The 72,089-nt window shown below is 35.8% G+C and overlaps 1 pseudogene; it reads right to left on the reverse strand.

Annotated features, from left to right (window-relative positions):
• Positions 1 to 23,923: 23,923 nt before the first annotated feature.
• On the reverse strand, positions 23,924 to 27,805 carry LOC149171642 (uncharacterized; annotated as a pseudogene).
• Between the last annotated feature and the right edge of the window lie 44,284 nt (positions 27,806 to 72,089).

Here is a 72,089-nt window from a genome sequence, read left to right on the forward strand (position 1 = left end):
TGATTTGCATAGAACACTGAGGGAGATGGGCCTTAAGCTCTAACTTCTCCAGGATTCTGGCCTCTCTTTGTCCAATGAGTTTTCCACTATTAGCACCTCCCAGTATATGCACAAACTCTTTGAGTTGTTTAAGGATTAGCTTTAGAATGCTGCTCACCGGGCTCGCCTTATCCTTGAAAATCCTATTATTGCGCTCCTTTCAAACTTTCCAGATTAAGAACCCTGGGGTCAGCGCCCAGGCGGAGGTTATTATCTCATTCTCTGAAAACAATTTCAGCCAATTTATCAATGTAGTAATGATTTCATTTACATTTCTATCTGTCTGCCTAAAGACATCACCAACCCAGTGCAAAAGTATTGTGGTGAATGAGCATCTGTTCAGGAGATGATTAGTGGTTTCTTCTTGTTGTCCACATAGGTGACATCTTGAGGGGCCAACAAAGCCTCTTTTCCTAAGGTTATCCCATGTCAGAATCTTGCCCTGTAGAACCAGCCACTTGAAAAGTTTGACTTTCATCCAATGAGGATTTTCCCAGAGTTCTTTCCACTTTTTATCAATGTTTGGATAGTTAAGTCCAGTGTCTATCCTTTTGGCCTCCTTAAGGGTGAAGAGACTTGTTTTATTCTTTCCCCATCTTAATTGATCTTCCAAGGTTGAAGTTAATATTTGCCTCTTTTCCAAAAGACTGTTAAGGGCTATAGCTTGAGTATGCATCTTGCCCATTTCTCTGTAATCTGGAAGTTTCCATATTCTCCATTTCTCATTATTCCTTGAGTGATCCCAATAGTCCATTACCTTCCTTAAAACTTTGTTGATGGTATCTGTGTGAGTGTCTCCTAAATCTTCACTGGGGAGATTCTCCTCTTGCTGCCAATTATCCTCCTAGAACCAGGCCAGATTTCCATTTCTGATCTCCCAAAAGCTATGATTTTGGACTAGGGCCCTGTTCTCCCAAGCTCTATTCCAAATTGAAGAACCTTTTACTTGTCCCGTCATTCTTATGAGGTTCTTCTCCTGCCAATATCTTGAATACTTTTGCTTCCATAGTTTTGCCCAGGGGGCTTGAATTTCCTTTAGCCATCTCCACCAAATTTTGGCTCCTAGAACTCTGTTAAGAATTCCTGGGTCATGAATACCCAAGCCACCATGGGATTTTGGTTTGCATATCCTATCCCATGCCACTAGGGCCCATTTCTTCTTTTCTTCCCCTTTCCCCAGAGAAAGTCTCTTTGAATGTTTCTTATATTAGTAATTACACCAGTTGGTGCCGAAATGGTTGATAGCATATAGATAGGGATACTTTGGAGGATTGTCTTAGTTAGAATCAACCTCCCAGATAAATTTAGGGTTCTATTGGTCCATTTGCTAATCTTATCTTTTAGCTTATTTAGAACAGTCTCCCATATTTCCTTGTGTAATGGTTTGTCAGTGAGGGGAACTCCTAGGTACTTCGCGGGCAATGACTTTCTTTGAAAGCCCAAAATCCTTGAAAGATTTCTATGAATTGAAATATCTTTATTGTAAAAGAAAATATTTGATTTAGTGAGACTTACCTCTGTGCTCGTTGTCATGGCAAACTCACTCAGAATCTGCTTCAATGCTTTGGCTTCCTTGACTGTGGGTGTGCCTTGCAGCATTGTGTCATTTACAAATTGCTGATGTGTCACCGTGTCCCCACCTTGAGTGTGTCTCAGACCCTGAATTCTTCCTTCCACCTTAGCAGCTCTGATTGCTCTTCCTAACCCTTCCATCATTATAATGAAAAGGAAAGGATAGGGAGGATCCCTTTGCCTGAGTCTTCTCGTAGGCTTGAAGGTTTTGGAGGGAGAGCCATTGAGAAGAATTGAATAGCTAGTAGTGGTAACTAGCGCCATGACCCACTTAATCCAATTGTGATCAAAACCATAGGCTTTTAGTACTGATCTTATGTACGACCAACTAAGTTTATCATAAGCCTTTGCTATGTCCAGCTGAATTATCATCCCTGCCTGTTTATTGGTATTGAGTGAATGAACCACTTCATGTGCTTGAATTATGTTATTAAGAATTTGTCTTCCTTCCACATAGCCCATTTGCTCCTTTGACACAAGGGTAGGGAGGAGTGGTTTGAGACGGTTGGCAATTACTTTGGATATTATTTTGTACACCACATTGCATAAAGCTATAGGTCTAAATCTGTCTGGAGAGGTGGCCTTTTCCTGTTTGGGGATTAAGGCTATGAAAGATTCATTAAGCACCTTCAAGACCATCTTAAATCTCGAGACCCCAACCTCTAGAATATCTTGTTTTACTATCCTCCAACAAGTTTTGAAAAAGTCCACACTGAAGCCATCTGGGCCTAGTGCTTTCCCATTGTGCATATCTAAAATGACTTCCTCAATCTCTTCCTCTGTTACTGGTATGTTAAGATTGTAATTGTCATCTCTAGAAACCAATTTAGGAATGTATTGAGTAAATCTTTTCGTAAACTGATATCTATCTTCTGGGGTTTCCTCTGCAATTCTCTAAAAATGATGGACTAGAACCTCTTCCATCTCTTCATCTGTGTTTCTTTCTATTCCATGATGATCTATAAGTTTCACAATTCTGTTGTTGTTTTCGTATGCTATGGTGGATCTGTGGAAGAATTTGGTGTTTCTCTCCCCTTCCTTAATCCATTGTACTCTGGATTTCTGTCTCCAGAATATTTCCTCTTGTAGACATCTATTTTCCCAATCATGCTAGAGTGACTCTGCCATCTCTTTCCTTTCATCTGTATAGCCTTCTATGATAAGAATTTGGTTTATTTCCTTTAGTTTCTTTTCCAAATCTCCTTTAGCTTTGAGGGTATTGCCAAATTCCTTTTTATTTCACTATTTGAGCTTGCCTTTAATGTGCTTGAGCCTGTTGTGTAGAAGGAACATATTTGTACCTTGAAGGGGTAGCTTCTTCCACCACTTTTCAATGTTTGTGAGGAAATTTGAGTGTGTGAGCCAAGCATTATTAAACCTAAAGGGGGAGTTCCTTGGTTTACTAAATAGGGAAGCTTCCAATTGAATAGGCCAGTGGTCTGAACCTCCAAAAGGTAGGATGAGCGCATTTAAGCCACTTCCCAAGAGAAGAAGTTCCTCTGAGATAATGAATCTGTCTAATTTTGATGCTACTTGGGTAGGGCCACCCCTTTTGTTATTCCAACTGAAGATTCCATTGCTGGTTTCCATGTCAACCAATTTCATATTGGTGATGAAGTTTTGGATGGAAACTGAATCCCTCCCAAGAGTTCTAGTACCTCCTTTCTTCTCCGTGAGTGATTTTGTCATGTTAAAATCACCTCCTAGAATCTAGGGTAGAGTTGAGTATCTTTTCTTCATATCCTCCAGAGTGGTGAGGAATCGAAGTTCATCCTCCATTGGCTGAGGACCGTAGACATTGGTGATCATGTAACATTTCCTATCACCCACTGGTTGGAAAATCAAAGAGAGGTGATGTATGGATGCCTCTGCATCAATCACACCAAATTTTTGTGGATTCCATAGAGTGAGAATACCACCAGCCGATTTATTCTCTTTAACTTCAAGGTATTCATTTGTATTTAGCCATTTTCTATGTTTTTCTCTGATCTTCTCCACTGAGCATTTTGTTTCCTGCATGAATACTATGTCACGTTTTTCCTCTTTGATTCTGTTACCTAGATTCCTTTATTTTCTTCTACTCCCTAGTCCTCTAATGTTCCAGGTTGTGATTTTCATTGAGGTGGGGATTTAAAGGAGTAACTGGAAAGGTATTTCATCCTTCCTGAGTCAATCATGAGTTTGCCACACTCCAGGAGTAGTTTTTTCTGTCTTTTTCTCCCCCTCCTTTTCCCTGGGTTTTTTGTTAATTTTCCTGTTATTAATCCCATTGTGGAAGTCCCTTTATTTTCCTGGTTATCATGTCCTCTTTTGACTCCTACAGTTGTTTGATGTGACTTGTTAAGGAATAACTGCTTTACCTTGTCAACTTCCTCCTGAGGTATGGAGTTTATTCCCAGATTTCCTCCTTGTTCAAGAAACTTTTCTAGCTCTAGGTTCTCCCTTTCCAGGATCTCCTATAAGTCTTGGTCCTCTGTGCCACTTTCACTTTGAGTCGTAACATGGTCATTTTCTATTTCCATGTTACTCAAAGGGTCCGTTGTGTGTTCATTCTGTTCTTGAGTGAACTCCGTGCTGGTCTCTTTTCCTTTCCCCCTTTCTGTCTGATTCTCTGTCCTCTTTTGATCACCTCCATCTACATCGTCTTCTCCTAAGATCTCAAAATTGTTGTGCCCTCTTGTTTTGTTATCCTTCTCAATAGGGTTTTTTTTTGTGTCTTCCTTCCCCCTCCTTTTCATTTTCCTTCGAATTTGGTGAACCCTATCTGATCTTTCCTTTTACTGGCTTTTAGATCTTCCTCCCTTCTATTAAGAGGTCAGTCTCTAGATAGGTGCCCATGTTCATGACATTTGTCACATCTAAATGGGATATGTTCATAGTTAGCTGTTTGAACCCATTCCTCATCATAGACTTCTAAAATGACCTCATCTGGAAGGGCTCCTAATAGGCCCATCTCCACATAGATACGAGCATAGGAGGTATATTTTCCTCGTAGAGTTGCCTTTGAAATCTTTAAGAAATGACCTAATTTATTTCCTATAGATTTTAAAGATTTTGGAATCCAGTAATTTAAAGGAAAGGAGTAGAGTCTAATCCATACCGGTACCGAAGTGAAGGTTTCCCGTTCTGGCACAAAGTTCATCGTCTATGGCCGCATATAGAGGCCAACAACTACAAAAAAGTATGGTCCTCCTTCAAAAATCCTGTCTCTGTCCTCCATGTTCGTGAATACCACTGTAAAAAACCCTTCGATCCAAGATGTATATTTAACTCCCCCTTTGGTTTCCAGTTTTATTTTATCCAAGTGTACAACGCTTTCTCTAATGACCAGATACCCATAAATTTGCATATAATGACATAGTTTTCCATGTGATCCCCGTCCTCTTATAGAGCTGGATCATTTAAAATAACCCACAATTTAGTTATGGTCTTGGGTTTACAGGGCCCCATCTTGGTTCTGTTCCCTGTATCCTGACCTCTGTCTTCCGCTTTCTCCTCCTATCGGTTATCTTCGTGGGTCCCTTGTTCTGCATGGGTTTTGCTGCCTTCTGCCTTCTTAGTTTCTGTGTTTTTTGTCTTGACCTCCAAAGGTTGTGGAGGCTTGTTCTTATTCCCTGCTCTTCCCCTGCTTGCAACTACGTTATTGTAGGAGGGAGTGGAGCTCCCTCCTCCCTGTGCTTCCATGGGGACCTGTTACCCTCTGTCACACTCTTTGTTGAACCCTAGAGCCTTGATCGCCACCCGCACGGTCTACCCGAAATCAATCGATCTAAAATATTATAATATTATTCAAAATAAGATAATGATAAAAAAAATATAAGATTGGATAAATAAGGTTATATAATATAAAGGAATTAAAATAATTGGTTTAAACAAAAAATTTGATTTATCATTTTAAATATAATAAGATGGATTAGGAAATGAGGAAATTAAATTAAGTTTTAATTGAATTAATTTTTAATTTAACTAATAAAGAAAAAAATTAGATTAAATTAAATTAAATTAATATTAAGAATTAGATTTAAATTAAATTAATTAAAATTAATATTAAATTAGAATTAGAATTAATATTGATATGGAAATAAAAAGGCAAGTTATAGGAAGAAAGAAGGGAACAATAAAGAGGAAGAACATATGGAATGGTAGGAGAAAAAGATGAAGAGGAAGATAGGGAGGGTAGGGAGTTAAGAGCAGGAAGGACCTGAATTAAGGGGTGGCGTTTAGAGGAAATGAAATGAATCCCATCATCCAACTTAAAATCTAGATATGCTTAAAAATCTTGTTTCCCAAGCTCTTTGGATCTTCTCTTCTCAATCCTTTTCCGATGAAAAATCCCATCTTACCAAAACCCTTAAATCAATGGTTACTCCACATCCTAGATAAATACAACGTTTCATTATGCTCTCCACCCTAGCGTAAAAGTCATTCCAATAGCCCTCCCTTAGCCAATGTAACCTTACTCTACATTGAAGGGGTTAGCAATAATATTTCCAAAATTCTTTCAAAAGAGAACATCAAGAAATTTTTCAAATCCTCGAAAACCCTTACTCAGCTCTTTAGATCAGCGAACAAAAAAATGACCCTATGTTAGGACCTAGAGTCTATGAAATTCCTTGCTCCTATGGAATGTCTTACATCGGACAAACTGATAGGCCGTTCACCTACTAACCCTGTATTGTTAAATATGCCATCATCAAACACTCCCATAATACTAGGCATCTTATTAGTTTTGATAAAAACAAAATCTTAACCTCTACACACTTCCAATCCAACTAAGTCATTGAAGAAGACCTCGAAATTGAAAATCATCGGAACAACTTTAAATGGGATGATGGATATCATTTAAGCAAATCCTAGAAACTCACTATTCATTTCCATTCCTCTAAGTGCCATCCCCTTACTTCAGATCCTTCCCCTCTTAACTGCCTACCCCTCCCTATCTTCTTCTTCATCTTTTTCTCATACCCCTCTCTTTGTTCTTCCTCTTCGATTGTTCCATTCTTTTCTTCTATAACTTGTCTTTTCATTTCCGTATTAATATTAATTCTAATTTTAATTCAATTTAATTTAATTTAAATCTAATTCTTAATATTAATTTAATCTAGTTTCTTTTTCTTGGTTAATTAAATTAAAATTTAATTCAATTTAAATAAAATTTAATTAGTTCCTTTCCTAATTAATCTTATTAATTAAATTTAAAATAATAAATTAAAATTCATATTTAAATCAATTTTTTAATTCCTTTATCTTATATAAGCTTATCTATCCAATCTCATATTTTTTAATCATTGTCTTATTTTAAATAATATTATAATATTTTAAAGATTCCGAATTTTAAATAATATCTTTTCAACTTTTTTTTAATTTTATTTGACTCTATTTATCTTTAATTATCGAAAAAAATTTAATTAATAATTTGTTTTCCTCTCATTAAGTTTGGTAATTATAATTAATCTTGATCATTTTTTTAAATGTTTTTTTTTATCTCCAGTGTTATATACTTTCTCTTTAAATTGACCATTTCAAATTTGTTAACTATTCATTTTGTTATTATTCAAGTCAAATTCAATTAATTCTATAGTAATTATGCCATAAAGTGTTTCTTCTGAAAACAACTCGCCTCCCATTCCACATTCCACATGTACTATTGTGTGCCATTGATTTTAGTGTTAGATGATTAAAATAACCTCAATCCTAAACAATTATTATAATTAACTGCGAATCAAAACAAATATAAGCTTGCCCCTATCATTTTATCTCACTGATCAGGCAGAGGAGAAGGAAGTTTCCCCTACCATTTTACTCACTGAGCAAGCAGAGGACAAGGAAGTTTTTTCTTGGCTGAAAGTCCGCAAGACCAAGACACCCACCGGTACTATGTACATTTTGTAAGATGTGTTGGTGTAACCCCGTGCTGCCATACCTCCAAGAGGTTGTGAAAGCGTCGCTCCAAATGCATCCAAACGATGGTGAAAAAGGCACTGCGAATGCATCCATCCATCTCTCGAGTGAAGATGTTGCTCTTATCATGGGCCCATCTCTCCTCTGAAGATGTCAACGTGGCCGACGACTGCGATGGCAAAAATTTGGTCAATTACTCAGGACCCCAGCATTTGGGAATCGCCAGATGAGCATTATGTTTAAACTGTAAGTGCCTTCAGGCTTCCATGGATATTTAAAACATCACAGTAGATAAGTTTATAATTATTTACATTGCACATTTTATCAAATGAAAGAGTACATGGTATTTTATGATAAAGGAATGATGTAATGAATTTCTGCGTTTATATTATTAGAATGAGCTCCGGTTTCAAAGGAATACGTTGTTGTTAGCAGATCTGGTTGAGTAGATCTTACTTTATTTTTTATCAAACTATTCTCAGCAGTAGCAAAAGTGGAAGAATTTAAGGATAAAATTATGAAGAAAATGACGTTCCTGCACTTTTGCTTCGATCCCCATCACCAAAGGAATACTAAACAATACGCGAAGGAAATGGCCATAGCCCGTGATTATCAGAAGGAAGCCTAGTGATTGCTGAAGTCCCCAGCCCTGGCACTAGTTAACCATAGAATATACAATTTTATTATTAACCTGGGTATATGGCCTCTTCGTTGTTGTGGCTTTGCAACCAAACTAATCTTACTATTACCCCTTTTTTTGTTCTGCTATTTAATGTTTTTTTGGGCCAGAACTTGTATTTTGGTGGTTTGAAATATGTTTTTGAATGTATATACTCTCAAAAATGTTTATGTAATTATTTTTTTTTTCTCATAAATTTACATAGTTAAAATTGAAAATAAAAATGGCCACCCAACTCTCACACAAAATTAATAGAAAAGGAGTGAAAACCTCAACCAAACAAAAACAAAAATAAAGTAAAATAAAAAAAATCTAAAAGAAAATATTACTGCATTTGAGAATTTTTGTTAATAAATTCTTCTATGGTAATATATAGATCTCACACATAATGATTCAAATTTCAAATTAGATAGTAAATTTGGTTAGTTTTATGTGGAAAATTTATTTGAATTTTAATATTTTAAATAAATTACAATAAAGGAAAAATACCATAGGAAAAACCAAGGTTTTCACTTCATATAAAAATGTTTACTTAATACAAAACAATGAATTGACTAATTTATCACCAAGTACGAATTTTTATGTGTGGAAAATTTATTTGAATTTTAATATTTTTAGGCCGATAGGCCTTTCCTATGCATCAACAATTGTCAACACTTTCATCCTCCTCCGTTGGATCAAGTGAGACACTTTCAACCATTGATTTGAAGTGTGACTGCTTTTTCCAAATATCAGTTGAGTTGCCTTCTTGACATGGCAAGATATTTTTACTGCTTTTTCCAAATATCAATTAAATTGCCTTCTTGACATGGCAAGATATTTTCACTGCTTTTTCTATCTTCGGTGGCTTTTGCCAAGCACTAGCTTATCGTTAATTAGGCTGGCTGTTTAACATTTTTTTATTTTCTATTAGCCATATTGCTTAACTGTCTTGCTTTCCCTAATAGGAATGAAATTGCTTCCATAATAGAAATGAAAAGGTTGTTGCAGTTTGTGCACTTGTACTGAGGCATTTTTAGCCTGTCGTCATGAAGAATAGCATCTTCATCAATTTCCTTCAATTCAGGTTTCTTCTTGAAGCATTTTGGAAGCTCGGAACCAAAATTGAGAATCTTGAAGTCAAGCTGGCAACCATTATTAGAAAGCTTGAGGTCATCAGATCTAGGATCCTCGATGTTTACGGTTAACCTCGAATCCTGGGTTATGAGCAGTGTTTACTCCACCTCCAAGCATTACAGTGTGCATTGACATGCCCTTTCTCATTAACATGGATTGCATATCATTTTCCCTGGTCTTGGTCTCTCGGATATTCATTTTTATGCCTTTTTGGTCTCTAGCATTTTCGTTTTTTAATCAAATATGCTTGAATTTCCAATTGGATTGATCGATATCAATCAATCCCATTCTTATCGTCATTCTCACGTATTCCTAATCTTCTTCTTATTCATTTTTGTGAGATTCTCGTTTCTCGTGACCACTATCTTGATAGGTTTAGAGTGGCCTGGCAGGTGACCAAAAAACCATTCCCAGAACCGAACCAAAGAGTTTGAAGTGGAGTAGTCCCGCTCTACTCACTGCATATTCTGTGAGATGACTCAGATAAACAGCAATAGAGCTCATTATCGTGGAAAGTGTTCAACACGCGGGCTTTACACTTTGTCTCGCCTTTGAACCTCAAATCAATGGCCGTTTTTCAAGCAGCATCAGATCTGTCCTTTTTGGCTGGATACTTTTCATTCTGGTTTGATCTGTTAAAATTTTTAACATGTAATCAGAATTTTCCACAGTAATATTGAAGGTTTTCGTGATTGATTTGTAATGCAGAGTAGAGGTAGCTGAGAAAACCTCTTTAAGTATTTGGTGGCTCCCGCTCATGCTCCAATTCTCGCTGAGAATTTCCACAATAATAATGGAAGCTTTTTATGATTGATTCCGATGCAGAGAATAATTGAGGTAGCCTAGAAACCCTTTATAAATGTTTGTTAACTCCCGTTTATGCTTCAATTCCTTTTCTCAGGAAAATTCACTTCACATTCTCATTTCCCGACAGTTTTCGGGGTTGTCTATTGAACGCTCCTATGAAAATCATAATAAAAGCGATTGTGACATGCAATTAGTGTTTTATTTTTACAGCGGAGAGAGCATTGAATAGGCAATAAGTATTCCGAGATGTCTTATTCGTACGTGTTTACTTGTATGTGCAGTTGTCAGAGGCATTCATCGAATTTTTTTCCAGGTAAGTACAAAACCTATAACCCTCTTTGCTGGTAAGTCATAATTAGCGTTAAAATTAGGGTATCATCAATTTAGATTAAAATTTATATAATTTTTGATTTAAAATGAAATTATAACATGATTGATTTTAGTTATATTTTTATTTTTTATTTTTTATTATATTAAAAAAATTGAGTCCATGTACATGTTTATATAGTATTAGTTTTATCTCCTTCTGACATGTCATATTTATGAATTCGGGAGTAGTGTATTTAAATGTAAAGAAATAATCATTCCAGTTGAATTTAATTCGATTTTCCATTTTTAGAAATGTTTTGGAACATTTGGGAATGAGATGGACCCATAGGAATGAAGTTAGATTAGTTTGGTGATTAGTAAGGTCATTTTATTTGTTACTAATCACTTTAACTCTTTTAGAAAAATTAATAAGGTTATTTTATTTGTTATTAATCACCTTAATTCTTCTAGAAAAATTCAACAATTGCAATTTAATAATCCTATCGACCTCTCTTTATCCCAAATTTTGGGATAATTGCTAGTTTAAAAGCTACGATAGAGAAAAATACCATAAAAAAACCATAGTTTTCACTTGTGTCAAAATATGTTCTTGAATGTATATACTTTCAAAAAGGTTTAGGTAGTGAACTAATTTTTCTCACAAATTTACACAGTTAAAATTGAAAAAAAATTAAAAAAAAAAATTGCCTTCGACTTTCACTCAAAATTAACGGGAAAAAATTGGGACTGGAGTATGCCCTAAAACTGCTTCTGCTTGGCTAAGAGCTCGTCTTCCTCGGACGTAAGGAAACAGGTTAACGGCCCAAGACCCAGAGGCATCTGGCAGGAGTGATAGCCTGCTCCCTTACGGACCACCAGCGGGTTATTTCAGGTGGCGTGGTTTTCCTTGATAACAGTGATGTGTTAAACAAACATTCACAGATAGCAGCCAGAGATGGCTGTCCTCACTGTTGGTTTGACAAACTGAGTTTGATAGATTTTTCCACCTTTTGAAAAAAAAAAAAAAAAAAAATTAATGGGAAAAAAGCGAAAACCTATGGCAATTAAACTGTTGCAACAAAATATCGTGTGTCATTATGTTGGGCTGGACCGACTTACCATTGGCGGTTACACCTAACAATATACCTAGTGTGTTGGGCTTGACCGACTTACCATTGGCAGTTACACAACCGCGTAACGATATACCTGAAAATATTGTACTAGGAGCATCGTGTAGTTGGATGCACATGCATGGCCAACCCACAATGGGTTGACAGTGCGTGATAGGTTTTGTGGAAAAGTTAGGTAAAAGACAATGTCATTAACTTGGATTCTAATAATGTTTCATTGTTTATATATTTGTAATAGTATTTGGAAAAGGAAAGAAACTGTAGCTTATTAAAAAAGTAATCTTTTATTTTTAATTAGTGAATCATTCGAGAAAAGGTTTGAGCTAGTTAAAATGTGAGGGAAAATTCATTGATAATATGGAAAACTAATCATAATTTAGTTGTTAAGAGTCAGATTTGTTTGAAAAAAATGTAGATAAGTGAACAATAAATGTTAAGCATTATTATAGATATAATATTGCAAAAAAGACAAGAAGCCAAGAATTCGAATATCAAGCAACCAAACCAAAATAAAATTAAAGTAAAATTAAAAAATCCAAAAGAAAAGATCATTGCATTTGAAAATTTTTGTTAATAAATTCTTCTATGTCGATATACAAATTTCACACATAATGATTCAAATTTCAAATTAGACACAATAAATTGGGTTAGTTTTATGTATGGAAATTTTATTTGAATTTTAATATTTTAAATAAGAGAAAAAATACCATGGGAAAAACCATGGTTTACAAAACAATGAATGGAATAATTTATCACCAATTATTAATTGACTAATATATAGTTACATTAATTTTATTTTAATATATATATATATATATATATATATATATATATTATTTTCAATAGCATAGGTTCTCATAAATCCAGACATCAAAAACCACTAGTAGCTTATTTATTTATATAACGATTAATCTCAATGAAGTACTGGAGCCCCTCTCCAAATTACCATTTTCTTCATGGTCACAACTCACATGTAATCCATGTAATTAATATTGCAATTCATGAATAACCTAGTTATAATTTTTCTCACCCCAATCTTGGTAGCACAACTCCATATCATAATTTTGTTGGGAGCCTAATGTATGCCAGGGTTTATGTGAGACCTAATATTTCACAAGTTGTAAGCATTGTGAGTCCATTTTCTAGCTATCCTAAACCATAACATTTGGTAGCAATCAGAAAGATTTTCAGATATCTTTAAAACACATATAAGAACCAAATTACATTAAGTGGGAATTAAAAAAAATCTCCAAAGCTTAGGGGACATTGATAAGAATATATCAACTTTAGGTTATTTTTTTATCCTTAGTGGAGGCACAATTTCATGGGGAAGTAAGAAACCAGTGTTACTTGGGAGCGGGAGCGGGAGCGGGGAGCGGGAGCGGAAGCGGGAGCGGGAGCGACCATTTTCAGAAGCTCCCGGTTTGGGAGCGAATCCCGGAGCGATTTTTTAAAAATATATATATATTTTATATTTTTTAATTTTTGATACATATATGTCAACAAAAACATGTAGAATGATGAAATAGACATAAAAAACATAAAAAAACATAAATTGATCATTGAACCATATCACATCAATCATCTAGAAATTATAATCGTCATCAACCTTAGTAAAATAATAAATTAAAATAACATTCAATTCAATAACATTTATCATCATTGATCACCAAAGTAACAAGTTGTACTTGTAAGCCAAGTTTAACCATTACAAGAAGTAATATCGAAGATATTTCTAAGTCCTAACTTCTAACTGTTAACATGATATGAAATGTTAAAAATTTATAAAATGAAACATGAATAATGAGATGAAATGAAACAACTTTAGTCTTTCACAAAGCATCATATTCATAATTCACAATCATTACCAATGAGTTATAATTGCCAAGGCCCAACTTCAAACTTCAAATTTTCATTGTCACAGTGATATAATGTTTACAAAAAATATCATAATGTCATAATGATATGAAAGAGTCAAGAGTCAAGAGTCAAGGACTCAAAACTCAACACTGAACAGTTATGAAAACTAAAGTGACAAGTCTAATAGAAACTAAAAAAGACAAGTAAACTATAAATCTACAAGTGGCCCTTGCCACGAGAGTCTCCAGGAGTATAAGTAGGTCTTGGCGGTCTTCTAGGAGTCTCCCGCCCAGACCGACGACCAGAACTAGAGCCTCCACGCGAGGGTGTCGATGGAGGTGGCGACAGCAATGGAACAAGACTCGGGCCCCGAGAACTGCTACTGGATGGTGGAGGTGGAGGTGGCATGGCTGCTGCAGCTGCTTCAGCTTCATCCCGTACAAGCTCATCTTCTAGTTCTTCCATATGTACAATGCCATCCTCTAAATTGTCGTCCTCAGGGTGATTGTCCCAAATTTTATATGTGGGATCTTCATTAGCCCGATCACAGTAATGGCTCAACAACCTCAAATTGTAGTGCACATAAACCAAGCTTTCTGCTCGGTTTTCGTTGAGCCTGTTTCTTTTCACATTATGTATATAACTGTAGGTGCTCCAACACCTCTCTGCAGAAGAAGAATTTACAACCTGTGCAAGAACTTTCAATGCCAATTTTCGCAAAAGTCCGTCGCCGCCATATGTTTCCCACCATGTGAGAGAATCAAATTTATCTTTGTCGTCCATTGCATGGAAGTTACCATACAAACCACTGCCAGTGAAGTATCTGCCTATTTCAAGGCGCACAGCTGCACATTCCTCCCTGTCAGGCACCAACTTTTCTAATGCATCCAGATATCCTTTAGTTACCTCTCGATCTAAATGGGGTTTGGTCCTAACACCACCCCCTGCTGCAGGTTTGCCCAACCAAGAATCTGAGTAGTATTTTGGCGTAAGGATATACGCCAAGCAATGTAGTGGAAGGTTAAGTCTTTTCCACCGTTCACACACACAATCGTGAATCAGATTGTACAAGTCGGGATCTCTGTTATTAACAATGTCTTTTATTTCCCCCAACATGGTATCCATTTGCTCATACACCTCGCCAATCACTGGTTTGTCTGTATCTGCAAACCGAATCATGTTATAAATTGGCTTGGTGAAATCCAATACCTGTCTCACAGCTGTCCAAAACTGCCCATCAAGAGCGGCCTCCTCCACCGTTTCAAAACCTGCAATGTCAGCTACATTTGTAGCCCTTTCCTTTAACACCTGCCAATTTGGACTTGATACCATGCTAGCTAAACCCTCTCTTACCTTCAAAAGGCGCCTGAAGGTGAGGTAATAGCTACCAAATCTAGTCCTCGCAATCTTCAGCAACTCCAATCTCGAGTGACTGCGGAAAAGGCCATGGGTATTACTATGATTTGTAATAAATTTTATCATTTTTTTTCCTCTCTTGTACAAATCCCCAATCCATTGGTATTGTTCATTTTTGTTTTTGACAATATCATGCAACAGAAGGTTCAATGTGTGAACCAAACATCCAGACCAAAATATGTTCGGGTATCTATCCTCAATAATTGCTCCCGCTGCCTTACAATTAGGAGCATTATCAGTGATGACTTGGATGACATTGTATGGGCCAATACGCTCAATTGTTTCAAGCAATGCTTCTGCAATGTTGATAGCGGTCTTGAACTTGTCTGAGTAATCATGTGCAGCTAGAAAAATGGGACCACTTCGGGACACAGCAAGAACACTTATCAATGGCTTGCCTTTTACATTTGTCCATCCATCAGATACAATGGACACCCCATTGTCAATCCAAGAACTTGTCATTTTATTCAAAGAATGTGATATTTTTGCTTTTTCATGATCAAGGCCAACTGTTCTTGCCTTGTCATACCCAGGGCTCTTGTATCCTTTAGGGGCATCATTTATGGCAGAAACCATTTCATGCCAATAAGGTGAGCGTAGAACATTGAATGGTATCCCATTTGCATAGAGGAACCTGTAAATTTTTGAATCCACATCATTCCTACACCCCTCATCAAGGAAATCTGATATGGTTCTACGGCGTAAAGATGATGACCCTGAGCCTCCATGTCCATATCCACTGCCTTGGGAGGATGCTGAAGGAGTTCTTTGTGAGCTTTCAAAGAAACCCCTTGATCTTTTTGCTTTGTATTGGGCGTCCTCCTCTTCCTTTATGTATTTGGCTCTATCTGCTGTTGACACCGCGTCGCAAGTTCTGATTCCTATTTGTTTCTCTCCATCCCATGCCCTTTTCCCGCAAAGGTGTCTTCTCAAACGGGTGTATGAGCCTGTGAAATCAGTGTTGCAATGGGGGCAATGAAATTTAGTGGTTCCACCCCCTCTCCCTGTTTCAGGCCTCTGAACATATTTCCACAATGGAGTTTGGTCTTGTTTAGTTTTTTGACCCTCATGTTCACCCTCCACATCCTCCTCACTGGGGTTTTCACCTATTTGACTTCCTCCGGCTTCTTCATCCACCTCTTCAGTTTCAGGCCCCCTCCGTTTCCTACTCTCCACCACCATAATAACCAGAAAGGGGACCAGGAAGAGGAAAATGCCAATAAAAATGCTCAGGTCCATCATGTTTGATGTTTGTAGGGTTTGAGTCTTGAATCTGCAAATTAATTTAGTTTATTGGGATTAATTCATTTAATTTATTAATTTAATTTAAATTAATGATCTTTAAACTCAAACAGGTAAATGAAACTAACCAAATTAACTACCTAACCAGCTAAACTAACTAAATGATTAAGTTACTTACCTCTGCAAGCTTGCTCCTCGCTCCTTGGCACTTGCTCCTCGCTCCTCAGCTCTGGCTCCTTGCTCCTCAGCTCTTGCTCCTTGCTCCTTTGCTCTCAAACTCAAGCTCAATCTCATTGAAATGATTTTGTTTTGGCCCATTGGGCTTATAAACCCAAAAAAATTAGTTTAATTTTTTGTTTTTTTCGGGTCCGCGGAATTTTTTTCCGCCGAATCGCTCTCGGAATTTTAAAATTCGCTCCCGGAGCGTTTTTTAATGCCCGGAGCGATCAGGGAGCGATCGCTCCCCGATCGCTCCCGGGCATTAAAAAGCGCTCCGGGAGCGCGGGAGCGATCGCTCCCTGAAGCGCTCCCTCACAGACCAGGGAGCGCAAATTTTTTTACGGGAGCGCGCTCCCGAAAATCGCTCCCGTCCGGGAGCGATTTGGGGAGCGCGCTCCCGACCCGCTCCCGAGCCTCTCCCGCCCGGAGCGCGCTTCGGGAGCGGGTTCGAAGGGGGGGGGGGCCGCTCCCCCGCATCACTGTAAGAAACCAATTGACATTTTATCTTTCTACTGGAAAAACGTAGTACATAGCAACATGTCAAACCAAAAAGGAATTCAAATGGTGGAGAAGGTTATTGCAGGACATTGGGGTCATTCAAGCCCAACCAACAGTATTGTAGAGTAGCAACAAGATCCTATTAATCCTAGGCACCACAAGGGGTTTATGTCATTCGTTGTTCTTGTGGAAAAGCCTACATTGTTGACACCGGTCAATCTATATTAACTAGGATTCAAGAGCATGCCACTGACATTAAGCATAATCATTTCAAAAACTCAACCTTGGCCAAGCACTCTAGTAAAACCAATCATAAAATTTGTATTGAAAACTCTGGTGTTGTGGCCGAGAACGATCATTATCACCATATAAAATTTAGAGAAGCTATTGAAATAGGAAAACACCCTAACAACCTTAACCGCGATGAGGGTTGGAAAATAAGTGATAATTGGACTCATACTCTAATTAGGAAGTCCACCTTCTCCTAGATGTTCCCTCCCTGCCCCATCATCACTTGGTCTTCCTTTGGTATACCTACCCTATAATTTATTATAATAAAATAATTATTTAAATAATAATAAAATAATTATTTGAATAACAATAATAATAATAAATGAATTAAGTTACGTAAGTACATCACTAAATAAATATATTAACAATTATTAATTAAGAAATTATATATTTCGATTAATTTGAGAACATTAGATTAAAATTGCTCATTATCATTCAAACATTAATTTCTAACTATTATTTTGAAAATAATAAAATTTCAATTAATTAGGCATATAGGAATAAGTTAGTTCATGATCATTATTAATCATTAGATAAACAATATATTATGAAATATTTATTATTCATTAATAGAAATTTAATATTCATTAACAAAAATTAATAAATAATAACTAGATCTATTTCATATCATTTTCTAAACTCTCGGCTCCATCCATTCCCATCCCAACCCCCTCCTCTATTTATTACCCTATTCATCTCTGACTTATTCACTCATATGATCTTGATGATGAACCACAGAGGTTGGTTCGAAATGTCGATGACAAAAAAATTAATGCGATGACTTCAGAAGATATCACCACACAAAATATAGATTGCATAAGCCTCAAATCTATAACATATGTATAATCATGACAAACCATTCAATGTATCATGGAAATGTTAAGTATATAGGGATACAATATCATTTGATTCGCAAATAAATTGATAAGAAAAAAAATATAGATGATGTATTGTACAAGAGAAAGGATGGTTGGTGCATTGAAAAAAGCATTACCGAGAATCAAGTTTGAGTTTTGCAAAACAATTTTAATGTAGTAGTTCTTAGTTGAAAATATTTGATTAAGTGGTTGTTAGACTTGCATAAAATATAGTTGAATATTTGGGGGAATTTAATCATAAAGGTGTCTACTTAATTCCTTGCTCGTGTGGCAATCCCTATGTAGGTGAGACTGGGAGATCCTTTAACACAAGAATCTAGGAACATGCAACTGACATTAAACATAATCGATCCAAATCATCAGCTTTAGCAAAACATTCCAATAAAACTAAACACCAAATTTGTATAGAAGATACCTGTATCTTAGCTAGAAGTGATCACTACTTCATAAGGAAATTCGGAGAAGCCACAGAAATTAGCAAGCACCCTAATAACCTCAACAGAGACGACGGATGAACCATAAGTGAAAATTGGATTCCAATCCTTTCATCCAATCCTATCCCTCCCTAACCACTATCCTCCTCTAAATTATCCAAAAACAAATAAAAAAAAGGTGTATAAACCATTAATTATAATCTAACAAAAAGTAAAATTAACAATAATTTAAAAATCAACAATTAAAAACTTTAAACAAACCTCAAACTAACCATATAATAAGAAATTTGTATCATATAATCTTCAAAACTATGAAATGATCAAAACATTCAATTAAAATGAAACATAGTTAATATAACAAAATATATAGCAAAACCATTAAAATCAAATATAATTAAAATAATAAATATAAAATAAACAAATATGACCCTAATAATAATTCTATATTAAATTATTAAATTAACAATAATTATTTTTATAATTATTATTAATTCAATAATAAATCAATTTAAAAATTAATTAATAAATCAACAATAATTATTTATAATTACAATTATTATTAATTATTACAATTCCATAATAAATTAGTAAAATTAAAATAAATTATAACCATAATAAGATATAATTTAACAGGATTTTAGAATTCAATATTAACAACAATTTAACATTAAACATAAAAAACTTTAAACAAAATTCAAATTAACTATTTATGAATCATATAAATTTCAAAACCTTTTAATAATTAAAACATAATTAAAACAAAAAAATATAAAATAAAACAATTAAAATAAAATATAATTAAAATTATAGATTATAAATTCAATAATAAATTAATAGATTAATAATCCCTAATATCTGTCGGCAATGCATCTCTTACATCTATTTATTAAACTGAATAATAAGACCAGTTTTCCACTAATTCTTCCACATCCTGAAGATGAACCACCATTGATGGTTCGAAACGTTGATCAACAAGTAACCTAATGCGATGAATCCGGAAGATGATTTACACAATTTGAGTTTTAGAAAACAAGTTTATTGTACTAGTTCTTAGTTGAAAATATTTGATTAAGTAGGTGTTAGACTCGCATAAAATATAGTTTAATATTTGGGGGAATTTAATCAGAAATTTCAGTTTTTCTATAATAGTAGATAGCAAATCATATGAATTTAGTGCACATGTATAATGTTGTTGTAGTTCGTCTGTAGGTTATTGAGTAAATGCAGGGTCATCTACTGTAGGGTTTTAGGAGGGATATTTTTCACTCATATATTTTATCTTTGTTTAGTTGAAGATGGATGAAAAATAGTTACATTTAGTGTGTACTATGAACACCCTATTTCAATTTATTAACTAGCTATCATTTTTACTTTCAAAACCACCTACATTGAAGGTTCGTATCAAGAATCATGAATGAAACTTTGTTCAACTTGACCTTGTCTTAATTATCAAAACTTCTATCCGGAATGGCTATCAACATGGACATGACTGGTTGAAATCCAATTGGTCTACCCACTTCTAAGAAGTAGGAGAAAATTAGTTGCACTCTCAAGTTAAATTAAATAAACCGAGATACAAAGCAAAGATAAAGTAAATATATTTAAGATCACTCGTATTGCCAATAATTTTAACATCACGCTTGACATCATCAACAATATTTATATCTATTGTATGTATGATGACACTTTGTTATGAATGTTGTGAATGTTATGAGAGTTGGTCATTTCTTCATTGATTTCTAGTGCAGGAAAGGGGCATCAATATTCATGTCACTACAATATAGACATGGATGTTGTGAGTACCCTTATTCTAGAAGCAATTTTCTTGCACCCAAAACAAATTCCTTGTTGCCAATGGGAGCTTTCCCATGTTGTTCTAGGATTGTCTGAATAACATTACTAAATTTTCCATATGCTTTATTTCGATCCATTGTAGGAAAAACATCGACAAATGTCTCGTGAGTTTAGCATGTTCTCATAAGAATTATGTGGATGAATACTCTGCTTCCCTTGTTCCACCTCTACACAGCCATATTCTAGATGGTGGCCTTCCATATGCACTTCCATTTCTTCCAATATAAAAAACCTAGTGCTTAAAAGCTTGTGAAGTATGGAGTTATCCTTTTCACCAAAACAATGAAATAGAGTGATCTTAATTTTATTCTTTATATGTATAGATGAAATAAGATAAGATTAAATGAAAAAATTTATGAAAATTCACATTCGTTCATACTAACCTTTGTTTTAATAAAGTCTTTTATGAACAAACTATAGTGTAATTAAATTAGTATAAGTAAATACATAATTATCATGTCTTTCCTTCACATTAAAGGCAAGTGCAACCTTGTAAACATGAGGGAAAAGGAAAGATCCTACCATTACCATTTACCATTGAATGTTAAGGTGGTCATATTATCTTTTAACAACTCCTTTGCCTTAAAGGTAAATGCGACATTGTAGACATGAAGATGAAGGAAAGATCCTACCTTCATTGTGGAATGTGAAGGTAGTCATGTTATCTTTGAGCAATTCTTACCTTCACCTTGAAGGAAAATGCAACATTGTAGACATGAAGACAAATGAAATATTCCAGCTTTGCCATGGAATGTGAAGTCATCATCTTATTTTAATTAACATATTTTTATGATTGCGTTTTTTTAGATTCCATATCTTCCATCTTCCTGCCTCGAGTGATTATTAAGTTGGAAACGAATGAATGAAGTCAAAAGGATATCAAAGTAACTTACTTTACTGACTTCTCATTCAAGGTTCTTTGAGGTTTTTGTGATCACTTCTTGTTTTCACCATGTAAGTGATTTATCTTCTAGCTTTGAATGACATTTTGTTTACTATTTTTTATCTTCAATGATTTCTTATATGGCACGATTCTTCTCTATTTTATGTCTTATGGCGTTTCCATTGCAACATCTAGTGCAATTGCTAGTTTATTATTTTATAATTAATTTAAATAGAAATTTTATATTTCTATCTTTACATTCCCCAAATTTGACCTTTTCAATTAACTTAAAATGCTCTTTTATTCAACATAAGTTAAATGGTTTATTATTTAATTCATTAATAATTTATTTTTAATCCATTTCAAAGTCTCTTTTGTTAAAAATCAATTTTAATCATTAATTCTTTCATTTCTAGTTTATCTATTTATCCTCCAAAACTATCGGTTAAACAATTTAACACCATCCTCTATTTAACACCATCTTCATAGTACTCTTCATATCATTAATAAACTTCAAGTCCCTAAAAATGGGTGAAGGGTTCACCTGAAACGTTGTAAAAACACATAATTGTAAAACACAACACAATTTTTCAAACTCAATTAAAAAAAAGCTTATTTCTATTTCCTGGGAAAATGAAACTATAAATCTTATATAAAATAGAATAAAACTATAATCCTCTCTAAATATCATAATTTCACTGCCTAAACAATTATTTGTTGTAAAATTTAGCATATCAAATAACCGCATACCATTTTTTATTATTATTGTTATTTATGATTGAGTTTTCTCTGATTTAAAAATTAAAAAAAACAAAACAAAACAAAACGGATAAAAGATACTATCTCTTTAAATATTGTTTATCTAATTTAAACTGGATAGATAAAATGGAATGCAAAAATTTATATAAAATATAACATCACAACCATGGAAAAAAAATAGTCATCCACTTTTCAATTGAAAGGTGAAAAAAAATTCAAATTTCAGGGCTCATTCGGGTTTTACTGTCTTACCACCCTCTAGCTGTCATTCCAAAGGTATTGTGGCACAGATTGATTGAAAATTCAATATGTTTAATGTAAGATTTAAAATGATACGTACTCACGTAATAATGTATTAAATTCTATATAAATCGATATACACATATTTGATCCATAACCTCTTAGCAATGTATTAAATATCAGCTGTCCTTCCAAAGGTATTCTGGCACAGATTGATTCAAAATTCAACATGTTTAATGTAAAATTTAAAATTCACGTAATAATGTATTAAATTATATATAAATTAGTATACACCTAATTGATTCATAACCTTTTAGCAATGTATTAAATATTATATAAATTGATATATAAGTTATTGGATGCATATTGTTTGCCTTGCAAAATGGATACTTCAATTCCATTTCCACTTTTTTTTATTGAAAATTTGACATCCTAAGTTTAGTTATAGCTTTTCATTTAGAAAATTTATTACCATATTAATTAATCAAATAATGTTACATAAAAATACATGTAGTGTTGTTTCAAAATAGGTAAATTGTTTTGGACACACAATTATTTGATTGAGAGAATATCTCAACCACACACACCAATCTAGGAAACATCTAGATTTAAAAAAACTCCTTAAGAATAGGAACATACTCCTTTACATAGAAAGAATCACAGCTGAGACAAGTAGGAATTTATTTTCCAATTCTCCCCTTAATGACTACTTGTCTTGATCTCAATCTACAAAGTCTAGTTGTGGTCGTGGTGTTTACGTTGACGTCTATATAAAAGAACAACCATCTACCGAAACGCATTGGTACCAACCACTGCAACCACTAGTGTACTAGGATTTCCTTCGTGTACATGGTTCAGTCAACCATTATCTACATACCTGTACGTGCAAATCCCCCACCATCGTCATCATCACCGGTTTTCTTGGATTACCCATAATGATGCTCAAGGTTTTATCCACTTACCCTACACCATGTCGAGGGTTTTTTCGGCTAACCCTAAACTATGCCTACAAGAATCCTTGTCCACTTCACTCTCATATGTGGTTTCTGGCTTACCACAAACCTACGTTGCAAAGTATTTTCTAGCTTACCACAAGCCTACACTTACATACACTGTCACAAGTGGTTTTTGGCTTACCAAAAACCTACACTTACACAGTCGTTTTTGGCTTACCACAAACTTGCATTTACAAAGTGGTTTTAATATTATCATGAAATTTATGGGGGTACACATGCCTTATCAGTCTTATATTTCACACTCCAGCCCATGGCGTTACCAGGCACATACTTTACAAAGACCACTATAAAACACCATAAACTTGCTTACAATCAAGAGGTGCGACTCATAATACAACATGCGAGTGAGTCTATCCCACAAACTCACACAAGCTTTCACTGCGTTATCCATCATCTCCTAATTGTTGCATAAAACTAATATTCATTTCACTTCAAAATTATTATCCACCACAGAGTGTCTTTGGTATCCTCTTTCTTTTTTAGTTTAATTGTTGTCTTGGATTCACATGCACGGTTTGTTGGAGTAGCTAATTCTAAAAAACCAACTCCATTGAGTTAGCTAAGCTCAATGTAAATATTTCTAGTTCCAAAACATTTATAAACACCACTATTTGTTTTTCTTTGGAGTTTCTAAACATGCAATTATAATTATTTCTAACAAATTCCATTTCTACATTGAGTTGATTAGGCTCAACGTATTTATCTTTCCAAATTCCACGTAAATTTAGAAAAAGTACTTTTAATTTTACCATGGCATAAGATTACTGAATGGACTCCAAGTCAATTGTGATCCAGGTACACCTCGAAGCTATCAGAGGAGAGTTTGTAATTGTAAGGTTATGATAAAAGGATATGAATACTTCAGACGGTCTCACTGGAGTTTTGCAGGCCCTTTCCAATTCGATATACATATGACATATGCGTTATTCGCTACAATATCTGCCATGAAACTTGATCGGTCCCAGTCACCAAGCCGCTCTAGTAAATGATCTAGGATCTCACCTGCAACTTTCTCCATAGCACTCCAATAATATCCCAATACACAACTAAGGTTGCCACATCCCTCATGTTGTACATTTATGATAAAGACTTCAATCTGGTTTGCCTCTTTTTCCAACCAAAACGATTCATGCGTCACCTAAGCACTAGTATCACATCCACTATCCTCGAATCCAAAAGGAGATTCCAAATACCTTGACACCACTTCCTTTTTCTCTAGAGCGAGCTTAAAATATCCACTACATTCCTTCTCGACCCTCTCCACCACATCGCAAGAAAAGTCGTGGTTTAACACTTGAAAGACCCTGAACTCCATAGTAGAGTTGATGATCCTATGCAACAAATAATCCCTCGTCGAAGACAAATCAATAATAGGAGGATCACACTCCCTCACACTCATCTCATGAGGGATTTCAGGAAAAAACAGACTCAAAATGTTGAGTGTTTTCTCAAGAAAATATGAGAAAGCGTCGTTACTAATTGAGGTACTAGAGGAGGAGTTTTCACCTCCTTGGCTCGACGTCGCGGGGGGGCACCAAGAGCCACACAGAGTATTTATCCTTTCTGCAAATTTTTTGAATACTGAAGAGGCTGAGTAAGCGATGTTGTATTACCATGGGAAATTCCAATAGCGCCAGAGTCAGGCTTAACGTCAGAATGACTAGACACAACTTATTCGCCAAACCGATCATGCTGATATACGATCCTCAAATGTGTGATTATCATAATCACTCTCATTGACAGAACAACATGAAAAACTATCTAATGGTTTACGTTCGTATTGGTCAAAACTGCTACCGATGTTTGCAGAGTTAGGGAGATAAGATACCTTGTCTTAAAAACCCCATTGTAGATTAGTTATAGAGTCCTTCTTACTCTGATGATCGCCAGTGGAATAACCTCGATTAAAGGAACTTCCCCAGTTTGTTACAATGTTTTGCTTCTTGCGGACACCTCTATTTGCAATCTTCAAAACTCCGGTGTTGGGGGCGGAAGGAAAAGGAAGATATGATGGAATGGAAAACCCATAGACCTTCTAAACCCCCACGGATGCAGACAGAGCTCTATGATTAAACAAACCACCAACAAGCTTAGCCTGAATCAATGGAAAAATAAACATTCGCTAAACTCTTTATTTCCCTCGACCCGATAGGGGCCAAGGCCCAGGGCTATATGGGCTATGATAACAATTTTGGAAAATTGATCACCATATTAATTAATTAAATAATGTTACATAAGAATAAATGTAGTGTTGTCTCATGATAGGTAAATTGTATATGACACATAATCACTTAGTTGAGATAATATCCCAACCACACACCAATGTATGAAACATCTAAGGAATATGAAGAAACTCCTTTACATAGAAATAATCACAACTGAGACAAGTAGAAATTATGTTTTCCAAGTTTCCGAGTGTTTAAATTTGGGAAATGGAAAACCAAAAGAATCATACCCACCCTCCCAAATCTAAAGAACCACACTCACCATCAACAATTTTACAAGACTCCTTCCGCCAACTTAGACACAACTCCTCTAGCTAGCTTCATGTCTGATGCTATACATAGCATTATTTTCACTCCTATCATATTCTATCCTTTATATATATCAAATTTTTTAGCAATAAGCCCATTTCTTCACTGCATCCAAACTATCATCTTCGTCTAGTATGCACACAACCTCTATTTTCCGTGTTTGAATCTCCAAGTCGTCTTTCAATTATGTCTAAGACTCTTAAAAAATGCAGCCAAGAACCTAAATCTCTACCGGCCTCCACTAATGTCCCGGAGGTGAAATGGTTTCAGGCTGAAGAAATGTACCAGATTTGTCATCTTTTACAATTAGACAAAACCCTATTGTTGGAAAGGCAGAGGTGGTAAGGCACAAAATACCACATACTTTCACACACAAAAACAATATGAGTTGTGATTCTTCTATTGATCACACAAAACTTGATGATTACAGTGAACTCGATGAGGGGTATTTAAAATTTTTCATCTAGTGACTTGCTTAGAATAACTTCACATGCACACACACTCTAAATTCAACTTTTCCCAAAATATGAATTAACCCGAACTCATTCGACTTAACTTCGTTAACTGACTCTCAAAATTTAGCCAACTCTTGCATGTGGGAGTAATTACAATTTCCAAGACACCCCTTAATTACGAACATATGACTCAACTATGCCTGCTAGAAATACAATATAAATTGACTCATCACTCAAACATGATTACTGGTCTAAGTCTCAGTTAGGCTTACAATGACTCAAAACTTTTACACATTTCTTTTTCGTTTCTTTCAAATTTTATACCCTCGGAATTATTTCATTCTCTGTTGTGCATTCTTGTCGTAGGATCCATATTTCTTTACTTGTTGCTGCTGCAATGTTTCTCTGGATTTTCTTGAATTTGATCTGAGTGGGTATTCTACAACTTCCTCTTCAAATATTCGTTCGACTGTGGGCTACTATTGGAACTCTTCATCTTCAAATTGTGCTCTTCACGCTCCTTCTTCTGCTTCACATCCCTGGCTTTATTTCTACCATATTTCTTGATAGCATAATCTTATTTCTTCTTGACTTCATTGTTGAAAAATAGTTTTAATGAATTATTCCTTGTTTTTAGAAACTTCCATATCCTTCTCTTCACTTTCATCATCAGACACTGTTGTTTTTTTCCTATAATATGCACACTCAAGATCATTATTCACTATTTCATTCAATTCTTTTATTCCAGCTACTGCTTTAAGACTCATCCATTTGTTAAATTGGCTTATGAATTCATTCTTCAATGAGGTTCAAATGTGCATCAAACTTATTAGCAACTTTATTTTCAACTTCTGCTCCCACGCTATTTTAAACACCTGCACATTAAAGAACAATGTTAAAACAATCTTTGTTATGCTCTTTAGTGAAAGCTTCTTGCTCTACCTCTTTCTTCTCTGCTTATTTTGTTTGGTCATTTCAACATCATTTTCATTTTCTACCCTTTTACCAACCTCTTCTACTACAAACATGTTGTCTTCCACCTGGCTTCTAGACACAAGTGGGCTTCTCTCATCAAATAAAAACATGTCAATGCTTTCCTTTTATTGCATCATGTGCAACTAGTCATCACGAGTTAAATTATCTTCATCAAATTTAACATCAACAATTCCAATCGTTGGATCCACCAAACCACTTGTTGCTCTATTGATAGCTTTATTTATGCCAAACTCAGCAGTTGCTTGTTCACACACTACTTCATGAGAAGTTCCAACGGCTTCATAACTTGCTACTACAATGACAACTTCAACCTCCAATTCTTCATCAAACATGGTGCTTACCATATTGCCACGATCAATCCATTTTTCAAAAAAGAAACCACACATACCATCAACATATTGTTCTTCTACCCTATGGTGGGATATCTGAGAATACATTTGTTCATTAAGAATTTCAACGTCACCAAATTCATTAGTTGCAGCTGGATTCACCAATGCACATCTCACTTGACAGTCATCATCTACATGTGTTTCGTTATAGTGAGATTCACCAGCATCTGCACCATCCACACTATAGTGGAGTTCTTGAACATTTATATGTTCTTTCTCTACTTTACATATAGATACTTCAACTTCTTTCTCTGCAATGTTTGTTGCATCTTCTTCGTCTATATGCATGTCTTCGTAATGGGTTTCACTTTGTTAGTCTTCATGATCATCATCCACCTTTGAGTAGGATTCTCCAAGCTCTGTTATCTTCTTAGAGTCTTGCTCATCTACTCTCATATTTGCGATTGACTTCTCTACCTGTGACATAACCTGCTACTGTATGTCACTCCCCCTTGCACCAAATCCTTCTTCCAAGATCTTCCATGCTTCCTTAGAAGTTGTAGCTTTTGCTATATTTCACAAACACTTCTCATCCAATGTTTGTTTTATAAAATTCAATGCTAAAACATCACATACTTCATCATATAGGCTATTAGACTTGTACTCAATTAACTCTTTAGCTCGAAGAAAATTTAGCATTTTGATAACCCAATGTTCAAAATAATTACCAGCAAACATAGGAGGTGGTAGTAGATCAGAGCTATACTAATCAACCTCGATTTCTTTTTTGTCTTCTCATAGACTTCTCAGTTCCTTGGTTGCAGTGTGAACCTCTCTAAACATAGAAACGATCTCTGCCTCTTCTTTCCGACCCATGACTATTGTTTTTCCTCTGTCTTATAGCTACATTCATGATTGCATGAGGTTATCTTCCATATCACCTAAAAAAAATATGATTTTAATGTACCCCTGTAAAGCACAATTTTCACCCAAAACACACTCTCATGCCTGACAAAACAACAAATTATTTACAAATAAACAAACATTAAAGCCCTAATCTTTATTTTCAATAAAACCCTTTTTTTTTGTTTTTAGTTTTAAATAAAATACAAAACCCTATTCTCTCTTTTTCAATAATTTTTTTTTTGAAATAAAACACCTCCTTATGTAAAAACTAAAGTTGTCTTTTTAATAAGCTTTAACTTCATATAAAAGCATTTTTCTCCTCTTGTTTAAATTGCCTTTAGATTTATGCCTTCATGGATAAAAGTGTCCTTTCATATACTTAAAGCATAAAATAAAACTTGCCCACCCATTAAAATCTTTAGACTCTTTAACTTTGTCCGCCAATAAACCTACACACGATTTTTAAACTTTGCGTTGAATATTATTGCCTTCGCGGATTTCTAGTGCTCCTTACAAACAGTTTATGAAGAAATATCTTCCTTTTGAAATGAGGCTTTGACTCTTACCTTTCGAAACCATCCACTTGCAAGGGTTGTCAGGGCATCTGCGACTGCTCAATCTCACGGCGACTTGTTCAGAAAATACTTATACGGGTTTACAAACTCCCGACAAACTCTATTTACGATCTCTGTAGATCAAACTAACTCGGCTACGACAGCTGAGAAACGTTAGCCCTTATCACTCGGCTCTGCAACATGCAGGTGCAGATACTCTGATTCTTTGAAAGCTTTGGCTTAACCTCTTTTTATACTAATTTGTTAGAAAAGCAGAGGAGGTATGTCACAAAATTTCGCACTCAAAAATCATGAGTGGTAGCTTTTTTTTATTGATGATAAAAATTTTAATGATTACAATAATGGGTCTTTATTTCATCTAATGGATCATCCACAATAATTTCACATAGACATACATTTTAAATTTGACTTTTTCTAAAATATGACTTAACTCTAACTCAGTTGATGGGTATTTAAAGTTTTTCATCTAGTGAATCATCCCTAATAACTTCACATAAGTACACACTTTAAATTTGACTTTTTCCAAAATATAACTTAACTCTAACTCACTAGGCTTGACTCTGATAACGGACTCTCCCAATTTAACTAACTCTCGCATGCTGTAGTAATCCCAATTCCCAAATATTACTTAAATCACAGTCACTCTACTTGACTAGGTTAATTTGACTAACTGAAATAATTACAATTTCCAACATCTATCACCAGAAAAGAGGGGAATATTTTGGCACGACTTCTTTCTCTTTTTATTCCTCAAACTCTGGGTATAATTCGGTGCCTTCCTATACTTCTAGCGGCAAAGAAGAGGAAACCCTACATTTGGATAAGGGGCTTGAGATTTTTTTATCTGCTAGAGGCTTCAGATGATGAGCCTCGTTCTCGACTTTAAGGACGAAATCTGGCACTCTCCCACGAAAACATCCGAGGGTTTGTTGCAATATCCGGATCTTAGATCGCTTTGTGAAAACTGGCACTTGGAGGACGACTTTGAAATTTATGAACAGTTTGCGTTGTATGAAGATGCCTGTGAAGCGAGCGAGCTGCAGGATTATATGAACGGAGATTTTGTCAGCCAATGCTTGTTTCTTGAGGGTGACGTTTCTGTAGCATGGACTTTGGAAACTGTGGGTTGGCTGTGATCGACAGAAGGTCTCATTAAAGCTGTTAACGGCTTCAATTTTGTGCAGAAACGATGTGGGCACAACATATATTTTTTTCACATTTCCAAGTGGAAAATAAATTCATTATTTGAATCGGTTGGAAAACTGTACAGGGGAATTTCCAGAATTGTTGCAGACTTGTATCATATGTTGATTACACAATAGATTTTAACAACGCCCTTTCCTTAATTCACACTGCCATAACCCCGTTGTGACGGGGAGAATATCAATTTTTAACGCTATGCCACGTATCAAGGCGGCTAAAAGAGTAGCGTAGTAAATTCTGCGAAACTTCTATCGTTTCAACGCTATAGAAATTCAACTTTTTCTCTGAGGCAATGGAACTCCTAAATCTTCCCAAATCTCGCTGCCATACAATGCCGGAAATGAAATCGACGTCCAAAACTTCAGTGCTAGAAATGCCACCATCATCTGACAGGACTTTGTTGACATCTACTGAAATACAGAAATACACAAGGCGCTTGTCTATTTACCATCTTGAATGGTTGATTTAATGAGCATATTAATTTTTTTACCATATGCTTTATATTTATATGGAGTATCGATTTTGTATAAGTGTTTTAAACATTAATTAGCATTATCCTTATATCACTCTGTTTACGAATTTTAAAATTTTAAAAATAGAACAAATATTTTAAATTTTAGTTTTAATTTTTTAAGTTAATGTTTGGATCAAATATTTTTATTCTAAAAATTATATGTTTTATAAAATTATATGTTTTTCTCTTATAATTATTTATGAATACATGAGGTCTTAGAAAGTATCCTAATGTTATCCCTTTAGCTTTAGCTCGAGATTTTTTTATTAATTGTTTTTTATATTTAATTGGTGATAGCTTTAAATAGATTCCTCTAGTTAGTAATAGTACATCAAATCTCCACTTTACATAACATTTATTCCATTAACTTTTATATGCATTTTCTATTTGCTATATGGTATTGGTTTGGTAGTAGCCTTTGGTAGATTTGTGTGATGTATACACAAACCTTCACATGGTTCTTTACCATTGGCTTCTATCTTCTTCACCCTCAGTATATATAATGGCTTCTTGACATTTTTAGTTTACATTTCCATATGATTCCCCACCTAAAATTATAGGGAACAAAACAAAATTGTTGTTCAATCAGATTGTCTTTGTCTCATTTTCTCACGTTCTAAGCCACCGAGCACAAGAGATAAAACTCCTAAAAGCTTCTTTCGTAGGTGTTATAGAGATTCTTAGATACTTAAAAGGCCTACTATGAGGCCTCTAATATTAGAAGATTATATTTGCCTTATTCCCGATGTATGCTATTATAGAAACAAATAAATTTCATAATTTCAATGGAATTTATACTTTTGGACTGGTAGGAATACAAACATCAATCCAATGTCTTTCACATGGCTCTAAACACCACTCACTAATCATATTTGAGATAAAGTTAAAGCCTTGACGCCAAAATTCATTAGAGAAAAATAAAATAAACCAAAAGCGAATGATTTCCCAATAAAGAATACACTCCAAACACTTCATGTAATTGCATGAGATTAAGACTTCACTAATTTAAAGAGCTTCTTAGAAAACATTGCTAATTCATGAAATTACGCAATGAGATGAAGTTAAAGTTTTGAGAGGATGCCTTGGAAAAGAAAACTGAAAATTAATAATTTTCTAACAAAGGAAATATTAAAACAAAAATTAATAATTTCCAATAAAAATAATACTTTAAAAGTTAATTACAAGAAATAAGTCATTTTAAAGATTTTAAAAATGTGGAAAAAAAACATTGTTAACTAATTAAATAATCCAATGGTCACTCTCTTGAGAAAGAGAACCCCCACACAAGAGCATATGGGGCCTTAATCAATAATAAAACTTTACATAACATTTATTCCATTAACTTTTATATGCATTTTCTATTTGCTATATGATATGGAATTGGTAGTAGCCTTTGGTAGATTTGTGTGATCTATACACAGACCTTCACATGGTTCTTTATCATTGGCTTCTATCTTCTTCACCCTCAGTATATACAATGGCTTCTTGACATTTTTAGTTTACATTGCCATATGATTTCCCACCTAAAACTATAGGGAACAAAACAAAACAAAAAAATATTATGTTAGATTATTTTCGTTTGTTGTTCAATCAGATTTTCTTTGTCTCATTTTCTCACGTTGTAAGCCACGGAGCACAAGAGATAAAAATCCTAAAAGCTTCTTTCATAGGTGTTATAGATATTCTTAGATACTTAAAAGGTCTACTATGAGGCCTCTAATCTTAGAAGATTATATTTGCCGTATTCCTGATGTATGCTACTATAGAAACAAATAAATTTCATAATTTCAATGGAATTTATACTTCTGGACTGGCAAGAATACAAACATCAATCCAATGTCTTTCACATGGCTCTAAACACCACTCACTAATCATATTTGAGATAAAGTTAAAGTCTTGACACCAAAATTCATTAGAGAAAAATAAAATAAACCAAAAGCGAATGATTTCCCAATAAAGAACACACTCCAAACACTTCATGTAATTTCATGAGATTAAGACTCCACTAATTTAAAGAGCTTCTTAGAAAACATTGCTAATTCATTAAATTACCCAATGAGATGAAGTTAAAGTTTTGAGAGGATGCCTTGGAAAAGAAAACTGAAAATTAATAATTTGCTAACAAAGGAAATACTAAAACAAAAATTAATAATTTTCCAATAAAAAGAATACTTTAAAAGTTAATTACAAGAAATAAGTCATTTTAAAGATTTAAAAAATGTGAAAAAAAAAAACATTGTTAACTAATTAAATAATCCAATGGTCACTCTCTTGAGAAAGAGAACCCCCACACAAGAGCATATGGGGTCTTAATCAATAATAAATGGATTTAAATAGTTGAGGAATGGTTCGCTGAAGTTTATAGATAGCAATGGAAAATCAGAATGGTGGTTTTCTTCATTTTTAACAATAAAAATAGAATAAATCTACAACAAAAATAGATTTATAAACTCCTTGTAATATTGTAAAAAAAAAATTAGTAATGTGCATAAATTTTCAATCTCAGAATTAAACCAAGATAAAGAGGGTTGGGTTATGAATTACCCTTAAATCATTATAAATATGAAATAAAATTTCAACAATTTACTTGTGAATGAAATCTTAATAAGTAAACACACCCACTATTAAAACTATAGGGTGGTTTCATGGAAACACAAAAAATCATTATATAAAGAAATTTTTGAAAAGAAAATTCAAAATATTAGAGAGAAAACTAAGTAATTATTCTAAATCCAGAGGAAAACCAATATTCAATTGGCTTCAAACAAAATATATAATTACTATACATACATATTCTTTGATTCATTTTCACCCTTGACATGGAAATCTACACAACATTTCCTTCCTTTTCAACCAAAAAAACCCCTCTTCCTTAATGAGAAATTGATATATAAGAATATGACTTGCTTGGGGATACAGGGCAGGTCAAGTTGTCCCCAGCCATTAACTTCCCCAAGCTCATTGTTCGTCTCTTGTCTTTTATGTTATTAGATGCGAGAAAATTAGTCTCATATATATATATATATAATAAAAATATTTTTTTGCATCTCACGTATTAATTTTATAATTTAATATTAATAAAGATAAATATTTTTTTAAAATTTTATTATCAAACATTATCAATATTTATCATTAATATAAATATATATTTTTTTATCTATAATTTCAAACCTCATCCATATTTATCATTATAAAACCTATCATTATTTTATGTAGATGTCATGTCATATCTCTCTAACCTAACAAATTCTAAACTAGCAATATTATCACCAAAAAAAAATCAACTTGATTTACACATGACTCTCTAGATCATAGTAATAATTTTCCATTGCACGGAGTTACTTTCACAGGAATATAATAATCGAATATACATATAATGTTTTAAAAACATATAGTTTACATTACACCACCAACCTTAGATATAAACTATGAACTTGGTTTATTTTTCATTGGCATTAAGTTCTCTCGTCAAATTCAAAATTTAATTTACAACAAGGATTTATTTAATTTGGAAACTTCTCGATGTGGATCGATCCCATCCATTTTGCAATCAAATCTCTAGATTCACATCCGGATGTACGGTTCATAAAAGTTGAATGTATCGAACGATGGGGAATGATTGGGATATCTAGTGAGCAACTAATTTCCTACGGGATCGAATAAATCCCATGCTATCGGGCCATAAATGAACGGCGGGTGTATATGCCCACCGTTCGATTTGGGCCCAAATCGAACGGTGGGCATATACACGCGCCGTTCATTTATGGCCCGATAGCCCATCGGGCGCCATTTGCACTTTCTCTTCCTCCATACTCGAGCTTTCATCTGCGTCTAGGGTTACTATTCTAGGCTTTAGTTTAATGTTGAATCATGGCTCACACAGTGAAACCTGGAGCTCGAACCGGTGCAGTAGAGGCTGCCACTACCCACATTTGGCTTGTGTGCATTTTGAGGTAATGTCAAGATGATTTTGGTTCAAGTTTAAGAATGGTCCTTTTCTCTTCTCAGCCCTATATTTTTCTTTCAAGATAAACTTACACCTTTTCTAACCTTTCCATTTTAATGTAGGAGCACGTGGTTCCGCTACGCAGCTACAGTCGTAATTTTGGTCAGGGGTTCCAGAGGTATGGCCCTATCTGCCTTCTACCTTTCTTGTTGGTTTCGATTGATGCCGGTTGGGTTTATTTCTTAAAAATTAACCTTGGTGGGTTGTTCCTCTTGCAGTTGAACGTAACTAGCTAAGGTTTCCTCAAACTGGTTTCCTTCTACAGGTAATGAAATTACCAAAATAATATTAAATTTCTTGTTTATTGTAGCATGTATGTTTGATTAACTTATTTAACCCCTTTGCTTACTGTGACACAAGTATACCCTACTCAGGTTTCATGTTGAATAACACCGTCGAGGTCAAAAATTCGACCCTTTTTAATTTCCAGGTGTGATATATTATCTTGAAATGACTCTTCGATTATAAGGGTTTCTCTTTATGGTCTCTCCAAGCGTTGGGGTTTTACTGTTAGAGAACCTCATGAGTTAAATTCCTAGTCTATAACATTTTTCTACTAATATGAAAGCGGCCCACTCAGTCGGTTCCGCTAGAATTTATTACTGTCACCATTACAACTTACTTTCGAGACCCATGTCTTAGAACTATTGTGTCTATATATATATATATATATATATATGTGAGAGAAGTCTATATAGACTCCAACCACGTGTTGTGCTTCCAATTACTCATAGGAAAAACTGTGACATTAGCTATGACTATTTTTCTTGTTTCAACTCGGTTATTATCTATGTGACTTTAGTCTGAGTAGTTATTTAACTACTCGTTAGTGTTTCGTGGTGTTTAACTATTAATATGAATATTATCTATGTATCAATTATTGTTTCAATATATCTTGCAAGCTTTCTGTAATCAATACATACTTATGTTTACATAATTAGAATGGGTGATTCTTTGATTTGTCTTATGTATATTACTTATGATATTTATTTAGTTTTGGTAATTCTCCTTAGTGTGAACCACCTCAACTTCCTTGCCTTGTTTAAATAGTTAAGGGACTGTTTCGATGTTTTCTAGTCCACTGGCCCTACTCGGAGCTAACCCTTACGTTTCAACTACGTCCAAAAGCCTATTCTATTAGTTTTCATACATTCTGGACTGATCTTGAATTCTAATCTTCACCTTGATGGGTTCATTGGTACTAGCCTAAATTTTCCAATTGTGCTATAATCTAGTTCTTTTCTATCTTAGTTGAAAGTTCGTAACTATGTTGTTTACTAAACTAGTACCCTCAATTTGTAATTTCCTCAATTTCATACCAACTTTAGTGTTTGTCCAATTCTTGCGACAGATTTCCATACCACACAGGAAATAATGACTCAATTTTGATATTTCTTTCTTTTTAAAAACAATTCAGTGAAAGAAATATATAATACTTCAAGATATAATCTTCTATCTTAATTACATTATTCTACGCTATTTTAAATTCAGCAGCATACAAAATTCACAGAGGTTTAGTGATCAGGTGATTAGTATTTAGCTCAAAAATCAAAGTGCTCAGAATCGCTCAAAACCTGAACGACCGTGTCCGTCTCGGGGATATGATCTCAATGCAACTCATTTCACTCAAAATGAAACTCGTATGAAAAATATATTGCGTTCTTTCTGCTTTGTCAAATAGAGGAATTTTTGAAAAAAAGGTACATTCGTTGCATAGTCAGCAGTCTGTACTACTATCGTGGCAAGTGATTAGCCAGGTCAAACTTGGTTAATGGCTAATAGGATCTCGCTAAGTGGCGCATTGTGGTTGGTTAATGGTTTGATGATTTGGCTTGATCCAATTGGGTGGATGAGGACCAATGAGAAGGGGACATGTGGAAAGCTTGGAGGCCGCCATGTGTCCCTCCCCAAAGTTCAAAAATTATCAGCGCACAGTGGCAAAATTATTGGCAAGTCAGTGGAGTCGAACCCACGACCTCGCCTGTAGAAACTCAACGACTTACCATTACACCCCTACCTTTGGTTCTTAATAGTATATGGTTGTCGATTATATTTATTTTGATAATCGTTGCAATTTGGGTGGAGGAAAGGGCCAGCCCGCAGACCAACCCCCTCTCATGTGACCACTATCACATAATCACCAAGTCAATTGTTAACATAACCATGTGCAATTATCACTAAACCTTAGTTTAATATTAACAAACATGCTTATCCTATTGTTGAATTGAGGCTTCTGTGATCCATATCAAATTTGTGAGATATTTTTCGGCGTAAATCACATGATATTTTATTTGTCGACGTGTTTCAAACCAACCAGTGTGGTTCATCGTCAGGACAAGTTGAAGAATCAGATCCAGCATTGCATGTTAAATAGTCCCAGCAGAACCTCCAACGGCTATAATCCTAGACCAGGCAACGGCTATAATGACTAACGGCTATATATGACTGGGGGACAGTTAGACGGACCAGGGGTATAAAAACAAGTTAATATCATAGCTAGTTAGTTATATTATTATTAAACTAAAAGTCAAAGGGACAAATAATTATCCTAGGGGTTTAAATATATAGCCGTTGGAGGTTCTGCTGGGACTATTTAACATGCAACGCTAGATCTGATTCTTCAACTTGTCCTCACGATGAACCACACTAGTTGGTTCGAAATGCATCGACAAATGAAATATCATGCGATTTATGCCGAAAAATCTCTCATTAATATGCTTATCCTAATTAACTACGATTAATTAAGTTGGCAAAGTAATTCACGGAGCCCATAAATTCAACGCTAACTCCAAATTTAGCAGAGTTAACTAGAGTTCCTCCAGTTTTAGTGGAGTTGTGTTAGGGGAAACTGTTTTCGCCATAAATTTTGCAATTTTCGACCAAATTGGGATCATGAAAATGCATTCCTAAATTATTTTTATGTTTTTAGCACATTGAAGCAGGTTTCAGGAGCAGTAGAGCATTGTAAAAGACACTTTTTTCCATTTTGAGCTAATACAAAGGCCCAAGCCATGGAAGTTGGACCAAGGAGATGTAGCCCATGAGGGGTGAATTCCTTCATTAAAAAATTGTGTTAAGTGTTCATTTTGATGGTTTGTTGCACATTTGTTTGATGTTGTTCAATATTTCCTTTACATGCTATTTTGCTCATGAATTTGACATAAAACTTGACAAAATTTACCTGTTCCTTCACAAACACCATAAAGGAAACCTATGCACATGGAGAAAATGATAAGCAATTGTTTTTAATTCTAAAGTTGAAATTATCACATCAAAACTAACATTCAACAACAAATCAAGTTGGTATCAGAGCAAAGGTTATTTCCTTGATTTCTTGAGTTTCGCGCAAGGAGGGTTTTAATGGTTGCAAATTTATGATGCTTACAAGGTTAAAGTTGCTAAGAGGAGAAGGGAAAATATTGGTTGCAAATCCTGAGGTGATGCCCAGATGAAGGAGAGCCACAAGGCCACAATCTCCACCTAAATTTTCAATCCTAGCTACACTTGAAGCACCTCAAGTCTTACCCTCAGTTGAGATTGAGAAGGTACAACTAGTACCAGAAGCTGAGCTTGAATGCAAAGCCATCATGTTTGGAGGAGAGGCTGAAGGTCTTTTAGAAGAAGAAGCATTCAAGAAATATTTATATGACTTAACTAACATGGTTAGAGCCCTCTATGAAGAGAGGAATACTAGAATGGATGGAGAGAGTTCTAAGTCCCCACATGGAGAGGGAAGCTCAGAAGATAAAAAAGATGAAAAGAAGGATTTAAAGGGTAATGGAGGACATCCTCCATCTCCACCATATTCATCATATTCCTCATCATCCTCATCATCTCAAACAAAAGAAAAAAACTCCCTTATTCATATTGGACATTAAGTTTGGACTTCCCATGTACAATGGTGAGGTAAATGCAGAAACATTATGAAAATGGATTCGAAACTTGGAGGTTTATTGGAGAATTAAGAACCTTCAATAAGATGACATAAAAATCCAGTTGCCTTCATTGAGGCTAGAAGGAGCAGCACTAGTTTGGTGGGAAGAAAAGACTCAAGAAGAAATGTGAATTCATGGTAAGATATCCATTTCTTGGCTTGAATTTGTTTCTTCAATTAAAAGACAGTTTTATCCTTTAGCCTATATGCAAAAAGCCTTTATGAGTGGGAAAATTTTTAGGCAACTCAAGGGCCAAACAGTTTAAGACTGTTATGAAACAAGCTCCCAAAAAGATAGAAAAGATAGATAAACGCCTTCAAAATAAGCCTCTTCGAGGGGGAAACCTCCTTTACATTACATAAATAAACAATTCTTGGATGATACAAATTACAAGACCTCCTTTCTATATATAAGAGTCTAAGGTGTCATAATATAATCAGAGCCGACATAACAATAATAATGTAAGGGCACAATAATAACAATATGGGGACTACATGGGCACAACAATATAATAAGGGGGTTATACTAATAACAATAAAGGGTTACACTAGTAGTATAGGGACCTAACATGCCCATCTCCTTCAAAAGTGTTGTCCTCAACGGTTGAGTAGTTCTTGATGCTTCTATATAAAATTCTTGTCCTCTCATGTGGAATCTTCAGTGGGTAAGTTCTTCCACTTGATGAGATACTCTGAAATTGATCGATTTCGTAGCTGTTAGGTTCTTGTTTCTGTGACTTCTCCAGGTTCCAATATGATTTTTATTTCCTTGTCAAGTTATGGCAATATTGTTTGAACTGGGATCTTCTGCAACTTTTGAATTAGTGGCCACACTTCTTCGTCCTTCTTCCATTCATCCCTTGCTTCATTTATCCAATCTGGTTGGATAATAGAAATAACACAAAACAATTCTTCCACATCCTCATCCTTTCTTGAGAGTGCATCTGTAACAACATTTTGCTTCCATTTTTTGTAAATGATTTCAAAGTCATAACCCAACATATTTTTGACCCATTTTTCTGTTCTTCTAAAGATCATCTTTGTTCTAAAAAGTATTTAAGACTATCATAGTCCATTTTTACCTTGAAGTGTCTTCCCATTAGGTAAGGTCGCCATTTTCTGAGTGCATGTAGTATTCCCAACATTTCCTTCTCATAAATAGCTTGCTTGAGATGTAGTTGTAAAAATACCCAATCACCTACATCAAAACTTCTTCCACTACAATGTTGATCTGCCTGTTGTTTCATTCGATTCTGCATCAAAGTGGCATTATCCTTTAAAAGTTGGAGAACTTGTTGTTGATGCTCGATGTGATCTTTCACTTCTTGAATCCTTTTCTTCTTGATATGTCCTTCTATCTTGAGAGTTTGAGGAGTGGTAATTTCTTCCAATGCATTACATGATATGGTCGGATTCATTTCTTGATGTCGATGTGTTCTTTCACTTCTTGAACATTTTTCTTCTTGATATGTCCTTCTATATTGATATTTTGAGGAGTGGTAATTCTGGCCAATGCATTACAAGATATGGTCGGATTCATTTCTTCTTTCTCGATGTGATATTTCACTTCTTGAACCTTTTTCTTCTTGATATGTCCTTCTATATTGAGAGTTTGAGGAATGGTGATTATTGTCAATTCTTTACAAGATATGATTGGATTCATTTCTTCTTTCTCTGAGGTTGGTTCCTGGTGTATATCCTCTTCTTTTGATGTTTCTTGATCCTTTTCTTGATCCTCTTCATAATCTATGTAAAATAATTTCTTCTCAGCACACTTATGACCTTTAGTGTATTTGCTATCACAATTGTAACAAAGCCCCTTTTATCTTTTTTCTTCCAATTGTTGTGGTGTAAACATTGTAGGTTGTGGAAGGATAGGAGAAAAAACACTTCCATAATTATAGTCATGAGTGGTGGGATTCATTGTTTCCATAATTTTGCTTTCAATTTTTCTTTCCAACCTGAATGCCTTCTCCAATGAATCAGGTTCCCAAAGACGAACCTCATGTTGAATGTTATCCTTTAAAGTCCCTAGGAAGACATAAATCCTTTGCTTCTTTCAAATATCATTTACCCTTATATTCAGTTTTTGAAAGTCCTCAATGTGCTCTACCATTGAACCCTTTTGTTTGAGATTTATCAATTGGCTAAAGAAGGTGTTACTCTTTGTATCCTCATAATGTGCTATCATTTCTTCCGTGAAAATTGACCAAGTGACAAGTGCTTTACGAGAACAAAGCCCTTTATACCATAAAAATTGATTCGTTTCTAAATATAAAGATGCAATATGTACCTTTTGTAACATTTTCACCTCATGTAGATCAAAATATTTCTCCATCTGTAGTATCCAATCTACCGGATCCTTGCCATCAAACTTCCTCATATCATTTTTTCTTGATTTTAGGAGCTCAATCTTGAAAAAAACCATAACTCTATAATTTAGAATCTCCAAGGTTTGAAATTGCGACCTGCAGTAGCCCTTTGCATCCTCTTTCCAATGCCACCAGTCTGATCGAAATTGGATTCTCCAATAAAGAGTTATGCCCAATCTCCCAAGATGACCTGCTTATATACTTTTTCAGTAGAACATAATTGTACAAAGTGCCACGAGTTACTGTTTCGACCCTCGGACCTGAAAATAATACAATGAAAATCATATTCCATCCTCTTTCTATAGCCTCTTACGAAATTTCAATTTGATGCTCAGAGAGAAAGTTATGACGATTTTCCCCAGGTCACTTGTTTGGGATGTAATTCGGGAGCCTGCAAAAACCCTAAATGTATTGGAATGTATCTCTGAAAATATAACAAAATAAGATCTGAAATTCGGGCCCGAGCTTCACCAATTTTTTGGCTCAAATGGGTTTTAATTTCAGAGTCTTAAACTTTGTAGAAAAATAATTATAGTGAAAATTCCATGATGACCTATTTGAGATGGAATTATGGAGCTTGCAAAAAACCCCAACTTCGTCAGATCATATCTCCAAAAATATAGCGAGAGAAGATCTGAAATTCGGACCCGAGTTTCAATGAGATTTCATCTCAAATGTGTTTTTTGTTTAGCTTTTGAAACATCCCAGAAAAACGTTATAGCGAAAATTCCACAATGGCTTGTTTGGAGCAGCGAAACCCTAGAATCCAAATCTCTGATACCAAAAGTTATGAAACCAGCTCACAAAAAGATAGATAAACGCCTTCAAAATAAGCCTCTTCAAGGGGAAAACCTCCTTTACATTACACAAATGAACAATTCTTGGCTGATAAAAGTTACAAGACCTCCTTTATATATATAGGAGTCTAAGGTGTCATAATATAATCAGAGCCGACATAACAATAATAATGTAAGGGCACAGCAATAACAATAGTGGGCTTCTATGGGACACAATAATAACAATATGGGAATTACATGGGCACAAAAATATAATAAGGGGGTTGTACTAATAACATTAGGGGTTACACTAGTAGTATAGTGACCTAACAAAGACTATACCCAGGAGTTTTGGAAAAGGGCGTTGTTGTTAGGAGTAAACTTGAATTCCCAAGATACACTCTTGAAATACATTGGGGGTTTACACTCCTACTTAAAATACATTATCCTTATGTTTAATCCAAGAAATTTAGATGAGGTATGTGTGCAAGCCACACACCTTGAAGCAAGAGGAAAGAACATTCAGGAAGAGGGTAGTAAGAAGAAGCCATTCAAGGGTAAGGAGAAAGAGAAGGGTGGAAAATGGAAAGGAAAGTAGAATTAAAGTGTGAAGAAAGAAGGGGAGAAAACTATATGCCAAAATTTTTCCAAAGCGGGGCATGATGAAACCCACTGTTGGAAATTACATCCTGAACGAAGGCCTAAGAAACCAAACAATAAGGGGAAACAAAAGACAAAAACTACCACACAACATGATCTTGGATCTGATTCTGGTGATGAGACCAAGATTTTAGCCATGGTCACTAAAGGAAAGAAAATTATTGCAAGAACTATTTCATCACATAGTCATAACAACACTCCAAATGAAGAATCAAGGATAGAGTTGTTCCATGTAAGGGTAATTTCAAATCATACAAAGATTGATGGATTATTTGATAGTGGGTCAATATTGAACTTAATTTCAAAAGACTTGGTCAAAAAGCTTAACCTTGAAACTGTACCTCATCACAAGCCATATCCCTTGTTGGATAGTCAATAATGAAAATTTACAGGTTACAAGGAAATGCTTTTTTAGCTTTACCATTACTGAAAAATTCAATGATGAAGTTAAGTTAGATGTAGTTTCACTTGACATCTTAGGAATCATTTTGGGAAGCCCATATTTGTATGATAGGAAAGTGGTATTTTATCGCTAGGAGAACAAATACAAATTGCTCAAATATGGATTGGAGTATATTGTGAGAGCCCATCACAAAAAGTTAAACATTTCATTGGTTAATGCAGGGCAGATGAAGAGACTAGTAAATGCAAGTAAAAATTTTTTGCTTCTCATGATCAAGAAAAAGAGTGATATATATTATGAATCTTTTGAAGGTTGTGATGATAAGTTAAAATCTGATTTGTTTGATGTGGTAAGAAAGCATGGAGAGATGTTTCAGGAACCAAAGGGGTTACCTCCCAAGTGGGGAATTTAGCATGAGATACAGTTGCAACATGATGTTCCACATCCAAACATTGGAGTGTATCACATGCCGATCATGGAGAGTATGGAAATCAAGAAGAAAATTCAAGAATTGCTAAACAAAGGTATCATACACCCATCTACTTCACCATGTGGTTCACCCATTGTTTTGGTGCCAAAGAAGGATGGGACTTGGCGCATGTGTGTGGATTTATGTGCATTGAATAAGATAACAGTAAAGAATCATTATCCACTCCCAAGAATTGATGATTTTCTTATCAATTGAGGTATGCAAAGTATTTCACTAAGGTAGAGTTATGAAATGGTTATCATCAAGTTAGAATAGATGAATAGGACATTTGGAAAATTGCATTTAAAACTAAACAAGGATTGTTTGAGTGGCTTGTTATCCCTTTCAGTCTTACAAATGCTCCAACTACTTTCATGAGAGTTGTGAATGATGTATTGAGACCATTTCTAGATGAATTTGTCATTGTTTACTTAGATGATATTCTCATATTCAACAAATCCAGAGATGAACATGTCATGAATGTGAACAAAGTACTTGATGTCTTGAGAAATGAACAATTTTTTTTAAAGATGTCAAAGAGTGAATTTGGCAAGACTTCTTTAGTGTATTTGGGACACATTGTTGGAGGAGGTGAGCTAAAGATAAACCCCTCTAAGGTTGAGGTAATTGTGAATTGGCCCAAGCCCAATACAGTTACAGAGGTAAGAAGCTTTCTTGGGGCAACACAATATCAGAAGAAATTTATTACTAATTTTTCTTCCATTGCAACTCCACTACATGCATTGACTAGTGTCAAGAAAGTCTTCCATTGGGGAGATGTACAACAGAAATAATTTGATGCTTTAAAACAAAAGATCATTTCAGTACTGGTATTGGCTCTTCCGGATCCTAGACAACCATTTGAGATTCAAATGGATGCTAGTGATTACAGCATGGGAGCAGTTCTTATGCAGCATGGTAAGCCCATTTCATGTCATTCTGAAATTTTTAATGGTGTTGTGACTAACTATCACACTTATGCCAAACAACTTTACGCATTAGTACAAACTATTAAAAAATCGAAACACTACATGATGGGGAAGGATACCATTATCCATACCCATCATCAACCATTGTAGTACTTACAGTCACAGTCAAAGTTGCAGCAATCATGACACTTCAGATGGATGGGTTTTCTACAACAGTTTCATTTGGCTATCAAGTACAACATTGATCCAGATTTAAGCAGGAACGCGACAAATTACAGAGATAACCATATACACAAAGATGCAGCGGAAATAATACTTCATTTCATTAATGGAAAATACTGAAATATGCTTACAAACTGAAATGGAAATAAACTAGCTAGGGCGATGGTAGCTTATCTCTGAGAAGAGATGTGATGGCTACATGCCTCTGAACTGTGTTACAATGAGGCTCGAAGGCCTATTTATTGTTGAGAAACAATGGGAAACCCTTAACATTCCAAAACCTAACCCTAGGAGATGAAACGCCAAACTGCGGGCCCCGTTTGGGGGTAAATTGATACATCAACTTCCCGGGGTCGTAACTTTGGCATATGATCTCCGTTTGACGCGTACAATAGCTCGTTAGAAAGATCTATCCGAGTACTACCACTTTGGGAGGCAACATCGGTCCATGGACCCATGTTGCCCCAGATTCCCAAAAAAACGTCGTTTAGGGCCTCAAAACGGCTCCGGAAGTTCAGGACCCGAAAAACTGCTAAAAATAGTAAACTGTGCTACAATTAAGGAAACTGAAAATGCTGAGAAGGACAATGGTGGGGGTCCAGGTGGACTTGGCAGGTGGCCACCAATATCCACCTGGATCATTCCTCCCCCCTTAGGAAGCAATGGTCCCCATTGCGTTGAGATCCTCCATGAGATGAGGAAACTTCTGCTGAACTTGTTCCCTGGTGAGCCACTTGCCCTGCTGAAGGAGTTGGCCTGCTTTGACAACTCGATACAGTTGGATATCTGTTGGCGAGTGTTCTTGATCTGTGTGTCCATGATCCGATCAGTTGCAGCTTGTTCCATGCAATCTGGATTTAATTCTGTGGGTTTGAGCTGTTCTGCAATGTCGGATGTGTCTAGCAATGGTGGAAAGTATGGCCGAAGGCGGTCCACATTGAACACTGGGTGCAGGCCAAGGAATGGGGGAATGCTGAGCTCAAATGCATTGTCTCCCATAGCCTTAGTAATGGTGTAAGGACCATATCGGAGTGGTCTCAATTTCCGATAGGCTCCAGTAAGGCGTTCCTTTTGCAAATGCAACCAGACTTTGTCGCCCACCTGAAACTTGTGTGGCACCCGATGTTGATCATGTCGCTGCTTGTACTTGGCATTTGATTTCTCAAGAATGTCATGGACCTGCTGGCGAATATGTTGGATGCGCTCAATGAAGCTGGTGGCCTTATCTGTTTCGGACTGGACATGAGCTGAATTCATGTGAGTAGCTGCAAGTGGCATGGCCACATCAATGGGGCATAGTGGCTGGAATCCCAAACCCACCTGAAAAGGGCTATGGCCAGTGGAGCTGTGAAGAGCTCGGTTGTAGCTGTGCTGAACGTAGGGGAGGCTCTCGTCCCATGTGCGTGGATGCTTTGAGTTATACATGCGCAGAATGTGCACAATCATCCTATTGACAACCTCTGTCTGGCCATCAGTTTGAGGATGGAAGGCTGTGGACTTCGTGAGTTTGGTGTCCAGCATTGACCAGAGACTGGACCAAAAGGTGCTGAGAAACCGACTGTCCCGATCTGAGATGATAGACTGTGGGATCCCAAAGTGCACCCACACTCGTTCAAAGAAGAGTTTAGCAGTGGCTTCTGCTGTGATATTCTTCTTGCAGGCCATCATAATGGCCATCTTTGAGAACCTGTCGACGACCACAAAAACACAGTCATTTCCATGCTTAGTGGAAGGAAGGCCTGACATGTAATCCATGGAGATGGATTCCCAAGGTCGACTAGGGGTAGGCAACGGGGTATAGAGGCCTTGCTTCTTAATGGTCGGTTTGGCAATGGCACAGGCAGTACATGATCGGATGTACTTCCCAACATCCTGTCGAAGATTCGGCCAATAGAAATAGTTTTGCAGTACTGCCACTGTTTTCTCGACCCCGAAATGCCCAGCAGCCCGACTGTAGTGTGCTTCCCAAATCATCTTGGCACGCTCGCTTGAAGGAACACAAAGGTGACCGAGGTGGCATAATAGGGCATCCTGGAGGTGAAAATCTGCAACTTGCCGACCCTCCAAGAGTGTCTGGTATGTGTGGCCGAATTCTGGGTCGCTTTTGTAGAGAAGTGGCCAATCAGAAGTCTCGTGCCCGCAAGAGTTGAGCACGGTGGTTAGCGCCATGATCGGTGGTCGACTGAGGCAATCTGCAACATTATTGGTGCTGCCCTTTTTATACTTGATATTCAAGTGAAACTGTTGCAGGTATGTAGACCACTTCTGATGGCGATCATTCTGCAATTTCCCTTGGGTCTGTATGAACTGCAGAGGTCGGTGGTCTGTGTGGATGACCGTTTCCTTCCCCAAAATGTAATGCTTCCATTGTCGGCAGGCCTGTACAATGGAATACATCTCTTTATCATAAGTGGGGTACTTCCGGACTGTGTCTGAAAGTGTTTCACTGTGATATGCCACTGGATGTCCATGTTGAGTAAGGACTGCCCCAATAGCATAGTCAGAGGCATCTGTCTCGACCTCAAATGGTTGTTGTAAATCTGGTAACGCGAGCACTGGTGCCGTGCAGAGGCGATCCTTCAACTCCCTGAATGCCTTCTGTTGAGATTCAGACCAAAAGAATTTTGCTTTCGCCCCGCCCTTGGTGACTTGACTCAAGGGCCAAGAAATATGAGAAAATCCCAACACAAACCTGCGGTAGAAGTTGGCAAGACCTAGAAAGCTGCGGAGCTCTGTTAGAGTGGTTGGAGAGGGCCAATCCCGAATGACTTGGACCTTGGCTGGATCGACATGCACCCCCTGTTCATCAATGATGTATCCCAGATACTGAACCTCGGTCATGCCAAAAGTGCATTTCTCCAAATTGGCACATAGCTTGTGTTGCCGCAGTGTTTGGAGAACCTGTCGGATGTGGTGGAGGTGCTCTTCCCAACTCTGGCTGAAGATCAGAATGTCATCCAAGTATACTACTACAAAGGAGTTGGTGAATGGCCGCAAGATGTCATCCATTAGCCTCATAAAGGTTGCAGGAGCATTCGTCAATCCGAAAGGCATGACCAACCATTCGAAGAGGCCCTCCTTGGATTTGAAGGCAGTCTTCCACACATCTGAGGGTTCAATTGGTACCTGGTGATATCCTGACTTCAGATCGATCTTGCTGAAATATTTCGCCCCCTTTAGTTGGTCTAGGAGGTCATCAATCCGCGGGATCGGGTACCTATTACGGACAGTGATCTTGTTCAGCGCCCGATAGTCAATACAGAGTCTCCACGTCCCATCCTTCTTCTGTACCAACACTATCGGGCTCCCACAGGGCGAAGAACTCGGACGGATGTGACCTTTCTGCAGGAGCTCCTGAATCTGCCTCTTGATTTCATTGTTCTCCAGAACGGAGCGCCGATAAATTGGTCCATTGGGTAGCGGCGCACCTGGGGTCAGATCGATGGAGTGCTTGACTTGACAGTGCAGAGGAACCCCTGCCGGGGAGGTGAAGATGTCTTCGTACTCCTCCACAATCTTGTCCATCTGTAGCTGCCGTGCAGAGGGACCCCGTTTGGAGGCCGCGGCCACTGTCTTCTTCTTCCCTTGAGGGCGTATCATCAGGAAAACAAATTTCCTGGTTTTGGAAATGATCTTACTGCATTGTTTTGCAGTAATCAAAGAGATGGCGGCAGGTGGTGCTACCTCTGGTATCCTGAACAACTTATTTCCCAATGTAATAATAACAGCACGGGGCCTTGATTCATACACAGCATGTCGCTTCCACAAGTATGGTTGTCCTAGTAATACATCACAAACTTCAAGGGGAGCAATGTCACACAATACCTCATCCGTGAAGGGCTTGATGTTGTATGGAAGGCGACACTGCTGGCTCACGCGAAGATCTCGCCCTTGGTGAAGCCACCCAATGGTGTATGGTTGTGGATGTGCTGTGGTCGGTAAGCCCAACCGCTTCACGACCTCTGCCGAAATGAGGTTCTTTTGACTCCCGCTATCAACAATGAACTGTATCGGGGAGCCCTTTACCCACATCTGGGAGTGGAAGAGACGCTCCTCCTCCTCTGGATCTTCGGGTTCATTTTTCTGGATCTTTGCGGTAGCAACAGTGGCGCTGGGATCCGCATCAATGATCTGCTTCCCTTTTTCATACCCCTTATCGGGTTCTGACTCAGAGTCGGAACATGCATCTGATTCTGAAACCTTTAGCTCAGCCACCAGTGACTGCTTGGCCCGACACTCACTTGTGTTGTGAGTGGAGCTCTTATGGAACTCGCACCATTTTCCAGTGTCCTTTCTCGGCTTCGCGGCGTTGCTCTTTGCTTGCAGCTTCGGCTGGTTGTCTTGGGCTGTCCCGCCTTGGCTTTGTCCTTTGTTCTGTGGTTTAGGGGCACCTTTCCCCTGCTTTGGATTCGCAGATCCAAAGTCTCGCTTCTTTTGTTTAAACTTCTGCTCGACCTTGACGGCATACCGGTATGCTGCGCCGAGCGAGGGGATGTTTAGGAACTGTATTTCTTCCTGGATGTACTTGTGCAGGCAGCCACGGTATTTGAGTATCAAATGTTGCTCCGAATCCTTGATACCCAACTTTGTGCGAAGGGTATGGAAAAGATTGGTGAACTCCGGCACGTCTTGGTCCCTTCCCTGCCGCAGCGTGGTCCACTTTATGTATTCATCCTCATAGCTTCCGACAGGGTAGTACTGCTCCTTGATGGCATCCCGGAATGAATCCCAGGTGGGTGCGGATGAAAATAGTGAGCCAGTACTTTCATCCTTCTGCTCGCAGTAGGTTTCCCACCAGTCCTTGACGTGGGGGGCTGCTTTGAGAAGAGCAAAAACAATCTTTTCCCGACTCGAAAATTCATGAACAGAAAAATAACCCTCTAGCAGATTTAACCATTTATCTACGGCATCGGCGTCTATCTGACCCTCGAATATGGGGATTTCAAAATTAACTTGTACCTTAAAGGGTGTGGCGTTTCCAGAGGAGCTGCTGGAAGCCGATGCGCCGCTTCTGGGTAGTCGCTGAAGGATCTGCGCAAAGCTGTCCATCATCGCGTTCCGTTGTCGCTCGAGCGCTTCTTCGAGCAAGATTTTGATGGGATCTCCTGCCCCCTCGTCTTTCTTCTCGTCCGCCATGGGAGGCCGTCGGGATTTGCGAGGCTGGTCTTGCAAAGGTTCAACCAGTTCAAGCCCTAACTCCTTATATCCCGACCTTGTTGGGGACATGCAAAGAAAAACAGAGAAAAAGCAGACCGCTCTGATACCACTGATCCAGATTTAAGCAGGAACGCGACAAATTACAGAGATAACCATATACACAAAGATGCAGCGGAAATAATACTTCATTTCATTAATGGAAAATACTGAAATATGCTTACAAACTGAAATGGAAATAAACTAGCTAGGGCGATGGTAGCTTATCTCTGAGAAGAGATGTGATGGCTACATGCCTCTGAACTGTGTTACAATGAGGCTCGAAGGCCTATTTATTGTTGAGAAACAATGGGAAACCCTTAACATTCCAAAACCTAACCCTAGGAGATGAAACGCCAAACTGCGGGCCCCGTTTGGGGGTAAATTGGTACATCAACTTCCCGGGGTCGTAACTTTGGCATATGATCTCCGTTTGACGCGTACAATAGCTCGTTAGAAAGATCTATCCGAGTACTACCACTTTGGGAGGCAACATGGTCCATGGACCCATGTTGCCGCAGATTCCCAAAAAAACGTCGTTTAGGGCCTCAAAACGGCTCCGGAAGTTCAGGACCCGAAAAACTGCTAAAAATAGTAAACTGTGCTACAATTAAGGAAACTGAAAATGCTGAGAAGGACAATGGTGGGGGTCCAGGTGGACTTGGCAGGTGGCCACCAATATCCACCTGGATCAAACATGGAATCTACAATAAGGTTGCGGATATGCTTTCTAGGCCATTTGTAAATTCATCTATTATACTCAAGCACAATTTTGTTTTACATGAAAGTTACATTGAGCAATATGCATATGATAATGACTTTCAAGATGTCTATGCAAGCTTGAGGAAAGGAAACCAAATTGAAGAGTTAGATTACCATGTACATAACAGTTTGTTGTATCACTTTGGAAAGTTATGTATTCCAAAGGTTGAAAGAAACGATATCATAAGGGAGGCACACACTTCATTGATTGTTTTACGCTTTGGTGTAGGCAAGATAGTAGCGAATATCCAAAGATATTTTTATTGGCCACACATGTTTGATAATGTATCTTGTTTCATTAGAGGATGTTATTTGTGTGCAACAAGTAAGCCTAGTAATAGGAAACTAGGATTGTACACTCCACTTCCAATACCTTCACATTCATGGGAGAGTATCTCAATGGATTTTGTAGGAGGTCTTCTATTGTCAAGGAAAGGTCATAATTACTTATATGTAGTTGTAGACAGGTTCAAAAATATGTGTATTCTAAAACCATGTAAAAAGAAAATTACGGTTGAACAAACAACTCATCCTTTTGTTCAAAATATTTGGGTTCATTTTGGTGTTCCTACTTCCATTGTAAGTGATCGAGATTCTCGATTTGTTGCGAATTTTTGTTCAAATTTGTGGGACATGATGGACATTAAGTTGAAGAAGAGTACAACCTTTCATCCACAAAAATATGGACAAAACGAGGTGGTAAAAGGACAATCATTCATCTTCTTAGAGGATATTGCAGCAAACATCCCAAGTTGTGGAATGAATAGTTGCATTACATACAACAAGCATACAATAGGGCAAAGCATTCTTCCACAAACACACGCCATTTGAGGCATGTTTTGGGTACTTTCCAAGAATGCCATTGGACTTCATGTTTGAGAAATATGTGGCCATCGATGTTCATAGTGACATCGATAAGGAAAGGAAGTTCATTGAGCAAATCTAGTTGATACATCACACAGTGAAAGAACAACTTGAAAAAAGTCAAAGAAGCGACAAGGCAAGGCATGACAAACACTGTGTCGATCATAAATTTCAAGTTGGAGATGAAGTTTGGTTATATATTAGCAAAGAGAGACTTCAAGAGGAAGGTAAACATATGAAGTGAATCTGTTATGGTCCTTTTAAAATTTTGGAAAAGATTGGTAACAATGTATTTAAGCTAGATTTGCCTCCTTATATGCAAATATATTTTGTTGTTAATGTTGAGAATCTGAGATTGTTTGAGGCTCCTTTGGTTGATGATCAAGGAGATCATGTTCAGTTTCCATCAATAGATGATTTCTCGCTAGAATATCTTGATGAACTTCAACAAGGTCTCATACTTGACAGAAGAACCCGAACTTCGAAGAGAGGGAATGTGGAATACCTTTGAGTGGGACTGAAGGGAAAAAATCCTTCTAAAGCAAAATGGATGCAGATTGAGAAGGTGAAGTAGTTGTACCCTCACCTGCTGAACAATTGATAGTATCTTTTGGGGTCCAAAAGGATTTTAGTGGGGAGCAATGATTAGGTGATCAGTATTTAGTTCAAAACTCAAAGTGCTCAGAATCGCTCAAAACCTGAACGACCGCGTCCATCTCAGCAATACGATCCCAATGTAACTTATTTCACTCAAAGCAGAGCTCATATGAGGAGGATATTGTGTTCTGTCTGCTTTACCAAATAGAGGAATTTTTAAAAGAAGGTACAGTCACTGCACAGCTAGTAGTACGTACTTCTGACGTGGCAGGTGACTAGGCAAGTCAAAGTTGGTAATAGCTAATAGGATCTTGCCAAGTGGCGTGTTGTGGTTGGTTAATGGTTTGATAATTTGGTTTGACCTAATTGGGTGGATGAGGACCAATGAGAAGGGGACATGTGGCAAGCCCAAAGGCCACCACGTGTCCCTTCCCAAAGGTCTAATATTAGTAGCGCACAGTGGAAAAATTATTGGCAGGTCAAAAGAGTCGAACCCGCGACCTTGCCTGTACAAACTCAACGCCTTACAATTACACTCGCACCTTTGTTCTTAATAGTATATTGTTGCCGATTATATTTATTATGATAGTCGTTGTAGTTTGGGGGGGGAGGGCTAGCCCATGGGCCGACCCCTTCCCATGTGACCATTATCACATAAGCTCCACGTCAACGGTTAACATAACCACGTGCAATTAGCACTAAAGTACAGTTTATTATTAATAAACATGCTTATCCTGATTAATTGCTGATTAATTAAGTTGGCGGAGCCCCTAAATTTGGCGCTAACTCCAGATTTAGTAGAGTTAACTGGAGTTCCTCCAGTTTTAGTGGATTATTCTTAGAGGAAACTGTTTTGGCCATAACTTTTGCAATTTTCGACCAAATTGGGATTAGAAAAAAGGCATTCCTAGATGATTTTGATGTTCTAAGCACATTGAAGCAGGTTTTAGGAGAATTAGAGCATTGTAAATAACACTTTTTTCCATTTTGAGCTAAAGAAAGGCCCAAGCCATGGAAGTTGGACCAAGGAGATGTAGCCGAGGGGTGAATTCCTTCATCAAAACACTCTGTTAAGTGTTCATTTTTTATGGTTTGCTCTACATTTCTTTGCTTCTGTTCAGAATTTCATTTACATGCTATTTTGCTCATGAATTTGACATAAAAATTGACAAAATTTACCTGTTCATTCACAAACACCATAAATGAAACTTATGCACATGAAGCAAATGATAAGAAATTGGTTTTAATTCTGAAGTTGAAATTAGCACAACAAAATCACATTCAACAACAAATCATTCATGTACTCATCTACTGAGTTAAGCCCTAATAAAATGTAACACTCATAGAGAAACTTTCCATTCAATGTCTCAACTAGTACTACACAACATAGTATTTAAAGAAATAATTTCTTCTACTATAATTACAAGAAGGATTTTCCATTTAGTTCATTATTTAACTAGGAAAAATTATGATTACAAAATAAACTCATTCCAAAATAATTATAGTAGAATAAAATTTATGGAGAAATATAAAGAGAAAATTAGTTGTTTTGGTTTAGGCTTCCAGGAGAATCCATAAGGGGTAAGAATACTCCTCCTGACCAATCAGAATGGTACCTTTACCATTTCTCCCCCCGTGCCTGTTTCCACTTCCAGAATAGTTTTCAGATCAAGAACCTTCACAGGTTCACCCAAGAACACCTGCTTCCAACTAGTTATAGTCTAGGGGATATAGTCTAACCACTTAGGATTTAGATAGAGTTCTACTGGCCAACCAGACCAAGAACTATGTGTCCTGGCAGTGTCTTGCCTCCCTGTGCAACATCCTAGCAGAGAGTTTAGTATCTTCCAATCTCCTTTCTTGGTTGCCACAGGTGTTTCCTCTCATAACCTCCTTGGCTTCTTTCCCCAAACTAAGATTTTTTATCTCTAGGTATGGGAGTAACTGTCTATAACTGTATTTTAAGTGAAACTTTCACTTAGTGTCTTTTCTCATAAGTTCCCATGCTAGACATAACCAATTTTAAAATAAAATCAAAATAAACTTTAAATATTAACTTTCTCGAAGTTCAGGGAATCACTACAGTAAAAGTAAATCAATGATTTACTTGTCACTGGGGGGTTTTACATGTTCCCCACTTGAGCGAATCAGCTTCCTTGGTGTTTACTAGCCTTCAACATAGGCTATAATATGTTTACACATAAAATAGTTATTCCCATCTTCATAGGTAGTCTTTCCGAAGTGAAGTACCTCCGTCGTGCTTAACATGATAAAAACTTGTTTTTGTAGCATCATTTCCTCAAAATGATAATGCACAGAGGTTTAACTATGGTTTTCCTTTCCATTCTGACCTACATTCACCATCCTTATGGTCATTGGCTTCTCATCAATACTTATTTAAGATCATATATACGTATATTGTTTCAATCTTAGTTACTACACTATCCATTGTTATTTATACACCCATCAAAGATCATTAGCACACATCACAACCCAACAAGGGTCAATAACCTACACTCAATATGAGTTAGTAGCATCATTATAATGACATTGTTGTAAATTATTTTATTTACTCAACGATTTCTCCAATCGACAAGACCACTCCAAGTAGTCCTACTATAAATTTCAATCCACAAAGGTTTCAACTTTGTTTGCGCTACTTCCTAATCAATAATAATGATATGTTCATAATTCAATCATTATTGTCCCTCATGAGAGATTGTACCAATTAGCACTACTATGTATTTATCTTCATTCAAATGTTTATGCATACTAGTTTTACACGAGTAATGTTTAGTATGGTTTCCTTCCATTTCCATTAGTATAATCATGTCTATTTGTCCAAGTAGATTAATTATGTTCATCTTGGATTTCCCCCCAGTTTTTTATCTAGTAATTAAATTATTTGGAATCCAATGCAACACCAAGTCCACTTTTAAGCTTACTTTTAGTTTTTTCATTTTGACTTGTCGCATTGTAGGTGATGGATAAAGGTTGTACATGTTAGCCTCCTGTTGCAACAGGGTATCATTTTTCATGATTGACATTTTTACATGCCAAATGTGTCATACTTTGCAAGCTACAGTGTTCCATATTTCCAGAACAGACCAAAGAAAAAGACAAGAAGTATGCAAGTCCAAATGCCACTGTTGTATTCCGTTTTGATGAGTTGTTCCAGTTTTGAAGAGTTTTTCATTTCAGGGAGGTCCAAACAGTCTAATCTTGGTCTCCCTAGGTTTCAATTTCTTGTTTGAGAATATAGAGAATGACATCTGTCCAAACAGTTTAATCTTGGTAGATTTTGTAGATAGGTAGAGAATCAAAGGGACCCAACTGTTTAATCTGGGCCCTTGGCAGAAATAAGTGTAGATTTAGATAGGAAATCAGAAGAAAAGAAAATAAAAATTGTGAATATGGGTCTGCAAGTCTAAGTGCACCCAAATCAAAAGAAGAAAAAATGTTAGGAAGTAGCCTGGGTAGGTAGCTGTGGTTGCAGAATGGTGATTCATGATCAATTCTGTGTCTCAAAATGTTTATCTTTTCAAATCACAGTGCAGGCAGTTTTGCATTCAGAAGAGCTCAGAGCTGGACATCACTAACTCCCCCTTCTTCTAATTCCCCAAAGTCACTTACTAACTCCCCAAAGAGTTCAAGATCTGCTTGAGCCTCTTAGTCTCATCATACTCCATATCAGTTGCCTTGGTGAAAGATCTGCTTCACTCAAGGATTTCATTTCTCTACAGGTTCTTTTCCCCAAATTTAGCCTAAGGTCCCTGACCTTAGCGCTTGTTGGTCACCTTCATATTAACTACTAACAGTATTATGTAACTCCCTATCAGTTATTCCCTTCCCCTACTAAAACTATGTATATATAACTCCCCTATGTAAATATCCCCTTCCTTGCAATATAGCCATATTTTTCAAAGTGCGGGGAAAAATAGTCCATATGGGGCTGTTTTTAGCCCATCCGTGTCATAACAGGGGTTAGATGGCACCTGGTCATGCTAACAACCTATTCCCTAGCCCTAAAACCCTCAAAAACCCCCTATTTCGCCCCCTAACCAAAGTTTTGTACATAAAATCCTAAACCCGCGCGCATTTAACCCATATTTTACCCCTTACCCTAAGTCCCAACTGTAAATATTAATCGCGCCCGTTTTAAAACCCCAAACCCACTTTCCCTAAGTCATAACCCACCCGCGCGCATATTAAAAAAGGTATATTCTTCGCATATTCCCCGTCCTTTATCCCGCCATCACCTCGCACCGACCGCCAACCGTTGGATCGCCCGCCCCACAGATCAACGGTGGGCGGGCCGCCCCATCTCCGAACCGCCCGAGCTTTAGCGTCCGGGAGATGGGCGGTATTACCGCCGTACCTCCCGCCACGCGTCAGCTCCTGGGCTGTGGCGGAGCCCCCTCTGACAAAACCGCTCCCCCCCAAAGGTGGTGCGCCACAAAACCACTTACCGCCACCTGCCCAGTGACGTCACCGCTTACGTCACCCCCTGCACAGTCACCGCTTACGTCACCCCCCTCTGCCCAGTCACATGTCGAGTCATCTGCCTACGTGGCCCCTTGCCACGTGTCATGCCACGTCACCGTCCGTACATGATGATGTCATGCTAACGTCATCCCGTCATGTCATGCTAACGTCATGCTGATGTCATCAGCATTTTTTTGGCGCGAAGGGAAAAAAATCGCACTTCGGAGCCCCAGAATCAGATTCTGAGGCAGTTTTTGATGAGCGATTTGCGCCTAGATTTTTTGGGCCTGAATGGGGAATCTTCAGGGAATCTTTTCATTCTGCGGCCCCCAGCAAGCCCGAAAGGCACCGAAAAACCCTTTTTTCTTCGCGAAGCTTGCTGGAAGGAGCGGATAATAGTTTTGAAGGAAACAGAGGCCGAACAGCGACCATTAATTTGTGAATAAGACCCACGGCACGTCAGAACAACATCAATTTATTGCCAAAGAGTATCAGAGGAAGAAGAAGAGCCAAAGAGTATCAGTCAAGATTTTTTAGGGGCTCGAAGCACCTGAACATTGATGAGGCCCCCCAGAAAGTCAAATCAGGAGGCGTAAGCCCATCCTTGCCCTCAAATCACAGTTAAAGCTTTAAATGCATACAGACAGTGGAGATGCAGAAGCCCATACACATTTATTTCAGAAAACACTGCAGCAAGCCACCAAGGACAGCATCATTTATTCAGTTTTGATACGGCGGCCCTGAGCGCAGCCCGAGATATTTTTTGCATTTATTTCTGGATAGAATTAGGTTAAGTAGTCATTTTTCTTTATGACCTAATTAGGTCAAGATGTAATAAAGGAACTCTGCAAAGAGTTTTTGCCCTATATATACCACCCTCTATATAGTTTTAAGGGTTGGTCAATTGAGAATTTCACTAGAGACTCACTGTGTATACCTAAGTTTTTCCATAATCAAAGATTGTCGAAAGCTTGGAGAGCAAACTGTCTGTTGTGAATGAATGTTTATGGAGATATGAAGATGGAATTCTTGTGCTGCAGCCTGAAGCAATAAGTGCATCTTACCTCTGTTTATTGTTTACCACTATCTAAATAGCAGGAAGAAAGAATAGCCTAGAATTAGTTTAAATACTCTCTATGCTCAATTTCTGCTATTTCTTTATGTTTTCTTCTGATTGAATTGGTTATGAATATGAATTCCTTCTGGCTCATGTTTACCCCAATTCACTTGTGTTTGCCAATTATCTAGGGATTCTTAACTGCCCCTAGGTAGCGCCCTGTTATCTTCTCCTGTTAAGCATAATTGAGAGATTCTTAATTGCCTCTCATTACTTAGCATTTCTTTCCATCCCTTAAACCTGAAACATTGTTTCATGCTCAGCTATCTTGCTCCATTTTCCCTCACTGTTATTAAGGAAAAGCACCAACAGTTTTTCTCCTCGACTCCACGCCCAATGGTTCGAAACCCTTAGACTATGCTCTGCCTCTCTACCTGAAAAATCAATTTTCCCACCAAAAACAAAAAAAAACCCTCTGAACTTGAGACCTAGCCTAAAATCCTTTTCAAACAAAGCTAAATCATAAAGAGAGAGCCCTCTCTAATTGCAGGTTGGCTAGAACCTGCAGTCCAAAGTTGGTTTGTGGTTACCTCGGCCGTATCCTTTTCCGGAGCTTAAGGACAACCTGAGTGATAACAGTACACAATTTGCTTCCATGTATATTCATGGATTTTTTAATTTTTTATTTACATGTGTATGCCCATTAATTATCCCACATTTCCTCTGATAATAAAATATAGATATGTTCTTGTATATAAGTTCTTTAGCATGTTAAACACTTCATTTGGTCAGTAGGTTACTTAATTCATGTAGCCTTTAGGTTCATGTGGTTTGGTAAAAGGATTAACATTCTTAACTCCATGTGGGGTTAATTATCCACTTCACAGTAGTCATTTTTTTGACATCTTTGATTTATTATTATTATTAATCTACTCAAGTGTACATGATTTCGTCCACGTTATTTATCCACTCACCACTCACTATTTCACGTAGAAGTATTATTAAAAAATTTATAACTCAATTAAAAAAAATTTAAAGGTTCCCTCCTTTACTTTTGTTTTTCTTTAGGCTTAGAAGCACATAATAATACTAATAGAGCCACTATGGTGACTTAAGATCACTATGTGAAATGATATATTATACTTAAAATTACCAAGTCTCGCAACAATACTTCTTAATACATTACCTTGGTGTGGTTATCTCAACATGGTATTTGTAAGAAAAAGCTCCAGTCAAACATTTAACCCAACTCCATTTGTATCCATAGGAGCCATAATTGATGTATTTATCAGGAAATTTTCTCTTTCCATGTCAAGAGACATAAGTACTACTTCTGCTAATGTGCCTCAACATTCTCCTTTCTCAAATTTAAATTTGGTTAAAACTACATGCCATATCCCCCACCTTATCTTACTTGACTATTTTTTTTATTTCTAATCATCATTTTACTTGAACCCACCATCCATTCATTGAGGAATATTAAGACAATGAAATGTGATATATCCGTTCGTTGTAGTGTGTTCCTCACACCCTTATACATGTACATTTATGTATCTTTCCCTTTTCAGATTATGATAATAGCCATAATTTTTAAGAAAAGGCATCGAACAAACAATGACTTAGTTAAGAGTTTTCATCATAGTTACAATTGTATCATTAGATCTTGTTATATAATGTGTTGCAGTTTTACTAAATCTCCCGAAATTTAACATGTTTTTACTTTTGTTTACTTTATTATATCAACTTATCTCAAAGTGTTATTCATTCACAACTTTAATCCACATTAAGACAACATACTCCTAACAATATTTAATATACACATTCATTGTCATGTGTAACGCATTTCCTCTACTTTTGTTTCTAGCTTTATTTTTTATTTTTTACTTATTATTTCGTGTACATTTCCCGCAGTTCTAATAGATTTCCCATGAAATCTAATCTACATATTTTCTGTTAATCCTGTTGTACCGATTCAAATCAAATCTTTCGTTATTGGAGTCACAACTAGCACCCATTTCAACCAACCAAAATTCTCTTGTCATTTAATTTTAACCCAACCTAACCTTTTCCACTCGCAAGGTGATTATAAAACAAACCAATTAGAAAATCATTGCATGATCGAGTGTTATGAGTCTGAAATTAACACCAATCTTGAACCCTTTGTGTCCATCAAGTACAGATGGTTCAATGTTGATTGGATTTTTTCCTATATTTTAAGGCTATTGTATTTCTTTCATAGTGAATTTCCATATAATGGGAGTTCCCTTTAATCTTGCTCAATTTTTACTTACTAAAATTAGTGTGAAGTTGGTGCCTTCTCTAGCATCAACAGTGCAATTCTGATGTGATTCCATGTTTTAGTTGATGTCTTCGAGTAGCCAAGATACTAATATTGGGTCATTTCCAACTTAAGAAGTCTCTTTTATGTTACATCTTCTCTTCATGCTTGTCCATGAACTAGTAATTCTTTTATCATAGATTACTTGCATTTCCATAAGGGAATAATTAATTTCCTTTATTCCTTTCATGAGGTTGGCCCCGAGTAGGGTTACTCTATACTTCTAACACTTACTAATTTTCTTCTCCAATATTATATGGATACGATGATGGACATATATAAAAACCAACAACGATAATCCTTCAACAATACCTTGTGTATTTCATGCCAAATGGTACCTTTATCTTCAGTTAAATGAGCCTTTCAAAAGAAAATTTACAACTTTTTCCTTTTCAAGTTGTTATTCTTTTGGAATGGCCTAGTATGGCTCTAGTCACCCTGATCTCATGCCAGAGGCACCGACTTTTGGATAGGTTCCACCTATGGATGCAATAACCAATACTCAAATTCTTATTTAAAGAATTCCCTTAGTTAGGTCACTTAGGTTTTATTATCTGTCACTCTTGTTAGAAAACCACTTCACCATTGGTTACTTCCTTGAGAATTTATACTAGGTGTTTAATATAAAACATTGTTATGAATATCCACTTTATAATTGCAATCCGTATGAATTACGTATCATAATAATCTTTTGTGAAAATTAACAAAAGATTCTCACAATTGTTATCAAGCACTCATGATACAAATGATTCTTTATTATTTAGGGTAATTCCATACACAACACTTTTATTTCTCTTACACATATCTATCCAATGTTTCATTATAGGAATTGATACTTTCCTTCATTTACCCATGTGTACATCTCCTAATTTATTGATACATATACTTCTTCATCATTACCGCTCATAAACTTCTCTCTCCATTCTCTATCCAATAGTGTTACTACTTGAGTTGTCCAACAACTATTGGCTCTCCTAGGTGCTAAACATATTAGATTCGTAGGTAAAAGTATTCCAACAATAGTCCAATTGATATTTTGATAACTTTTAACTTGCGTGGTGTAGTTCATTTCAATGTACCCCTGCTATGATTTTTTATTTTCTTGGTTGTATAACATATAATCTATTTGATTTTCTCATTTATTGTTCATTGCCAACCCTTGATTAATAATTCCTATACTTAAATATGGTGCTTAACCATCATTCACTATCATTTTTTTAAAACAATTGTTCGTTCTCCTAGACGCTCAATAAGTTACTCTTTGTTGATAAGGGTGGACTTAGTCATAAGTCTATTAATACTTGATAACTTATCTTATGTAATGAAATTACTCTTGACATGAATTTTTTATTTATTTTTTTATGTATTACCATTAATCAGGCCATAGTATTGAACCCTTCAGCTCTGATACCACTTGTCATATCTCTCTAACGTAACAAATTCTAAATTAGAAATATTATCACATAAAAAACAAAAAATCAATTTCATTTACACATGACTCTCTAGATCATAGTAATACTTTTCCATTGCACGAAGTTGATTTCACATATATATATTAATTGAATACGCATAGTGGTTTAGAAACATATACTTTACATTACACTTTCCACCAACCTTACGTATAAACCATGAACTTGGTTTATTTTTCAATTAGAATTAAGTTCTCTGGTCATGTTCGGAATTTAATTACAACAAGGATTTATTTAATTTGGAAACTTATCGATGTGGATCGAGCCCGTCCATTTTGCAATCAACACTCGGGATTGACTTTCAGATCTACGATTCATAAAATTTTAATGTATCTAATGGTGGGGAATCGGGATTGACTGGTATGGTTAGTGAGAAACTAACTCCGCACCCCTCCCTCCCCATCAGATGCCATTTTCACTTTCTCTTCCTCCATTCTCGAGATTTCATCAAAGTCTAGGGTTACTGTTCTAGGGTTTAGTATAATGTTGAATCATGGCACACACAGTGAAACCTGGAGCTCAAAGTGGTGCAGTAGAGGTTGTGACTACCCACACTTGGCTTGTATGCATTTTGAGGTAATGTAAAGATGACTTTGGTTCAAGTTTAAGAGTTGTCCTTTTATTTTCCCGACCCGGTATTTTTTTTTAAGATAGACTTACACTCTTTCTAATCTTGCCATTTTGGTGCGATAACACGTGGTTCCTCTATGTAGCTGCAGTCATAATTTTGGCCAAGGGTTCGATACGTCTGGCCTTGTCCACCTTCTACCTTTCTTGTAGGTTTCGGTTGATGCCGGTTGGCTTTATTTCTTAAAAATGAATCTTGGCGGGTTGTTCCTCTTGCAGGTGCACCCAGCTAGGGTTTCCTAAAACCAGTTTCCTTCTACAGGTAATGAAATTACCAGAATAATATTAAATTTCTTATTCATTGTAGCATGTCTATTTGATTAAAAAATTTACCCCTTTTTCTTATTGTGGCACGGGTATATCCTACTCAGGTTTCATGTTGAATTTATGGTTCAACCACCATTGAGGTCTAATGGCTGGCCTTTTTTAATTTCCAGGTGTGACGTATTATCTTGAATCAAATCTTCGATGAGAAGGGTTTTTCTTTATGGTCTCTCCAAGCATTGGGGTTTTTCTGCTAGAGAACCTCATGAGTTAAATTCCACATCTATAACATTGTTATTCTAATATAGAAGTGGCCTGCTCAGCGAGTTCTGCCACAAGTTATTACAATCACCGTTGCTACTTACCTTAGAGACCCATGTCTCGGTACTGTTCACTATCTATCTATCTATATATATATATATGAAGGTTGTATGGACTCCAACCGTGTGTTGTGCTTCTAATTACTCATAGGAAAAAATGTGACATTAGCTAAGACTCTTTTTGTTGTTTCAATTGTTATTATCTATGTGACTTCAGTCTCACAGTGTTGTTATATTTACAGTAGTTATTTAACTACCTGTTAGGATTTCATGATGTTTAACTATGAATATGAATATTATCTATGTATCAGAAATTATTTCCCGATATTTTGAAATCTTGTTGTAATAAATACATACTTATGTTTACATGGTTACAATTGGTGTTTCTCTTATTTGTCTTCTATACATTATTTATGATATTTATTTAGTTTTGGTAATTCTCCTTACTGCGAACCACCTCAACTTCCTTGCCTTGTTCGAGTGGTTAAGGGATCATCTCGAGGTTTTCCAGTCCACTTACCCTAGCCAGAGCTAACCCTTACCTTTCAACTACATCCAATACCCTAGTCTATTTGTTTTCAGACATTCTGGGCTGACCTTGAATTCTAATCCTTCATCGTGATGGGTTCGTTAGTACTAGACCTAAATTACCCCAATTGTGATATAATCTAGTATTTTTCTATCTCAGTTGAAAGTTCATAGATATGTAGTTTACAGGAGTGGTACCCTCAATCTGCAATTTCCTCACTTGCATACCAACTTTGGTCTGTCCAATTCCTATGACATATTTGCATACCACATAGGAAACAGTGACTCAATTTCGATATTGCTTTCTTTTTAAAAATAATTCAGGGATAGAAATAGATAATAATTCATGATCCAATCATCCAACTTAATTAAACTATTTTGTGCTATTATAAATTAAGCAACTTACAAAATTCACAAAGGTTCAGGTCCTCATCTATCATATTAAGCCCTCATAACATATAACACTCACAAAGAAACTTTCCATTAAATGTCTCAACCAGTACTACATACAATAGTATTTACAGAAATAGTTTCTGCTACTATAATTACATGAATGATTTTCTATTCCGTTCATTATTCAACTAGGCAACATTACGATTACAAAATACACTCGTTCCACAATAATTACAGTAGTAATAAATTTTTTGAAAGAATATAAAGAGAAACTTAGTTGTTCTGGTTTAGACTACCAGGAGAATCCACAAGGAGCAATAACACTCCTCCAGACCAATGAGAATGATACCTTTACCACTTCTCACCCTGTCTAGTTTCCACTTCCAGAATAGTTTTCAGATCAAGAACCTTCACATGTTCACCTAAGACAACCTGGTCCCAACCATCTATAGTCTAGGGAATTTAGTTTAAGCACTTAGGCTTCATATAGAGTTCTACTGGCCAACCAGATCAAGAACTATATGTCTTGTCATCATCCTACCTCCCTTTGCAGTGTCCTACCAGAGGGTTTAGTATCTTCCCATCTCCCTCCTTAGTTTCCTCAAGTTTTTCCTCTCATACTCTCCTTGGCTTCTTCCCCAAACTAAGATTATTTATCTTTAGGGAAGGGAGTAATTGTCTCTAATTGTCTGGTAAGTGAAATTTTTTATGTATTGTATTTTCCAATAAATTCCTTGGCTCACCATAACCAATTTTAAAATCAAATCAAAATAAACTTTAAATATTAAGTTCCCCACAATTCACTGAATTACTACTGTAGAAGTAAATTAACTATTTAATTGTCACTAGGGGGTTTTACATCTTCCCCCACTTGAGTGAATCACCATCCTCGGTGTTTACTAGCCTTCAACACAAGCTTAAATATGCTTATGTATAAAACATTTATTCTCATCTTTAGAGGTAGTCTTTCCCGGTTGAAGTACCTCCATCATACTTAATGCGATAACTACTTGTACTTGGAGCATCATTTCCTCAAAATGAGAACACGTAGAGGTTCAATTACGGTCTTCCTTTCGAGTTTGACCTAAATTCACCACCCTTTTGGTACTTAGTTTCTCATCAATACTTATTTAAGATCATATATACCTATATTGTTTCAATGTTCATTACTGCACTATCAGTTGTTATTTATATACCCATCAAAGATCGTTAGCACACATCATAACCCAATGAGGGTCAATAACATACACTCAATATTAGTTAGTAACATCATTATAGCTACATCTTTGTAAATTCTTTTATTTACTCAATGATTTCACCAATCGAGAGCACCACTCCAAGTAGTTCTGCGACAAATTTTAGTCCACAAAGGTATCAACTCTGTTTGCGCTACTTGCTAATCAATAATAATAATATGTTCAGAATTCAATCATTCTTGTCTCTCATGAGAGATTGTACTAATTATCACTACTATGTCTTTATCTTCATTCAAATGTTTATGTATACTAGTTTTACACAAGTAACATTTAGGATGGCTTCTTTCCTTTGCCATTAGTATAATGATGTCTATTTGTCCAAAGAGCTTAATTATGTAAATCATGGATTGTCCCCCTTTTTTATCTAGTGATTAAATTATTTGGAATCCAACGCAACACCAAGTCCACTTTGTAGCTTACTTTCAATTTTGGCTTTTTTTTCCTGTCACATTGCAAGTGATGGATAAACGTTGTACACAGTTTGCGTCCATGTCTATTGATGGATTTGTATTTTCATTTTACATGTGTATGCTCATTAATTATCCCAAATTTCTTCTGATAATATAGTATAGACTTGTTATTACAAATCAGTTCTTTAGCATGTTACTCACTTATGGTCAGCAGGTTACTTAATTCATGTAGCCTTTAGGTTCATGTGGTTCGGTAAAAGGATTAACATTCTTAACTCCATGTGGGGTTAATTATCCATTTCATAGTAGTCATTTTTCTAACACTTTTTTTTATTCTACTTAAATGGACATGATTTCGACCACATTATTTATTTGCTCACCACTCACCATTTCACGTATAAGTCTTAATCAAAATTTTATAATTCAATTAGTTTTTTTCTTTTAAGTTCCCTCCTTTAATTTTGTTCTTCTTTAGGCTTAGAAGCACATAATAATACTAATAGAGTCACTATGGTGACTTAAGATCACTATGTGAAATAATATATTATACTTAAAATTACCAAGTCTCACAATAATACTTCTTAATACATTACCTTGGTGTGGTTATATCGACATGGTATTTGTAAGAAAAAGTTTTAGTCAATCATTTAACCCAACTCCATTTGTATCCATAGGAGTCCTAATTAAGGTATTTATTCGGAAATAACATTGACTAGTGGCACATTGCTCTTTCCATGTCAACAAACATAAGTACTACTTCTGCTAATGTGCCATCAACATTCTCCTTTCTCAACTTTAACTTTTGTTAAAACTAGGTTCCATATCCCTTAACTTATCTTACTCAGCTATTTGTTTATTTCTAATCATCATTTTACTTGAACCCACCATCCATTCCTTCAGGAATATTAAGACAACAACATGAGATATACATGTTCATTGTCATGTGTTCCTGACACCCTTATACATGTACATAAATGTATATTTCCTTTTTCAGCTTACGATAATAGTCATAATTTTTAAGAAAAGGCATCAAAACAACAAGGACTTAGTTAAGAGTTCTCATCATAGTTACAATTGTATCATTTGATCTTGTTATATAATGTCCCGTGCTTTTCCTAAATATCCCTTTAAATTTAAAGTTATTTTATTCTTTTTTACTTTATTAGATCAACTTATCTCAAAGTGTTAGTCATTCACAACTTTAAACCACATTAAGACAAGAAAATCCTCACAGTGTTTAATATACACATTCATTGACATGTGTAGCGTATTTCCTGTGATTTTTTTTCCAGCTTTAGTTTCTTTTTTTATTATTATTATTTCGTGTACATTTTCTTGCAGTTCTACTAGATTTCCCATGAAATCTAGCCTGCATCTTTTCAGTTAATCCTATTGTACCGATTCAAATCCAATATTTTGTTATTGTAGTTACAAATAACACCCATTTCATCCAACCAAAATTCTCTTATCATTTAATTTTAACCCAACCTAGCCCTTTTCGACTCACAAGGAGATTATAAAATTGACCAATTAGAAAATCATTCCATGATCGAGTGTTATGAGCCTGAAATTAACTCGATGATTCAATGTTGACTCGATTATTTCCTATATTTTATGGTTGTTTCATTTCTTTCATAGTAAATTTCCATATTATGGGAGTTACCTTTAATCTTGCTCACTTTTTACTTACTAAAATTAGTGTGAATTTGGTGCCTTTTTTAGCATCATTAGTGTCATTCCGATGTGCTTCCATGTTTTATTTGATGTCTTGGATTAGCCAAGATACTAATATTGGGTCATTTCCAACTTAAGAAGTCTCTTTTATGTTACATCTTCTATTCATGCTTGTCCACGAACTAGCAGTTCTTTTATCATACATTACTTCAATTTCCATAAGGGCATTGTTAATTTCCTTTATTCCTTTCATTAGGTTGGCCCTCAGTAGGGTTACTCTATGCTTCTACCACTGACTAATTTTCTTCTCCAAGATTATATCGATATGATGATGGCATATATAAAACTAATAATGATAATCCTTCAGCAAAACCTTCTATATTTCATGCCAATTGGTGCCTTGATCTTTAGTTAAATGAGCCTTTCAGAAGAAAATTTATAACTTTTTCCTTTCAAGTTGTTATTCTTTTGGAATCACCTAGTATGGCTCTAGTCACCCTGGTCTCATGCCAGAGACACCTACTTTTGGATAGGTTCCACCTATGGATGGAATACCGAATACTCAAATTCTTATTTAAAGAATTCGCTTAGTTAGGTTACTTAGGTTTTATAATCTGTCACTCTTGTTACGAAACCACTTCACTGTCAATTACTTGCTTGAGGATTTATAATAAATGCTTAATATAAAACATTTTTCTGAATATCCACTTTATAAATTTCAATCCTTATGAATTACATATCATAATAATCTTTTGTGAAAATTAACAAAAGAGTCTCACAATTGTTATCAAGAACTCATCATATAGATGATTCTTTACTTTTCAGGATAATTCCATACCCAACACATTTCTTTGTCTTACACATATCTATATGATGTTTCATTACAGGAATTGATACTTTCCTTCATTTACCCACGTGTACATATCCTAATTTATCAATTCATATACTTCTTCATCATTACTGCTCATAAACTTGTCTCTCCATTCTCTATCCAATAGTGTTACTACTTGAGTTTTCCAACAACTATTGGCTCTCCTAGGTGCTAAACATATTAGATTCATGCATAAAATTATTCCAACAATATTTCAATTGGTATTTTGATAACTTTTAACTTGCATGGTGAATTTCACTTCAATGCACCCCTGGCTGGATTCTTTAATTTATTGGTTGTATAACATAGAATTTATTTGATTTTCTCATTTATTGTTCATCACCTACTCTATATTAATAATTCTTGTACTCAAATATGGTGCCTAATCATCATTTATTGCCATTTTTTTTTTAAATAATTGTTCGTTCTCCTAGACACTCAATAGGTTACTCTATGTAGATAAAGGTGGACTTAGTCATAAGTCGATTCATAGTTGATAACTTATCTTTTTTAATGAAATTACTTTTGAGAGGATTTTCTTTTCCTTATTGCCCTTAATCAAGCGACAGTGTTGAACCATTCAACTATTATACCATTTGTCATATCTCTCGAACCTTAAAAATTCTAAATTAGAAATATTATCACATAAAAAAATCAACTTCATTTACACATGACTCTCTAGATCATAGTAATAATTTTCCATTGCACAAAGTTAATTTCACTAGTATATAATAAGCGAATATACAAATGATGGTTTAGAAACATATAGTTTACATTACACTTGCTACCAACCTTACATATAAACTATGAACTTGGTCTATTTTTCATTTGGCATCAAGTTCTCTGGTCGCATTCAGAATTTAATTTATAGCAAGGATTTATTTAATTTGGAAACTTCTCGACGTTCGAAATCAACTCTCGGGATTCACATTTAGGTCTATGGTTCACAAAAGTTGAATGTATTGAATGGTGGGGATTTATTGGAATGGTTAGTGAGTAACTAACTCCCCACCCTTCGCTCTCAATCATGCGCCATTTTCACTTTCTCTTCCTCCATGCTCGAGATTTCCTTTGAGTCTAGCGTTACTGTTATGGGGTTTAGTTTATAGTTGAATCATGGAACGCATAGTGAAACCTGGAGCTCCAACCGGTGCAACAAAGGCTGTGCCTACCCACCCTTGGCTTGTATGCTTTTTTAGGTAATGTGAAGATGATTTTGTTTCAAGTTTAAGACCTGTCCTTTTCTCTGCCCGACCCTATATTTTTCTTTTAATATAGACTTACACTATTTCTAATCTTGTCATTCTGGTGCAGGAGCACGTGGTTCCACTACGCAGCTGCAGTCGTAATTTCGGCCGAGGGTTCCAGAGGTCTGGCCCTCTCTGCCTTATATATTTCTTGTTGGTTTTGGTTGATGTTAGTTGGGTTTATTTCTTAAAAATGAACGTTCGCAGGTTATTCCTCTTGTAGGTGAACCTAATCAACTAGGGTTTCCTCAAACCGGTTTCCTTCTACAGGTAATGAAATTCCCAGAATAATATTAAATTTATTGTTCATTGTAGCATGTTTTTTTTATTAACTTATTGACCCCCTTTTCTTACTATCGCATAGGTATACCGTACTCGGGTTTCATTCTGAATTTATGGTTCAACCACCGTCGAGGTATAACATCCGTCTCTTTTTAATTTCCTCGTGTGACATATTATCTTGAAACGACTCCTCGATGAGAAGGGTTTTTCTTTATGGTCTCTCAAAGAGTTGGTTTATTACTATTAGATAACCTCATGAGTTAAATTCCTGGTCTATAACATTTTTCTGCTAATATGAATGCAGCTTTTTCAGTCGGTTCCGCCACAAGTTATTACAGTCTCCATTACTACTTACCTTGGAGACACATGTCTCGGTACTTTTGAATATTTAATATGTGTATGTAGGTTGCATGGAATACAACCACGTGTTGTGCTTCCAATTAATCATATGAAAAACTGTGACATTAGCTAAGACTATTTTTGTTGTTTCAACTAGGTTATTATCTGTGTAACTTCGGTCTCATAGTGTTGTTATCTTTACAATAGTTATTTATTTAACTACTTGTTAGGGTTTCGTGGTGTTTAACTATAAATATGAATATTATCTTTGTATCAGTTACTGTTTCAACATATCTTGCAAGCTTGTTGTAATAAATACATACTTATATTTACATGGTTAGAATCGGTGATTCTCTGATTTGTCTTCTATACATTATTTATGATATTTATTTAGTTTTGGAAATTCTCCTTACTACGAGCCATCTCAACTTCCCCGCCTTGTCTGAGTAGTTAAGGGTTTGTATCCAGTTTTTCCAGTCCACTATCCCTAGCCGGAGCTAACCCTTATCTTTCAACTTTGTCCAAGACCCTATTCTATTTGTCCAAGACCCTATTCTATTTGTTTTTAGGCATTTTGGACTCATTTTGAATTTTAATCCTTTACTGTGATGGGTTCGTTGGTACTAGACCTAAATTTCCTGAATTGTGCTATAATATGGTTTTTTTTATCTCGGTTGAATGTTCGTAGCTATGTTGTTTATAGAACTCGTACCCTCAATTACATATCGACTTCGATGTCTATCCAATTCCTACGGCATATTTGCATAACACACAAGAAACAGTGACTCAATTTCGATATTGCTTTCTTTTTAAAAACAATTCAGTGACAGAAATAGGTAATACTTCATGATCCAATCTTCTAGCTTAATTACATTATTCTGTGCTATTTTAAATTCAGTAGCATACAAAATTCACAGAGGTTCAGGTACTCATCTATCCATTTAAGCCCTGATAACATGTAACACTCACAGAGAAACTTTACATTCAATGTCTCAACTAGTACTACACACTATAGTATTTAAAGAAACAGTTTCTACTACTTCAATTATAGGAAGGATTTTCCATTCCATTCATTATTAAACTAGGAAACATTATTATTACAAAACACACTCAATCCATAATAATTATAGTAGTAATAAAATTTCAAGAGAAATATAAAGAGAAACTTAGTTGTTTTTGTTTAGGCTTCTCGGAGAATCCACAAGGATTAAGAACACTCCTCCTGACCAATGAGAATGGTACATTTACCACTTCTCCCCTTGTGCCAATTTCCACTTCTAGAATAGTTTTTAGATCAATAACCTTCACAGGTTCACCCAAGACCACCTGGTACCAACCAGTGACAGTCTACGACATTTAGTCTAAACACTTAGGCTTCAGATAGAGTTCTACTGGCCAACCAACTCAAGAATTATATGTCCTGACAGCGTCCTACCTCCCTGGTAGAGGGTTTAGTATCTTCCCATCTCCCTTCTTAATTGCCTCAGGTTTTTCCTCTCATACCTTTCTTGGATTCTTTTCCCAAACTGAGATTATTTATCTCTAGGGATGGGACTAACTCTCTAAATGTATGGTAAGTAAAACTTTCACTTAGTGTATTTTTCCATAAATTCCGTGGCTGGCCATAACCAATTTTAAAATAAAATCAAAATAAAATTTAAATATTAGATTTCCCACAATTCACTAAATTACTACAGTAAAAATAAATTAACCAGTTACTTGTCACTGGTGTGTTACATGTCATTATGTTTTTTTAGTACTTAAATCTCTATGTATAGATATTAGTACCAGCAAAATAATTTACCATTGTCAAAATAGATTTGCATTACTTAGTTATATATGTATGAAATATTCTACTTGTCACTGGTGTGTTACATGTCATTATGTTTTTTTAGTACTTAAATCTCTATGTATAGATATTAGTACCAGCAAAATAATTTACCATTGTCAAAATAGATTTGCATTACTTAGTTATATATGTATGAAATATTCTACGAGCAAAATAATTTACTATTTTTTTTTTTTTTTAGCAAACGAAAGTGTGTAATGAAAACTATTATTATAAAATATTATGCTCAGTATGAACATTAAAATATGTTTGTGTTATTTTAATGGATAACTTTGGATATTTCTCCCTTTTTAAAAAATTACTTTAAGCATTCTTAAAAATTATTTTTATGAACACATTATGAGAAAGAATATGGAGAGTGGCATGTACAACATCACATAAAAATTGTTAAATGAACACATTATGAATTAGCACAAACACATTAATAAATGTGGTTGGTAAACTTCGATATGCGTATATCAATCAAATTACCAACCACATTAGTAAATGTAGTTAAAATCACTCATAGATATTAATGATATAAATCTAATATTAATCATATTATTATTGATCAATATATAATAATAAAAACAATAACAATATTAAAAAAATAACTATTATAATAAAAATATTATTGTTATTATTATTATTATAATCCATAATAGTTATTAATTTATATTAAATATGGTTAATCATATGAAATATTAAATATTATTAATTATTATTATAATCATTTTAAGATAATTATTATTGCCGTTAATTAATTATTATTATTATTAAATAATATTATAATTTTAAATTTAATATCATTAATAATTAATAATTATTAGTTAATAATATTAATAATGATATAATATAA

The sequence above is a fragment of the Pinus tabuliformis genome, chromosome 4_2, assembly GCF_031772625.1.
Source record: "Pinus tabuliformis cultivar Carrire ecotype Pingquan chromosome 4_2, CPIR1, whole genome shotgun sequence".
Classification (NCBI taxonomy): Eukaryota; Viridiplantae; Streptophyta; class Pinopsida; order Pinales; family Pinaceae; genus Pinus; species Pinus tabuliformis.